Source organism: Coffea eugenioides, chromosome 2, assembly GCF_003713205.1.
Source record: "Coffea eugenioides isolate CCC68of chromosome 2, Ceug_1.0, whole genome shotgun sequence".
Classification (NCBI taxonomy): Eukaryota; Viridiplantae; Streptophyta; class Magnoliopsida; order Gentianales; family Rubiaceae; genus Coffea; species Coffea eugenioides.
Genome location: NC_040036.1, coordinates 68,807,809 through 68,879,897, shown reverse-complemented (window position 1 = coordinate 68,879,897; position 72,089 = coordinate 68,807,809). Strand labels below are relative to the sequence as shown.

At 34.9% G+C, this 72,089-nt stretch overlaps 1 protein-coding gene, 1 long non-coding RNA gene and 2 pseudogenes across 3 annotated transcripts in view; 2 read left to right on the top strand and 2 right to left on the bottom strand.

Moving 5' to 3' along the window:
• Window positions 1-11,245: 11,245 nt before the first annotated feature.
• LOC113760100 lies at window positions 11,246-12,346 on the top strand (annotated as a pseudogene).
• An 11,931-nt stretch (window positions 12,347-24,277) lies between these two features.
• On the bottom strand, window positions 24,278-26,630 carry LOC113763443. Of its 2 annotated transcripts, XR_003467346.1 has the most exons (5): window positions 26,251-26,630; window positions 25,989-26,066; window positions 25,751-25,863; window positions 24,904-25,041; window positions 24,278-24,574 (listed from the first exon to the last, which is right to left on the bottom strand). It is a non-coding gene; the product is annotated as an uncharacterized LOC113763443 (long non-coding RNA). The 2 variants fall into 2 exon arrangements; XR_003467347.1 differs by lacking the exons at window positions 24,278-24,574; window positions 24,904-25,041 and adding an exon at window positions 25,111-25,202.
• Window positions 26,631-42,383: 15,753 nt separating this feature from the next.
• On the top strand, window positions 42,384-55,142 carry LOC113760099 (annotated as a pseudogene).
• Window positions 55,143-70,512: 15,370 nt separating this feature from the next.
• LOC113760098 (NADH-ubiquinone oxidoreductase chain 1-like) overlaps window positions 70,513-72,089 on the bottom strand; it is a 13,275-nt gene continuing 11,698 nt past the window's right edge. The window contains exon 3 of the mRNA XM_027302671.1: window positions 70,513-70,794. Within this exon, the coding sequence (XP_027158472.1) occupies window positions 70,513-70,794 (282 nt within the window). The remainder of the gene's footprint in view (window positions 70,795-72,089) is intronic.

Genomic DNA, 72,089 nt, shown 5'->3' with positions numbered 1-72,089 from the left:
GAACGACAAATTCTGGCTTCGTGAGATGATGATTTTCCTCTGTGTGCTTTTGCCTTTCCGCCTGCCTTGCACTTATTCAAAATGGATACAACACTCTCATACCTAGTTTCAAAATGCATATAACACTCTCACTGCACTATTTGCTTTCTTTCTTATTCCTGCAAGACCATACCCCAAGTCTCTCCACCCAGTTCTCTATCAATTGCTCCCTTCAGCAGGATGCCTACTCTCCCCTCAGTTTTGTTTTGTGCGGCTAATTCAAATTTTCAACTTGATTTTCAAAATTGAAACTCCTTCGTTTGGTTTGTCATCATCCCGTTTAGGTTAAACATTTTTTTTTGGAACGGCGTAGTTTTTGGGGCCTGTTGAAGGCTTCCTGACGTGGACTATTTCTCGCCTCACATTTGGGTCTTGTGAGGAGACCGTATTAGACCGCTCCTGCCCCTAATCTCTCCTTGAACGGTTCCCTCACAAAACTGAAGAAGTGGCCATCATCAATCCACGTTGACAAGGTTCAAAATAGAGTCATTTTGATTAGTGAGCAGGGAAAAAATTACTAAAAAAACATGTGTGAGTTTAACACCTCCGTTACCAACTATTGAAACTCAATTCTTCAAAATCTCGCCCAAATTGACTCGTTATGACTATTCATTTCAATTCTTCAAATGAGGAACTCTTTTTGGTCTCCCTCTAAAAAGTTGTTAATATTCATCTATAACTTTAGAACTAAGGCAATAATCAGTGAGTGGGAAAGTTGTAGACAAGAGATGGAAGAAGAGCAGTCAAAATACATTTAGGAAAGGAAAGAACTACCTATTGAACGAGAAAGTCTTGGAGACCTAATATCTATAAAGGCTTGGGGAAGGTCAGGACCGAACAATGAAGCTAAAGATGATGAAGTCCAAAGTAGTGATACCCAATCGCATCTATGTAAACCCTTCAGGTAACAATATTGCAAGCCAATGACATAATTTCCATTGTTTGGTGAATGGCATCCCATGATTTTATATCATGGTTGTGGAAACCCTATGGATGTTAGCAATTAGATCTGTTCATGACCCATATGGGAGAGTAAAGTAGAGAGAAATTTTGCACACCAAGTATTTGTAAAAAAGAAAAGGAGAACTTCCAAACCAATTAGTAAAAGGAGTTGTTAGGAGGGGATAAACAGGGGTCGTAACTCTCGCATTAATAGCAATAGTATAGTCATTATATGAACCAAATGGGTAGGGGAGATTTTAGGTTGATAAAAGAACAAGGAAATTTTAAAGTCAAAAATTTTTTTGTTTTGTATGGGTGGGTAAGCAGGGAAGCCTTCTAATGTGCATAGTATTACTGGGTATTTATGATTGATTACATTGAAGTAGTATGAGACACACATTAAGAGTAAAGGAAAGAAAAGTGAAAAACTTATGATAGATTACAAGATGGTCTACTAACTATGCATAAAAGCTAGAAGAGGAAGGAAAGTGCATACACTATTAGACACCATTGGGTAGTGCCTCATGTTTGAAAATTAGTAGTCAATCATTCTATAGCAGTGTAATAGGTGAAGTAAATTTCTTCAAACTTGATTGGTATGAATATAAATGTTAATTTGCATGTGTTAGGTCGAATGTACATATTGTTGAATGTGACCCATTTAGTGTAATAAAACAGTTATAAGATGTTTTATTAGTAGTATGTTTGTACATTATATTGGACACCTGTTACTTTTTGTGAATACATAGTGATAGTGAAAAAATATGTTCATGTAATTGTAAATTAGTAATCAATTAACGTAATGATCTTAAAGAAGGATCAAAGTGAAGGAAAAAAAAAATAAAAGGAAGGCAGGGAGGAAAGTGCACATATTAAACATTAATATTGGTTGTTATCTTTTGTTTGAAAGTTAGTACCTAATCATACAATAGCAGTCTAGTAGTTGAAGTGAATTGTTTAAAAGTCAATTGGTATACGTATAGATTCTAATTTATATGTGTTATACTAAATGTGCATAGTATTTACTATGCCTTTCCTAGTTGTAGAAAATGGTTACAAGATATCTTAGTTAGCGTGTATATACATCATGTTGGATAACTATTATTATCGGTGAATAAATAGTGATACTAGACAAACACTTTCATTTAATTGTAACTTAGTAATCAATTAACATAATCATGTTAAAGCAAGGTCGGCAGGATTTATAGTGGAAGGGAAATAAATAAAAGAAAGAGAAAAGTGCACACACTATTACATTGATAGTTTGTTATCCCATGTTTATAAACTAGTATCTATTTCTATAGTACCAATCTATGGGATTAAACTTGATTGGATAAATGTAGGTTGTAATAGATATGTATTAGGTTAAATGTACTTATTATGATTTTATAGCGTATCATGAATGTTGGGTAAAAATCTTAAGCGAACCGGTTAGCTCCCACCTTTTCTCCTCTTCGCTTCTTCCCGACCGGTTCGCTTCTAAAGAATCTCTTCCTCTAAAATTTTTACAAATGACTTGAAAGAGATTGAGATTGGAGAAATGCTAGCTCAGGAGTTGTTTAACTTGGCTACCCAATGTCATAGAGGATTCTAAAGATTGAAGATACTTTGCATACGAAGACCAAAGCATCATCCAGCAAGCCCAAATCAATGAACAAAGGGAAAAAATCACTACAGGAAACAAAGGTTGCAAATCTAGAATCAAGCGACAAAAATTCTGAATATGAATATGAGAAAGAAGGAGATGACGACAAAGATGCCAAAGAAGATAATTCCGATGAAAATGATGATGAGGGTATAGATGAGGGCATAGATGAGGGAGCATCTGGAGCCAAGCAATTTAGGATTCCTAACTTAAAATGAAATAAACTGTTCCTGATCATTGTAACATTACCTAAACAAGTTGTAACTCCTTATTAATTGCTTGTACAAATTCACAATACAAGTGTGATAAATTTAGCAGCTGTTTCTATGGGTTTCATGCATAATAATCGCGTATCTATTATGTACTTATATAAATAGTTGACATTATCTTACAATCAGTTCAAACAATGTTACATTCATTCCTTGTCTACTTTCAACAATTTACAAATTCAATCAACATGAATATGAATAATATTTAATAATTTGTAACAATTTTATAATTCTCTCTGAATTCTATATGGTTGATTTACCGATGTATCAAACAACAACTTTGGCCAACATGTATATAGTGGCCGAACTCCATTCTCACCAGATTGTTATCGATGAGTCGATTTCTAATCCATGGTTATATCTTATGCATATTTTCTACTATTGTAAATATGGTTAAACTCAACATTTCTTAAATTCTATTAAGAAATGAGGACTGGCTGCTACCTTTGATGGAGATCTTGGGCACCAATAGTTGTCAGTAACAACCATTCTGAACAATGTAACATTTTTTGAACAAGGTATACCTTTACGTGAACTACTTGTAAAACTTAACAATAGAGACACAATTATTACATATGAGACCCATATGAACAGTAACAAAATATCACAATTCTGTTGTAAAGATGTACAAGTAGTTAAGGAGTTACAATTTTTGCAGAGAGAGTTACGCCGTTCAGGGACAGTTGATTTGACAACTATCCCTGCCCCAAATCCATTTGGAGGATGTTCTAGTTTTGTAACTGGTAGTAACTCAATTTCAACTACTTGTATGTCTTAGTGACATAGATGTTATATACAACTATTACTTGTACGTCTCAGTTATTATTGACTCACAGTCACGTGGCACTTTCTGATGCTTACATATCTTATGAAAATCATTACTGACAAAGGTTATATGCCATTGAGTACAATCATTCCTCAAAGGTGTAATGATTTACCAATAAGTTATAAGACATATGTAACTATTTGTAATTGCTCATAATAGTGATGCAATTACCATATCTGTGACCCATATCAACACTAGATAGAGCATCACATAGTTATTGTTTAGTTGTACATGTCATGCACTGTATCTAACAACTTATCGAAATGGCATTATACTATCCATGACACGATTCGCTAAGTTAATCAACAATTCGGAAAGCAAACAGTAGGCAGAAAAGTGAATAATAGCAATATTGCCCAACATTCATATAGTTTACTATGTAATTTGTATGGTTACAGCAAACTTGCTTAATAATAATTGACTTCTACCAATTGGCACTGTCCAATTTTTTTATATATATTATAACAATTTGTGATATTTTTGAATATAGATGTAAAAGTGCCAAAATCGACTAAATTCTAAGAATGCAGGAAATGGTCTCAATTTTGGAATCAAATAGTACATTTGTCCAAAGAATTACAAATGTCTAGAGCATTGCCTTTAAAATTTTGAACTTAACTCCTGAACTCCATACATCTTGTTTTGTTCTCTTTCTTCCAAGATGGAACCGGCAATAGATAGCCATCTCAGCAACACATAGTTATGCTCCAGCTTTAACTCCAACATGTGGTGACTCCATCCTTGTCTTTGTTTAAGTAGTCCTATCGAACACTAAATTTCGTAGCAAATCCATATTTATTGCAGAAACTATACGCTTTGTCTTCTATATCAAACTCCATTCCAATTTGTGAAGACTCATCTTCTGTCCATTTCAAACATTCCACTACATGAATTTTATTTGCTTAGAGTGTATAAATTCATCCACATTATGTAAACATTTCATAACAGAGTGTATAATTGCATGCATATCTTGTTCATGCTATCTTAGATCATGTGGAATCAAAACTGTAAAATAAGTTAAAGTACATTGCAATTAAGGACTCATGACAACTGAATCCAAGCTATCAATTAAGAAATTGGACATCCTAACAACCCAAATCCGACCAGAATCAAAAGAGATAAGTCCAAATAAACCAAAACAGGATGCAGAAGAAATGAGAACTATAATTCATTCCTCAAAAACAGCTTTACTCTAGAGCCACCAGTATATGTTACCTCTTTCGGCCATCAACAAGAATAAGCAAAAAAAACTATTGCTCTCTGTTCATATTTACTCTTCTCGTACCTAATTAATAAGCCAAATCATCCAGGAAAAAATTCTAACAATTAGAGTAAATTTATACCCATAATATTAAATATATATAATTGGAACAATCTTTCCAAAAGACAAGCAAACTTGTATAGAAGCAACTAAAGGTGATTGTTATGCATTACAAAATAAACTATCTAGCAAAGAACATCCAAACATGTGGCATATATAGGAACAAAGAGATAATAGGATCACAAAAGAACTGTTGTATAATATAATATAATTTTTTTCATAAAAAACACAGGTAAGAGAAGAGGCAACTATAATGTACAAATTATGGTGTCTCTCAATCCGATTATGCAACAGAATACCCTAGTATGTACAACATAACCATTACTACAATAATTCTAATCACGTGTTATATCTTAAGATTTTCATATATCAACATGATGACTAAATAGTGCTCTAACAAGACATACTTGTACATATACCAAAACTCAATGTAATACTCATGAAACATATTGTGAATATTTTATAACGTTGCGTATAGACACCACATGTATATATTTGCTATTTTTCACCTTACATCTACATATCCAGGATTTAATCCGATTAACAATGCTTATATATTAACTATTATGATAGCAACGATTTTTTCACTTGTACATTCAAATAATCGCACTATTCTTCCTGGGTAACAATGTGTACAATCAGACGAACACTCTGAACATATAGAGCGTAACTTCTTTTCCATTTAGATATTAGTTTCTGTTAACATTGCTACCACTACAATTTCTATCCAATTCATATGATAATTGGCATCATTACCTTCATCAATCTCCACCGCATTGTTGTAACTATTTGCTCACCCTATTATAGTGTCTACTGTCTTGACCATTATTGTGTGCTACAACTGCAATAGCCTTTTCTAGTTTAAATCACTTCTTGGAGGCAATGTTATGCAAATACTATGATTGCTTCAGTATTTATACTCGCTCGTACCCTTGCCGTCCCAGAATGGGTGGAGGTCCAAATTATCAACATTTAAAAAGCACCACAGCAAGACTTTCTAACCCTAATTTGGGACACAAATATGCATTTGCTATTTTTGCCCTCTCTTCTCTGGAGATAGATTGTTATTTCTCACAATTCTTCTCTTTCCACTATACCTTCAAAGAGCTAAAATGAAAGCCTTCTTTTTTGTCAAGTTTTTCTGGGTTTGTTTTCAAAATCAGTTTTGAATTCAAATTTCATATTTTAACAATCCTGTTCCCATATAACGCCGTTTATGTTGGTGTTTTTGAGATTAAAAATTTTATGGAACTTGCTAATTAAATGTTGTCGTTTTGATGCCTTCTTTCTACCTGTCGATGTGGATGCATAATAACCACTTCTTAAGTTTTATGAGGGGACCGGTCAGGGACGGTCTTTCTGATGACCGTCCCTGCCCCAAATCTGTCATATGTGCATCCAACTTTCAAGTTTCAAGGGCAGAGTTGGGGCCAAAGTCTCATTGCTTTTTATCTATAGGCTAAGCTCGAAGAAAGGACATTTAGATCATCCAATTAGCTGAAATGCCAAGAACTTTGCCACTTGGCAACTTGATCATGGCCATTGTGCCCTTTGTCCGAGTGGATACTGTAAGCTTTCATTCAAAAGATTTTGGCTTGGTAATTGTTGGGCCAAAAGATTATTTGAAATATTATTTAAAATAATAATTATAATATTTTTTGTGATACGATGTATGTGATATAAAAATAATTAAAAAATTAAAAAATATATTAAAAATGTGTTTGTGATGTAAGTAAATAATCTTTCGACAAATAATTCCTATATTTCATAAAATTGATTATTGAACCAACTTTTAACACCATATTAAAGTTCTTAGCAGGAATTACTATATATTTTCTTTGAATTTTGAGTCAAGTATGAAAAAAATAAGCTCTGAAGTTCGTCTTATCCACTGCAAGTGACAACAAAAATGAAAGACAAGAGATATGATTTTTGCAAATAATTATACACGTAAAAAGTAGGCATGGGAAATTTATAAGATTTCGTATGAGGTTGCTTTTCTATCTCTAACAACTCTTCCATTAGAAATTGTAGGATTTATTCATAGGCTAAAAGTTTATACGGTATAAACATAAACCGAAAGTTAAACAAGACTAATAATAGACACATCTTTATTCCAGTTATTTCACGCGTTAAGTAAATAAAAATAAGCAAAAAAGAATGTAAAATACGATACGAATATATACGTGTATGTCTATCACTTCTAGCTAATGAAATTCTTATATAGATAATATCAAACAATAACCCAATCTAAGCTTTACATTTTTGTAAAAACTAAATTACAATGATAAATTTACAGTGTATAACAAGTGAAAATTCGAGCATCATTTTCAATAGTTGGTTCAGATAATTGACCCAATCCTTTCTCTCTCCCATCTCCCTCCCTCCCTCTCCCTCTATAGTACTTTAGAAACCACTACAATTAATATGCACCACTAATAACAAAAATGAGGCTTGCATTAAGTAGGATATGATTGGATATGTACCATTTCATACATTTGTTTGCACTGAGTATGTAGAATTCCATTAGTTGGATGATACAACCTATCAAATGCATCATGTGTCTATGTGTGTGTTTTTTTTTAACCTTCCCCCCCCCCAATCCTACAGTTATAAACGAGCTGAATTTCACATGTTTGAGCTTTGTTGGTTAAATTACTTGAACAATACTCGTATTCATTCGATAATTTTCTAACTCGAAATCTCTGTTCGTTTTTTGCTTGTTAATTAAAATCCTAATTCGAGTTCAAACTTGAATTTGACTCATTTAACATAAACGAGCCAATTTCGAATGTGTTTGAGAAGTTTGAATTCAAGCTCTTTCTCTCAATTAATCAATCAATTCAATACTAAACTTGTCATCTAACCCTAAATTTTGTGATATGATAATTAGTCCCATGTATGCGAACAATCTGTTAAAGTTAATATGTCAATATGACATATAATTTTCTTGTATCGATTATATGATTTTTTTGTATCAATTACGTCTAGTTAGATCAATTATAGATCTTTCCTTATGTAAAAGTTAGTCTAGATTCAATGTATTTTAGTGTGTAGAACTATATATAGAGACATCTTATTGTATTATAATCAAGAGAAATATATAACAATTTTTTCATTCTAGTTTTCTAACATTGTATCAGAGCTCTAGGTTCAAAATCTAGAGTCTCTTGATCCTTCATATTTCTCTCTTTTCAAAACCCTGCTGCTGTCTCTTTCATTCTAATTATTTTTTGGTTAGTTTCTTTGCCCTTCATAGTAGTCATTCACCCTCCATTCGGATTTTCTTCATTCTTTTTCACAAATATATTGACTGTTATTATGGCTCAAAATGATGTGTCTCAACTTATTAACATTATCCTTGATGGCACAAATTATTTTCACTAGGCATATGTCTTTCAAAATTTTCTTCATGGTTGTAAACTGTGAAAATATATTACTGGTCATGTTACTGCTGTTGTTGCTTCTGATAGCAAGTCTACTGAACAATTCGCTGCCCGTTTTAAAGAGTGGGATAGTGATCATCACAAGATCATCACTTGGATCACTAACACATTTGTGCCAGCCATAAATCGTCATTTTAGACACTTTGACATAGCAAAAGGAGTCTGGAATTTCTTGGCAGATCGGAACACAACAACTGATCTATCCCAACAATACCAGCTTTCTTTTCGATTACATGCCATGAAACAACAGCCTGGACAATTTGTTCAGGACTTTTACTCTGACATGGTTTGTCTGTGGGATGAGATTGCTGAATCCAAACCAATGTGGACCTGCTCTGGTGATGTAGACAAATTCTACACCTATTGTGATTCTCATCGACTTATCCAGTTCCTCATGGCCTTACTTGATGACTATGACACAACACGCACATCTATTCTTAATAGGAAGCTGCCACCTTCCCTTGATGCTGCTCTCAAGGATCTAATTTCTGAGGAAACTCGCCGCAATACCACAACTCTACGTACTGTTGATATGGTCCTTGCTGCTTCCCGGTAGCCTAATCCAACATATCGACAATCTACTCCAACCTATCGACCACCTGTATCTGCTTTTTCAGGAACCAAATCCACCATTGAATGCAGGTACTATCACAAACTTGGTCATGACATTTCAGAATGTAACAAGTTTCAACGAAAAAGGGGAGGGCCAAGACAGCAAACATGGAACTCTTCTCCTGCAGCTCCTACCACTATTACCGGTCCTATGACTGAATCTACTAGTTCCACATCTTCTGTGCTTATAAATACTACTGCTCTTTCTGCTATTGATTTGGAGGCCATAATTTCCGAAGTTTTTGCTCGCACTGCTCAGCCTTCTACAAGTGCATTTTCTGCCACACCAGTTACATTTTCATGGCTTATTGATTCTGGCTGCTATAATCATATGACTTTTAACTTCGATATTTTTTGTTTTAAATCCTTACCTTCCCAACCAACCTCCATTTCTACAGCTGATGGTTCTATTATGCTAGTCACACACACTAATACTATTTCATCTAATAATATTTATCTTTCTGATATATATTTTGTCCCTCAACTATCCCTAAACCTTCTCTCTGTTGGTCAATTATATGATCTTGACCTTCACTTATTCTTCTCTCATACTGGTTGCCTTATTTAGGATCCACTGACGAAAACAACAGTTAGGACCGGCTGTAAGATTGGACGACTGTTTGAACTGACATCCTTTCATCTTCCATCTCGCGCCTTTGCTGCTCCTACGATGTTTATTTGGCATTCTAGATTAGGTCATCCTTCTCATGCAAAATTGAAGTCATTAATTTCTGATGGAAAATTAGGGATTGTTAAATCCGAGTCTTTTGATTGTATGCCATGTCAATTAGCAGAACAACCTGTTTTACCTTTTAATAAAAGTGATTCTTATACCTTAGCACCTTTTGATCTTGTTCATTCTGATGTTTAGGGTCTAGCTCCAATCCCTTTCATTATTTTTATTAATGATTTTTCCTGTTATACATGGATATATTTGTTAAAATCCTGTTCTGAACTGCTTTCCACTTTTCGTGAATTTAATGCCATGATCCAAACCCAATTTTCTAAAACAATTAAGTTGTTTCGATCCGATAATGCCCGTGACTATACCTTTAGTGATTTTGAAACTATATTTACCACTCAAGATGCCTTACCCCATTTATCCTGTCCGAGCACTTCACAGCAGAATGGTAGAGCGGAACGAAAGCATCATCACATCTTGGATACCGTCCGATCTTTACTCATTTTTGCTTCGTTACCTAAACCATTTTGGGGGGAAGCTGCGCTTACTGCCGTCTATAACATCAATCGATTGCCATCTTCTGTTCTTCAAAACAAATCACCCTATGAAACATTATTTGATATTGTCCCTGATTACTAAAGTTTTTGATTGTGCTTGTTTTGTCCTTCTTCAATTGCATAAGCGATCCAAGTTAGAGCCTCGTGCTCATCTATGTTGTTTTCTTGGCTATGGGTAGCTCATAAGGGTTATAGATGTCATGATCCCATTTCTCATAGGTTACATATTTCCCGAAATGTCATTTTTTGGGAACATAAATTCTTCACTGAGATACCTAAAACTCATTTACCTTCCTCCTCTCTACCTTCTTATCTTACCAATCCCTCAGCTGATCTCTTTCCAAAAAATTCTTTTCCAGATTCTGAACAGTCACTTAAGCCTCTTGATGAGTTGTCTTTACCAGAGGATCTGTTAACTCTTGACTGTTCTGCTCATGATCCACCTACTCTTGACTCTCCTCGTTATCCCTCTCGAATAAGAACTCAACCAATCTATCTTCATGACTATCAATGTTTTTCTGGTTTATCTGCTCTACATGAGCCAACATCTTTTCGTGAAGCTTCTTCTCATCCACTGTGACAAAAAGCTATGCAAGAAAAGCTTGATGCTTTGCTCAAAACACATACTTGGGATCTAGTTGATTTACCTCTAGGCAAAACTCCAATTTATTGCAAATGGATTTATAAAGTTAAGACACATTTTGATGGTTCCATTGAGCGTTACAAAGCTCGTCTTGTGGCTATAGGTTACACTCAGGAATATGGTATTGATTATGAAGAGACCTTTACTCCAGTTGCTCGTCTTATTACTGTTCACACTCTTATTGCTGTTGCTGCTACTCGTCACTAGTCTCTCTTCTAGATGGATGTGAACAATGCATTTCTCATTGGTGATCTTAATGATGGTGTGCTCTATATGGACTTAAGCAGGCACCTCGAGCTTGGTTTGCCAAGCTCAGTTCTACTCTTCACAGTTTTGGTTTCATCTCTAGTTCTCATGATTCTGCTCTCCTTCTTCGATACACTGCCGCTGGCACTATCTTACTTCTTCTTTTATGTAGATGATATGATCATTACAGGTGATGATTTGGATAGTATCCAACAACTTAAGCAATCCCTTCACCTTAGGTTTGAAATGAAGAATCTCGGCTCTCTTAACTATTTTTTGGGTCTTGAAGTCTTCTCGGACTCTAGTGGCTACTATCTATCTCAAGTTAAATATGCTTCAGATCTCTTGGCTTCAACTGGGGTCACAGATAGTAAGACTACTTCTACTCCGATTGAGCCAAACACACTTCTCCCTCCTCGTGATGGCACTCTATTGGATAATCCTATGCGATTTCGACAATTAGTTGGTGGTCTTGTCTATCTGACTGTTACCCAGCCTGATGTTGCTTATGCCATACATATTGTTAGTTAGTTCATGAGTGCTCCTCATTTAGTTCATTATGCAGCTGTCCTCCGAATTCTTCGCTATGTCAAGGGTACTCTTTTTCATGGTCTTCATTTCTCAGCACATTCTCCTCTTCAACTTCGTCCCTACTCTGATGCTGATTGGGTTGGTGACCCTACCGATCGACGTTCAACTACTGGCTTTTGCTTTTTCCTTGGTGATTCTTTAATCTCTTGGTATAGTAAGAAATAGGCGGTCACTGCTCACTCCAATTCTGAGGCTGAATATTGCGTCTTGGCTAATATATCTCAAGAATTAGTTTGGCTTCACTGGCTACTTGAAGACATGGGTGTACTCACTCTTCACCTGTTCGTATCTATTGTGATAATCATAGTGCTATTTAGATAGCACATAATGATGTGTTTCATGAACGCACCAAACATATTGAAATTGATTGTCATTTTGTGCGTCACCATCTCCATCATGGTGCTTTGAGTCTCTTCCATGTTTCATCATTGGACCAGATTGCGGATATTCATACAAAATCACTATCTTCTGATCGTTTTCATCATCTCAAGAACAAGCTTAAGTTGGTTTCCTTGCAACCATCTTAAGTTTGAGGGAAGGTGTTAAAGTAAACATGTCAATATGACATATAATTTTCTTGTATCAATTATATGATTCTCTTGTATCAATTACGTCTAGTTAGGATCAATTATAGATCTTTCCTTAGGTAAAAGTTAGTCTAGATTCAATGTATTTTAGTGTATATACCTATATATAGGGACATCTTATTGTATTATGATCAAGAGAAATATATCACAATTTTTCCATTCTAGTTTTCTAACACAATCATTTAAATTCATGAACAAGATTCATGTTCGTTTGATTACTTATCGAGCCAAAAAGTTTGTTTGAACTCAACTTGTATAAAATTTTGAACAAATAGTTATCGAATATGAACGAGGCTAAACGAATCAAGCAATTGTCTAAATTCGATTTGTATAAAATTTTGAATGAACCATTATCGAATATAAACAAAACTGAACGAGTAGAATAAATGAACAGTTCGACTTGTATAATAGCACTACCTAATCCCTCCCTACCGCGAAACCTAGCAACTAGATTTGAACTCTGGTCTGTTAGGCAGGACATCAAGTCCCTAACCAACACCCTCAACAATGTCAGGTGTATTAATAAATGTTATATACATAGAGTGATACTCTGGCGATTCTTTTTCCAATGTCGAAAATTTACAATACAGAAACTAACTCAATGGTGCACCACATAAGGTTTGACACGTATTTCGAACTGTTCGAGTCCTCTCTGTTGAATTTTGATCACAATTAAGTGATTGACATTAGTTCATTTGCTCACATATACATGTGATGTGATGTGTTGGGTATTTCATCCTAACACTAAAATTACAATAAAGTATAACAATTATTTGTCGTTCTCATCCTTCTTCTTTGGCTACTTTATTGAATGAAAACATTGGGAGGGGTTCACCAAATCCCCCAGTAAAATATGCTCTGTAATATTCTAAGCTGCGACATATAACATTAGGATAAGTTATTACAAGAACATTTTCTTATTGTCCAATGTTGAATATGATTTCAGATCTCTAAAACAAATATTAAATCATCGTAATCTCTGCACTATAACACTGCTAAAGCAAGTTTTACTTAAATTTCTTAATTCTAATGAGTCCAAGATTTGGCACAAGGTCACATATGAATCTGAAAAGCTCATCTGACTTCTATTAAGTTAAGGTTTGTAGGTTTAATTAAAGAGATAATTTCAGAAACCTCTCTTGGTGTTTTTAACAATTTCATTTAGCTCTCTCGAGGTTTTAAAAATTACACATACCTCCCTTATCATTTAAAATGACAATACTACCTTTAAATATTTTGATGAAATTCCCTTGTTTGGTATGTTGATACTTAGAATGGCTTTTAAAATTATTTTTTAAAATTATTTTTCCTTCTCATTCCTTTTTTTTTAAATTTTTTGTCAATCAAACTATAGAACTACCATTATTACCTCTAGTTTTTATTGTAACCAAATATCAAACTAGTGATTTTTTTGATGAATTAACTTTATATGCAATCCAATGTTTTTGCTAATCTTTGTTTTTCTATTTTTTGGTATTAAAATTAACAATAAATCAAAAGAAAATATCCCAAACCACTACTGAATTGTGATAATCGCACTGCTCAAAAAATTCATAAACTCTAAATGAATTTTTTCAACATTTTTTCTATCTTATAAATTTAAATCCATAATAAAATACCACTAAAAGTATTCTATCATAGTGATAAAATTATTATTATAGTTGTTTATCAAATAGTAGGTATGGAGATGAAAATTTTGGTACCTTTTCTTATAATTATACTAGATAATCTTATAATTGTATAGAAAAGTAAATTAAAACTCATTACACAAGGGCATTTTTGGGCATTCATTTAAAAATTTGACCAAGTCGATATTATTTTAAGGTTTTGTTACTAAAACTGTCAAATCAAGGGAGGTAGGTATAATTTTCCAAACCTTAGAAGAGTTCAGTGAAATTGTCATAAACCACAGGGGAGGTTTCTAAAATTATCCCTTAATTAAATATCCTGAGGATTAACGGTATAAACTATACAACGATTCCGGCAGAAATTGTGATTAAATTAGAAGCGCCTCTCTAACATGACAATAAAATACAAAGGCGGCTAACTTAAGTGAACTTATTTCTATGGGATTTATTAATATTTTCGATAATAGCATTTACCGTCACACATCAATAAAATTATCAAGAACTCAATTATGGGCATGGTCATAGGCTTGAAATAGCTTTAATATCTAAGAATATCCAATGTTAATTAGGTTGGTCCATAGGATGAAGAAAGCAATTGAAATCCCCATACAATATGATCAATTGACCTGGAGTTTTGGTTTTAGGTTTAAAGTTTAAAGAGTACAATATCTAATCTATGGATAACAGTGTTCACAAGGTGCTTAGGTACAATATGGCAAGGGGCAATAGTTGATTTAGATTGGAGTTTTGGTCAATATTCACAAACCATGATGGAGGAGAAAACCAATTTTGGTTGACTCTATATAATTCATCCAACAAAATTGGATCAAATTAACTGCTGAAATTATCTTACTATGCCGAGGAATAATTTAAAAAGTTTAACTATTGAACATGCGTTGCGTGTTCGTCAACTCGTATAAAAAAATATTTAGATTGTAGTGTAGAAATATTACGGATCAAATACACTAAAATCTCCTAATGTTTTATTTGATTTGCACTTTTCTCCGTAACGTTATTTTTGTCGAACTTTTTCCTCCTCTGTTAAGCTACACTAGTTTTGACTATTGAAAAGTATCCATTTTTCTCCATTTGATATTGAAAAATATTTAAAGCTCCAATTTTGCCCCTATATCCAATTTTTTGCCTCCTTCTTCTCACAGCCCAAGCTTCTTTATTACCATTTTGCTGCTACAATTTGCCTTTTTTCTTAAGAAAATGAAGAACTAAGTTCCCAAAATATATATTCCTTTTTTATTTGGTATTATAAAGTCAAAATATTTCATTTCTATAAAAAGAAAGCCATAAAATTCAATAAATTCGACAATTTGTATCTATGTAAGGTAAATTCCTCAAATTATGAACATCAATAAGAGGAGGGGAGCTGCAAATATGGTAAAATATCTCCATTATCATGTCATGGACATTTGAAAAATCTCAAGAGGGAATTTTTTATTGTTAAAATTATACGTTTTTTTTTTGTTACTATTTTATGAGTTCCTTTTTCACATAAAATGATATTATTTTATAGTTTACAACACTTTCAACGATATGTACGTAGTTTCTTTTAAGAGGTTGGATCCCAATTTTAAGGACATTATCCTAAAATTTTAGAAAAAAATTGAATCTCCATTTTGGGTATTATTTTGATTAATAACTAATTAAGGATAATAATATCTTTTTACCATATAGTTAGTGTAGTGGAGAAGTATAACAAAAATAATGACAGGAGGAAAGTGAAAATCACATTAAGTGGATTAATGCATTTAATCCAAATGTAAGTTATGAAACTTGAAAGAAAGAAGATAATTTGCAACCTCCCAATATTGATTGAACAACCCAATTTTTGTGCAGTCAACAATCAAGGAAAATCCAGTGCCTAATCAATTCTCGATTAAACTTTTTCCAGTAGTCAGTCTGGTCCAAATTCAAAGTAATTTCATCCCGTCTTTCCTCTTAGGCTAAATTTCTCCATCAAAGGCAAATTTCACATCAAATTTGGTACAAATGATTAGCTTTCTATGTAGGATACTACCAATTTGAATTGCTATTTTTTGGAGTTTTTATAAAATATGTATATATATTTAACGATTTGACGTATGTAAAATAAAAAAGTAATTAAAAAATGCGTTCACAAAAAACGTAAAAATTTTTTGGAAAAAATGGCAAACCAAAATAGGTAATAATAACCCCAATAATCTTTTATTGCCCATTGGCCAATACATTGCTAAGTTCATAGTAACTTGTAAGACACAATTTGCAATAAAGTAAATGAATTGATTGCTAATTGATCCAAATCATTCTCAACCCATAGGAGTATTATTGTGATATGGAATGGAGATCCTCCCACTCTATCACATGATTTTCTTTATACTTTGTACTCCTATTATTTATTCCATCATTGAACTTTTGACAGAACACATAAGAATTGTTTTAGTCTGTGTCATTGTCAAAGAGAACCCTTTCAAAAGGAATAGGATTTCATTTCTTCTACCCTTTAATACTTCAACTAGCACTTGGTATTAGGACTTAAAATTTTACTGTTGGAAAAGGCCTTTTGATCCTAAACCATGGGATAGCTGATCATCTACAATAGGGGTGTGCAAAATCGAAAAATTCCGATTTACCGACCGAATTCGAATTGAATTCGGAATTTTCGAAATCGGTAAATCGGAAATCGGAATCGAATTCGGATTTTCCGAATTCATATATTTCGAATTTGGTTCGAATTCGGTAATGGAGTTTTTCAAATCGGAATTTCCGATTTCGAATTCACAATTCGAAATCGGAATTCGAATTCCGATTTCGATTTCAAATTCGTTTTTAATATATAAATATATTTTTTATACATGTAATATAAAATTTATACTATATAATATTATATAAAATTTATATAATATAATATAATATAATATAATATAATATAAAATTTATAAAATTTATATATTATTATATATTATTATAAATTTTATATTATATAATAATATATAAATTTTTCCGAATTCGGTGAAATCGGTGAAATCGGAATTTACCGAATTCCGAATTGAATTCGGTACGAATTCGAATTCGGAATTGGTGAATTCGAAATCGAATTCGGTCGAATTACCAGGTACCAAAATTTCGAAAAATTCCGAATTCGAATTCGATGCACACCCCTAATCTACAATAACCAATTCAACTTGTCACTTCCCAGCTAGAGATCAGTGATGGATAAAAGTTGTGGGAGAAATTATATTGGACGAAAAGTGAAATGAGCTGAGGTAAAAGAAACAGAATCTGTAAGTTTCCCATGTTTGTTTAATAAATAGTAGTCGGACAATTAGTTATAGATAATATTGCTAGACCAATATGAAGAGCACATATGTCAACTTAATTGAGATTTTATTTTGTAGAAATCAGCCAAAAATACGAGAGAAAATAAATTGGATCTCACCAGTAAACTTTTGAAACAAAGAAGGAAAAAAAATCAAAAGAGCCAACCTCATTAACTTGTTTATATGAAAAATGTTAGATGGTTCCAAGATAATGAAAACTCAATAGATATCAATTGAAGAATAATCCAAATTTCATAAATACAAAAGGTGTTTATTTTTTAAATAACTTAAATTAAATGGGATAATATGAAAAACCTCCCCTGAGGTTTTTCATAAAATTACTCAGCTCCCTTGAGGTTTCTAAAATCTCACTTACCTCCTTTGAATTGACATTTCTTATAACATTTTAACCCCTTTAGAGGAAATACAAGAAAGATAAAACTTTTGTCCCAATACTACCCTTATGTTATCCTACTTATGGAATATATAACAACAATAAAAAAATAAGATAAGGTTAAATTTGTGGATTAATCTTTTATACGCTGACAGTGTATAAACTTTCATCACTAGATACATGACACATAATTTGAATTTGAATTTGAAATTCAAATTTTGCATATGTGTAGTATATCCAATCATGATAGTGTATATATTGTCAGTGTATATAAGATTTATTCTAAATTTTTATAAGGTGTAAATTTCTTGATGTAAACTATTTATTATAGTTCTATTGGAACAGAAACAAAATTTAAACCTTGAAAAATTCACACATATGAAGAGATTATTTTAGTTTTTAATACAACTTAAATTACACCATGAATTAAAACATATTTCTCCAAAAAAGTATCTTGACTTCCTTAATTTTAACTATGCACGAAATTTTTTAGGGTGCTAATTACTCTCCAAAATCGTCCTAAGTAGTTGATCTTGATTAGATTTAATTTATCAATGTCCTTTGCTATCCCACCAAGACCCCAATGTAAAGAAATATGAACCATTATTAGCTAGCAATTTGTTTTTTTAATTTATATTTTTTGCTTTAAAAATTTATTTTATTTTGGCTTTTTGATTAAATAGTTATTAAGAGCAAGGGTAATGTTGTCAATTTATAACCTTTGATAGGAATATTTAATCTTATCAAGTTGACAAGGGAGGTAAGTGAAATTTTAAAAACTTAAGAGGAGCTGAGTGATATTATGACAAACCTCAGGGGAGGTTTCTAGAATTATCCCAAATTAAATTAGAATAATGAATTATTGCAAGGAAGGTATACATGCGCATTTAAATTAAGAATACTTGAGAGTTTTAAAGGTGTAAGTTGAGAAGTTCCAAGGAAATCAGATACTTCATGTCAAAATAGACCACTCACCTAACTTCCTGGATTCCCCAGGTTCGCCTTATTCTTGGTTGATTGGTGTTTGGCTGGTTTGGCGGACATGTATAACCTTTTGGATTAATATTCTATATACTGACCGTGTATACACTTTTACCATTACATGCATGACACATAATTCGAATTTGAATTTGAATTTGAAACTTAAATTTTACCATTACATGCATGACACATAATTCGAATTTAAATTTGAATTTGAAACTTAAATTTTGCATATGTATCGTATATTTAATCGTGATAGTGCATATACCGTCAGTGTATATAAGATTTACTTTAAACTTTTTAGTATTAAGGGAAACACACAATAACAAAAAGAAAAAGTAACAAATTAATGAGATTAGCAACGTTTTATATTATCTACTCAAAACAACAAGGCAAAGTATTTACATTTTCACTAGCTGAATCTCTATTGCTTTGCTGCATGTCCATTTAGAGCTGCCCTTTAGTCTTCCAAATTACTTCTCAAAACAAGGATTCATTGACTATAACCATTTTTTTTTCCAGTGCATATTTGACACAAAAATCTCTTTTAAACTGTACATTCCAACCAGACCCTTGGAATTCGAGCTGCCATTTGGCCAATCATTTCTAAACCAAAAGTCTTTCAACCTTGACTGCAGCAAATGGTTTTTTTTTTTTCTTTTCTTTCAAGGTAGACAAGACATAGCTTTATAAAGAACAATCACCAATAGCCATTGATGTCGTACCCAGCTAAAATGAAATGTGTAGCGCCGTGGCAGGGACTTTAGACAAGATTTTCAAGTTTCAAATTTCACAACCACCTCATTTGTGTCTGTGGGACTAGAGTCGAGTACGGTTGACAATCTTTTGGTTGTCTAGTTACAAACTTTCTATACTGTATGATGTATGCTTACATAATTTTATTATACTTATAAATTTTATTCGCGTATATCACATCGATGTATAAAATATATCAGTTTCAGTAAGCATATCGATGCATATCGATGTATACTTATACATCACATTACACATGGCAATGCATCAGCCGCATTTAACCGGATCTAAGCCACCATACCTCCTCTGATACCATCTCTGTGACTCAAGATGAAGTTTAGAATAGGGGTTGAGAATTCAACAAATTGTATTTATGGTTGTAATTTCTCAATCTTAAAATTGAATAGCCGGATCTAAAAGTTGGGAGAATGTTAAAAATATAGAACAATTCATAGGTGATCTATTCCCATTATATAGTCTATAATTTTTTGATAAAAAAATTATTACGAAGATTACTAGAAATCGTTTAACATGAATTGCTTGAGAAAATAAGGTAAGAATTTCCATAGAGACTTTAACTTGTTGCAAGATTTGACAAAAATGCGCCAGTTCATAACCAACTATGTTAAATTCTCTATGAACCTACCAAATAACTTCACAATACAGTTACAACAAAAGTTGATCATACTTTATTTACCAAAGAACCTATTCTAGTTGGATAGTCAATGTTTGGTATAATCTATAGATTTAGTGTAATAATGTTTATTACATTTACTCTATTAGTTTCTATATCGTCTCACACAATTCAAAAGTTTGCTATTGAGATATTGGATCCCCAGAAGACCTAAAGGTAGGCCCAAGAAATATATATTAGTATGAAGGAAATGAGCTTGGCAAACTTGCAACTTTTGAGGTTAAAATTAAGTACAATTTGCCATTGGAAATATGTAAACAAATATAAAATTTTTAATTTGAGCCTCCAAAATTAATGATCGTCTCATTTGAGTTCTTCAAATATAATGATACAGTGACTTTGCTCTTCGAACTTCTTAAGTTGTTCCATTGCTTCCCCCTCAATTTTTATAAGATGGGACTACTTTGGTCCTTGCTTGCTATAAGTGGCCAGATTGTAACAAATTGATAGAGTACTGATTTTCCAACACTCATTTGACAATATCCCATGATTACCAGAGTTTGAAAATTCTTAAAATACTTGATCAATTGACATGTTTGGGTATTTCGAGACCTTAAATGTTATAATCAAATCCTTTTAATTTGGATTTATGTCTGAATATATTTCCAGAGAGCAAACTTGTAGGCAACATTGAGGATTGAAAAGCACACAACTCAAAATTCACCTTCCAAAGAGATGATGAAATGGCCCTGAAGATGCCAAATTCACCAAAAACTTAAGTAGAACAAGCAAGTACAGGATAATAGGAATGGAAAGTGACTCAACTGGTAAAGTGTTCTATTTTAATTCTTCTTTTTGGTGGGCAGGATGACAACTATGTCTTGATTTTGGATTTATTGTGTAACCTGCTTTAGTACGAAAGTAGCCCAGCTTCTTATTAAGATTTTATGATAGGTATACATGCTATTCCAACCAGTTGCTTGGCCACCTTTTTTTCTGTCAATTTTATGGCCATCCTTTTTCTGTCAAATTTATTGATTTTCTGGTTAACGTCCATACCAGATGAATCTGTCTTCTTTCAAGAAAAACAAAATGAGAAAGAGTACACACGTATTGTCATTCGCATTTAGATATTTTAGATTTTCTATTGGTTCATTAGCTAAATATGGTCAATTTGGGGAGTAGAATGATGGCAACAGAATGCTTCCAGGATCATCTCTCTCAACAACTGAGGAAACATATTAACTTGATATTTGTATATCTTGGCATGCCGTGAGAAACATAGAAACATATAAGAGCTGCATAAATGATAGACCTAATCAGGGGAGCTCAATCTTTTCAATCCCTCCTCCTGTTCTTCTAGACTACACCAAAAAACATTACCAAAGAAAGGAGGAAACATAAAAAACACAGCGCACTTCAGCTATATGGATTTCACTTCACAACCATGAAGGCAAATCAGAATAATCGCGTCCAAATATTGTTGATTTGTCCAGTATCAAATCCTACAGCAATGAGACGAAAACAGAATTATGATACCAGTGATTGAGACAATCAGTTGATAAGAGAAAACTCTCAAACAATTAGACAATCTCAAAAAAAGTTGACAAGAGAATAAGTTATTACCAAAGTATCTAGAAATGCCTATTTGTATGTCAATTTATAGGCAACAAGTACTAGTCTAACAAGTTACTTGATGGAACTTTTGAAATAAATTGTTCAACATAAAAAAGACAAATAAAACGTCCCATGAGTTCTCTTTGTGGGTTCTTTCTTGCGTCTTGCAAGTCTTAGTCTTTCCTAGGGTTTTGAGCCCCTCAAAAGTCAAAACCTAGTGAAAGTTTAGTCTCTGTCATCCGTTTTCTTTTCTCAATCCCATACCCCTAAGCTGCCGCCATACTTCTCCTTTTGTGGCTTGTCTCCCTCTTATTCGGTTTGAGTCTCTGTTTTCTATTTCTTATCAGTTTTCTTATCTCCTTACTAGTTTTCCTTTGCTCTTGCAGTGTAGTCTCATAGTTAGTGCGTGGTTTTATCTCTGTTCTTCCTTGGCTCAGTGCGTTTACGTGTTTCATAATTCCTCGATGGCTGAGGACTTGGAAAAACAGTGCGCTTCCTTGTCTATTTGAGAAGGTGAATCAAGTCGGGTTGTGCTCCCTCTCTTATCATAATCTGCCATGCAACATAAAAGCTCTCTATGCCTTCTTGGTAAGATTATCTCTATGAGACCCGTTGACATGGAAGCCTTGGCAACTACAGTAAAAGGCGTTTGGAACCCTCCGCATGGTATGTCCCATACCATAATTGGTGATAATATTGCTCTTTTTCGTTTCTTTCACCAAGCAGACAAAACCCAAGTGTTACTTGGCTCACCATGGTCGTTTGACCAGAAGTTGCTCGTCCTTTCTGAATATACTAGGAGGCATAAAACGCGCGTTGCGCGTTGGGATAAACATAAAATATGCCCCCTTAAACATATGGATTCATGGAACAAAAATGTTTGTTGGTAAATAATTTATGTACACAGCTAAGCATAAATATACATGAATAAGTAGACTACAAAATCATTTCACAAAAATAGTACGAATATTTATTTAGATTTATAGAGAGGTACTGCTAGGATTTAAGGTTAATACTTTTTTAGTTAAAAATTGGTGAATTTTTCTCCTATCTTACTCTATTGCTCGTTTAGCATATGAATAAAATTCAGCATTTTTCATGAAGTGCATAAGCATAGGATGTGATGATTTGAATATATTATACTTCATAAGAGAGAAAAAGTACTCTCGAGATATAGAACTACTTTTGCTAGAACTTGGAAAATTCTTTTTTTATCTAATGTCATTTCTTGTTTAACATGAAAATCAAGTTTACCATCTTTCATGAAGTCTAGAAATATATAGTGTGACCACAAGTATATATTATGCTTCACGGACAAAAGGGAAATACTAAGCTAAATTTGAAGGCATTTTCATTTTATATAGCAACATTGATCCAATTGTGATTATAGCAGCTTGAAAAAAAAAGTGATTGAATTCTCATATTAGTTGACAATGAATTAACTGAGTTGAATAATGAAATTAAAATGCTATGGGTACAGTTTTTGAATTCCTCTTCAGTTGAATTGGATAACAATAAAAGAATTTTAAAATTGTGAAATATAAAGGAATATCTCACTGGCACAAAGAGTTCTAAGATTATTGAAATGTTTTGAAATCTTTCCGTAATTCATGGATGGTGGCATACCCTTACAGTCATTTCTCTCCTACTAACAAACTGGAAAATATTGCGATTCATGAATTTCCTTTGTTGCTTTGTATTTGTAGGACTGGGAGATTGTAGAGCTTTAGAAAAGCTGGGAGATTGTAGGAATGGGAAGTAGTTAAAGGCATTGGCTTCACCCATAAAGGCTGCTCTTTTTGTTAAGGCCCTTTTTGATAAACTATCCTGTTGTTGCCACCATGACAACTTCTGAGAAGAATACTCGCCAGCGGTCATCTCTTCTAAATAAAATGCTAGTTGAAGACAAATACGAGAGCAGGGATCTCAAGCCTCCTAAAACCAAGGAAATTATTCTAGAGGGTAATAGCTATTCCACCTTTGGCCCAAATTGGACAATAGAACATCCAGAGAAAGTGGCAAGTTCAAATGGTGTTAATTATTCAAAGGATAAGCTGAGATTGGTTCTTTCGCTATCGTTCCCAGAACGAAAAGGGGAAGTGGAGGATTGCTAAAGAAGCTGTGAACTAATGCTAAAACTGAAGTGTGCAATCCAGTAACAGTGAAAATTGGTTTAATTTTTTTTGGCTAGAATACTACAGTGTGATTTGTGCCTTGCATATCCATGTGAGAGAGATGGTGGGTGCCTCTTTGTTTCTTCTATTGTATATAAATTCAAAAGAATACATTTCAATTGAATTAAAATTAATTTTTTTTATTATACCAAGAATACAGCAATTTTGAGAGGAGGAATAATCTAGACCATCTATGTTCAACACATAGAACTTACAAGGATAGAGCATTCACCGAAAAGAGTATTCAAATCTTAAGTTGGTCATTGGAGAGAGAGAGAGAGATAGAGAGAGAGTATGCTCTCTATAAGAGGTTTTAGGCTTTTTGCAGAACGTAGAGCTAAAGGCCTGCTTGTGCAGGTGACTTGGGAAGGCACAGAAACTTGGTCTTGAATTCAATTAGATGTTATAATCAACGTCATAACATAATCCAAAATATCATCTTCAGATGTAATTCCAGAATTGTAGGCGGCAGCAGATTACAAAATTGGAAATGTACATGAAAGCAAGATAAGCATATGCCAAAATCAACTTCAGTTCAATTTCTGTATAGCACAAATTTGGCAATTTCATGGAGCCCAGCTTCCCGATAACATTCAGCAATCCGCTCCAAATTGTCATCCCAGGTGCCTTCCACAGAAGCCAAATCCAACAAGAAAACTGCTTCATCCAAAGCAACCTGTAAACAACAGAAGGTGTAAACACACTGAAGCACACGCTGCCAAAAGGTGAAAGAGATATGTGAACTAAAACAACACAATGCAGATAACAAAGCATATGAAGGGAAGTGCAATATATGCAATCTTAAAGGTAATGAATATGACAATAACAATGTAAAGCAACATACTGTCCCCAATGACCAACAATGTAAATGCTCTTATTAGATACTATAATCACCGGGAAAAAAAAAGAAACCAGTCTCTGCTTCAGAAATGAATTAAAATGAGCATGAATGATAGCAATTATTTGTTAGCCTGTGACTCTGTGAGATGTATAGAGACAACAGACCTGCAATTGTGCACCCATAAACCTTGTCAAGTCTTGAACCTAGCCAAGTCAAGTTCTTTAGTAACAAAGTGACTTGGTGCACCAATTAATTTGACGCCAGCATCAAATGTTTGCAAATTGTGAATGCCAGGTTACAATCTACCAAAAAGAAGTAAAGGGTAATGATTAAAACAAGCATTTCAAAAAGGCTTAAAAAAAACCTATTTAGCTTGATGACCACTCTTGAAAGAAGGCAATAAGCCATGATGAATATTAATAACAGCTTTTCCAAAACTTTTTAAGAAGTTTCCAGAAAGAACCTGCAGAAATCAACTGAAGTTTTGAAATACAGCCATTGCAATGTGTAATTGAATAATGCTACTCTGGTAGGTCAAAGCACAAGTGTATGATAACAAAAAAAACATTAGAAGCAGTAAATGCAGTGATTCCAATGCTCTACTCTGTTGTATTAAAGCAAAAGACATTTGAACTGAAGATCAAAATGGTAGATGAGATGAAGAAACAGAAAAATATTCTAGAATTCTAAATGTCAATCAACCAAGTCTTTGAACGATGCTGGGAAGAAATCTCACTCTATTGACCTTATGATTGTAAACCCAAAATCATTTAGATGAACACCAACAGCAATCATTACGATATTTGCCACTGAAGAATAACCATATCTACCATTGAAGAATAAATCACAAAAGGGACCATAACTCTCAACATCTGGCCTAAATCCACTTCACAGTACCTCAAACATAAGCCAGATAATCCAGAAAAGCATAAGAAGAAAGGACAAAACCAACTTATTAACTTGCCATAGAAAAATGTACCAAGAAACAAAGTGCAAGGCAGTGCAATAGACCTTCTAGAGTAAAACACATTCTTGTCCTCGGGCACAAAAACATCAGCATTGAGAATGTTTCCACCTATTGAAGCAATACATTCTGATAGCTTTGCAACTATTCCCAACTCATCCTGCAATTTTCACACACCGAAAACAAAATCAAAGAATTAAAAATTCCATCTTTATACCTCATTTGGCCTAATCCAACTAAAAAATGAAAAACCATTTCAATGTCATTAATGATACCGTTACTCACTGGGCAATGGAAGACATGAATACCATGGCTGATGGAGGAAGAGGTAGATTCATCAAGAGACTCCATTTTGAAGGGCCTCTATAGATCATTAAGAATAAATATTTTTTATCAACATTAATGGTTTGGAAATATGCATGAATTTCCATGCAAGATCCTATATAAGTATAGATTACCAAGTTGTAAACTGATATAGATAGGAAAGATAGTCCACAGACAAGAAGAATGATAGTAGATCTAATAGATCAGTCCACATGACACATACCTAGAATAAGTACCAGCTCCTGCCCTGTAGCTCGACAAACATGAATCCCAAGAACGTGTAATCCTAAAGAATAGAACCCAGTAGCATCTAGTAGATACAAAAGCTGACAAGCAAAAGACAATCCTGCAAAGTAGGAACTCCCAAATGGATTTGGCTGTGAGTTAGGTGGCTGTCTTGGCATCCCAGGCTGTCCAACATTATCGCACATTTATGTAAAATCCCAAGATTAAGAATATGTTAAACAGGGAAGAAGCACTTGAACGATATCAAAGTCATGGAATACCTTTTTGGCTAAAAAAAAGAAACTTAAATTGACAAACCAAGAGGGGCAGCCATGTGTAAAATGCATATTTATTGGTACATACTGGTATATAAGAGTTGGAAACCACCTTCCCCCCAAAAAAAACAAAAAAAAGAGTAACTTCTATTGTACAAAAGGTAACCAAGTCATTTCACCATTGCGACAAAGATTCTCATTTTGTAATTTTCCTCCTTTTTTCCCCTCAGCACTTGAACTTGACCTTCTCATTCTTTTTCTAGAAATTCTGCTAAACAGAAGCATGTCATGGGAGGAGAGGGTGAAAATTTTCTTCTTTTTTTAGCATCATTAACTACAAAACTGCAAGGTGTTCCATTAAACGCTGTCATTCTTCATTTTACAGATCCACTAAATTTAACACCCTTTGAATTCTACTTCACTACATCAGCATCCAAGCTTAGCATGATCCCTCTATTAAGCAAATTGTAAACAGCATCAAGTAGGCAAAAGCAAACAGTAAAACATTTAGATTCAAATAGAACTGTGCAGTCAAGAAACCTAATTGTTTAATTGCTCTATCACATAACAGTTATTTTGATGTTACATAAATTTCCAAATTCTTGTCTGTTTAATCTGAACATATAGTTGCACCTACATTACTGAGCACTACCAAAAGCAAAGGATATCATGAAGAATGAGGAAAAAAAATAAAACTACACCACTTACCTGTAAAGTATTTAAACATTCACCAAGATGAAGAAAGGTTCCCTAACGACTTTCAGAATCTAGATATTCAAATCCTCAACTCTTTCCACAATTTTCACATTTTTTTGAAACATTTTTCGTAGTGTGATAAAGATTTCAATCATATATCAGAATAATTGTCACCTTAATTCACCAGATTCAGGACTGAATCAATCAACAAATAAACTGTCAGGAAATTTTTTCTTTTCTCCAAAAATCGTGTGTAGGACAAAGACAGGGTAACCACTCCCCAGAAGAATTAAGCGTGAATCACAATTAGAGGAGACCGTTTGGAAACACAATTAAAATCAAAATTCAAAATTCTCCCAAGCAAAAGCAAGCTGCTAATAAACATGATCCAAACTCGAAACCATAACAAGTCTCTAGATGTAAAAACATCGATTAATTAAAAAAAAAAGATAGCAATATTACCAGTTGGCATCAGACAGAGAAAAAGGAGCGAGTAGAGTATATAGATCTGCAATCAAAGTGCTGTAGGAAAATAGCTTGGATTTGGAGTACGGCGGAGGATTCCAAAGAAAAAGAGATCACTATGGAGGACTGGTTTTGCGGCAGGAGGAGCGGCTGCCCTGCTGGTGGTGCTGGATGGACATGGAGCGAGTCGGCCGAGATTTGAGAGTGATTAATCAGGCAAAAAAGGAATGAAGGGGGGAAAGGAATATCAAAGAATGAGAAGGAAAGAAAGATAAGAGATGACGGCGATTTAGAGAGGAAGAGGAAGAAGGAATGAGAGGTTAGAAATCAGTTGAAAGGAAGAGGAGAAGATGAAAAGCGGCGCCTCAAAACTTGAGCGTGATTTAGGGTTAGAAGAGGCCTAAAAAAAATAGGGCGAATCACATGCTTGGCACGTGAGAGGACGACGAAAACATTCCAAGTCATCAGAGCCCTTCGCTCTTTATCTACTTATGTTGAAAAGAGATGTCCCTCCTTGGAAAATTCCTTTCTCCCATTGTTGCTTTTGGTTCCGGATTTTTAATGTCCCACTAGACTTGATGTCCATTGAATCTGCAAAAGTCATTGGTGAGTGGTGACTGCCTGGGCTCCTTTGTCGATTTTGATATAGATGCCGATGGTTTGCCATGGGGTAAATATATGCGCATCCGTGTCTCTCTGGATATTAATCAACCGCTGAGGCGAATGATGCTGATCTCGCATGGAGGGGAAGAGCTTAGGCTGCTGCTGCAATATGAAAGGCTCCCAAACATCTGTTTCTATTGTGGTCGCTTTGGTCATGGCGATCGAGAGTGTAAGGATCGCCTTTCAGACCCGGCTACTGATGGGAGGGAACTTCCGTTCAAAGCTTAGGCAAAGTTCAACAGTGGTGCCCTTTCGTCCACTCGTGTGAAAACGACGGAGAAGCTTTCCAGCAAAAGAAGAGTTAGCGCAACGAAAGGAGATGTCCAACAGGAAATGGGTGAGATTCAAATTTCAAAGTCATCTGATCAAGGAGAGAATGACCAAGATGCGCATAATTCTTGTGATGAGAATGTGGAATTATTCTCGCCGTTGAATCAGGAACCAAACATTATGAGTGGGGATAAGGATCTGGCTTTAAACAAGTCTCCGCAAACAACTCCTAATGATGTTGAGAATGCAGCAACTGCTGTTATTGTAGCAGACAAGGACACAGACTTTAATTCTAACACCGTACATGAGAAGGGGCATAGCCTTATTCTGGAAACGTTGGAGGATATTTCAAACACTATGCTCATTGACGATGGACCTGACAAGGGCTCTCTTCTGCATTGTCCAGTTGCGGCCTCCATAGTGGCCCACTTGAGTAGCCAATTCCTTGTTTCAGTTCCCTTGCAAGTCAATAGCTCATAACGTCAAACCTGGAAGTGAAGGCAAGCTTTTGCTCCTCGGCTAACCCCTTCGAAGTCTAAGACTAGCACCTCTAGGAAAAGGAAATCACTCTTGCTGATAGCTTCGACTTCGCTTTCAAAGAAACATAAGTTGCTGGATGAAGCTGATTCCATGGCCACTTCCGAAGAGTTGATTCGCATTGACAACACTATAACGACGGAGACTGGCTCCTCCAGCCAATCCCGCCGAGGCTGATGAATATTATCAGGTGGAATTGCCGAGGGCTTGGGAACCCTCAGACAGTTCGTGAAGTCTGTAACATAGCCAGACAGAAATTTTCCAAAATTTTGTTTCTTTGCGAAACTAAATGTAGAAGTAGTATAGTTGAAAGGCTAAAGTCGAAAATTAATTTCTTTGGTATGTCTGTTGATGCTAATGGTCGCTCTGGTGGGCTTGCCTTTCTTTGGCCTAAAGATATTGATGTCTCAATTCTAAGTTCTTCCCATCGATATATTGATGCAGTTGTCCGAGTTAATCCCGAAACGTAATCTTGGCGAATAACTAGTGTATATGGTGAGCCAGACACATCTCTTAGGCGCGATGCATGGGCTAAGTTTAGGACCTTAAAACATCATTCACAGCTGCCTTGGCTTTGTTTAGGGGACTTCAATGAAATATTAGATCCAGACGAGTTCGAAGGAAGTGGCCCTCGGCCACAATGGCAAATTGATCAATTTCAAGACGCACTCGCTCACAATGACCTCTCATATCTCGGCTTTGATGGCTACAGATATACCTGGTTTCGAAACACTAGTTCCCCCCTTACGGTTAAAGCCCGCCTTGATCGTGCTTGTGCCAACCCTGCCTGGTGCTTAATGTTCCCATGGTCTTCTGTGCAACACTTGTTTTCTCATGTGTCTGACCATAGGCCTATCATGGTAGCAGCAAAAGATTGACCCTCTGATTTTTCTACAAGGAGAAGGCGTCCTTTTTCGCTTCGAAGCCATGTGACTAAAATCTGATGATTGTGCTCGTGTTATCCAGTGTAAATGTAATTCTAGCAAGGATGTTCCCCAAAATCTTAATGACTATAAGCTGGGCTTGATGCACTGGAGCAAAGCTTCATTTGGTAATGTCAAAATGGAGATGAAGCAGCTCAAGGAGCGAATCAATATCCTTCAACAAGGTCCTATATCCGATGCTTCATAAGCTGAAGCTAGGAATCTTATGCAAAAGCTTGATGAGCTTCTGGATATAGAAGACGTGAAATGGAAGCAGCGGGCTAAGCAACATTAGAATAAGTTTGGGGACAGGAACACTTTCTTCTTCCATGCCTATGCGTCAAATAGGCATGAAACTAACACAATTAGAGGTCTTTATAATTCTGATGGCTCATGGTATGAAAATCTGAAGGACAACGAGGCAATAATCCTTGATCATTTTCGCAAACTTTTTGCCCATTCAAATCAATTAGAGAGGGGTTTACAAATTGTCTTAGAACGTATCCGAGCCAAGGTAACACTAGAGATGAATAAGCGCCTTCTCGAGACTTTCACGATAAAAAAGGTAACAAAAGCACTCTCTCAAATGCATCCTTACAAATCTCCTGGTCTTGTTTCGTCTAAAGTGGTTGCAAATAGGATTAAGTCTTTGTTACCGAACATTATTTCCTCATCCCAGCTTGCTTTTATCTCGGGACAGTTGATCACTGATAATGTTTTAGTTTCACATGAATTGCATCACTTCATTAAACCTAAGTACAGAGGGAGAGACGGCTTGATATCTATTAAGTTAGACATGAGGAAAGCTTTTGACAGAATCGAATGGAATTTCCTTATTCGAGTAATGCATGCTCTTGGCTTTGATGCTCGATTTGTTTCTCAGATCCATAAATACATTTTTTCAGTCTCCTTTTCGTTCATCCTCAATGGGGCCTAGGTTGGATCTTTACTCCCGCAGAGGGGACTTAAGCAAGGTGATCCTCTTTCACCTTATCTATTTATTATTTGTACAGAGGCCTTTTCCTGTCTCCAGCAGGAATTCTCAAGATGTGGAAAGTTGAAAGGAATCACAATCAACGCACAAGCTCCATCAATATCGCATCTTCTGTTTGCTAACGATACCCTTCTTTTTGGTAGAGCCTCTCTAGAGGAAGCTGCCAACTTCCAACAGGTCATCCAACTATACGAAAAAGCTTCTGGACAGTGTGTCAATTTTGACAAATCTACAATTACTTTTAGTACCAATGCAGCACAGGATGTTAGAACTGTAATTTCCCAACTCCTACATATGCCAATAGTTGAATTGCACGAGAAATATTTGGGACTTCCGTTAGTAATTGGTAGGTCCAAATCTCAAATTTTTACATCTATAAAGGATCGTGCCTGGCAGCGTTTGCAGAGCTGGAAGGAGAAGAGCTTGTCTCGAGCGAGTAAAGAAGTACTGTTCAAAGCTGTCATCCAAGCCATTCCTACGTATACTATGTCGTGTTTTCTCCTCCCTAACAACATCTTAAGGGACATCCAATCCATGGTTTCCGACTTTTGGTGGGGTGATCAAACGGAGACGCACAAAACACATTGGATCAACTGAAATAGATTATGTATCCCTAAGAATCAAGGTGGATTAGGCTTTCGGAACATGAAAGCCTTCAACTATGCTATGCTGGGGAAAAAGCTTGTCTAACACCCCTAACCAATATCATCCCACAGTTAGCCACCCAGAAGGTCGTGGGTTTTGTTTTTGGAGGTGAGATTATAGCCCACAATAAGTGAAAAATCCATACCCGCAGGTCAAGGAGCCCAGCACCCTTCCAAAAGGCCTCGATTAGGTGGGGGGACACCCACAACAGGTTATAAAACAGTCAGGACTCTCCTCCCTAACCGATATGGGATCATTACAATCCACCCCATTTGGGGACCCAACGTCCTCGCTGGCACACCAGGGTCAGGAGTCAGCTCTGATACCAACTCTAACACCTCTGACCAATATTATCCCACAGTTAGCCATCCAAAAGGTCGTGGGTTTTGTTCTTGGAGGTGAAGTTATAGCCCACAACAAGTGAAAAGCTCAAGCCCGCAGGTCAAGGAGTCCAGTACCCCTCCAAAAGGTCTCGGTCAGGTGGGGGGACACCCATAATAGGTTATAAAGCAGTCAGGACTCTCCTCCCTAACCAATGTGGGATCATTACAGCTTGTATGATTCTTACTACACCAACATCCCTTCTTCATCGTGTACTCAAAGCTAAATATTTTTCCATGACAGATTTTCTTCACGCGTGGTTGGGATATCGTCCTTCATTCACATGGAGAGGAATTCTTGAAGGTCGGAAAGCCCTAAACATTGGTTGTAGACTACAAGTTGGTTCAGGTAGCTCTATTTGTATCTGGCATGATCGTTGGCTGCCCCGTCCATAATCCTTTTGTATCTGTTCTCCGCCTCGAGTGTTGGGTTATCACACTTGTGTTGCAGACCTTATCCATCAAGATCTCCGCAGCTGGAACACAGCCTTGATCGATGAAATATTCTGGGAAGAGGAAGCTTCTTTGATAAAGAGCTTGCCTCTTTCCAAATATTTGACAAAAGACAGATGGCTTTGGCACCATACAAAGAATGGCAAGTTCTTGGTTCGAAGTGCTTATCATGCAATAATGGATTCATACATCCTTGATGTTCGTCAGACGGCACAAGCGTCCTCTAGCTCTGGTAATGATGTAGTTTGGAAGAAGATTTGGTCGCTTGATATCCCTAACAAGAAGAAGTACTTCCTTTGGCGTATTTGTCACAATTCTTTACCTACACCAGACAATCTCCAAAAACGAAGGATACCTGTGGAGAACAAATGTTCGGTGTGCAATGGACCATCTGGTGACTTATCCCATCTTCTTTTTGAATGTCCAGTCTCCGTTCAAATATGGGCGCTTAGCTTCTTGGCGAGGAAAATCCGGGCATGTTGTCAATCCTTTGCAAATGCTTGGGTAAAGGAGATTCTTGGGACCTTACCACCTAAGGATTGCGAGGATTTTGCTGTTCTCAGTTATGAAATTTGTGGCAACAGAAATAACGCTTTCTTTAATGGTACGATTCGGGACCCCTTAACTTTGGTTAGCTATACTCTTAATAGTCAGGCAGCCTTTCGAGAGGCCAACCTCTAGGTTACAACTATGCCGTCACCAAGGCCTTCTTCATTTTGGTCTCTACCGCTAGCTCCCTACTTCAAAATCAACTTTGATGCCTCTATATGAACAATTCACCGTGTTGTTGGGATTGGTGTGGTTATTCATGATTGTGATGGCCAATTCATTGCCAGCTTATCCAATCCAAACTAGTGCAGAGTTGGCAGAGGCTCTTGCTACAAGGGAGGTGGTATCGCTGACTAGGACATTGATGATCCCAAGCTTCATACTTGAAGGGGACGCGTCCTCAGTTGTTAAGCAAATTAGTAGCTCAGACGGGGTCCTCTCTGACCTCAGCACTGTTATAGGGGACATTCGTCTTTCCTTGCTTGACCTACACATTGTGGATGTAGTCTGGACTTCTAGAGAAGCAAATAAGATTGCGCATGGTTTAGCACAGTTTGCTAGATCATCCAACCTATTTGACTCTCTCTAGAACTCCCCCCCAGCTTTTGTCAAACAGTTGGTGTTGGACGATATCCAGCAATCTAATTGATTAATACAACCTCTATTACTTTTCCAAAAAAAAACAAGTTACTTGATGAATAAAAAAACTCCATGAACATCTACCTAATTAGACTTGGAAATGAACTAATATTAGAACCCTAAAAAAAATTCAATGAAAAATAGAAACCAAATCGAAAATAAAAATTGGCTGCGACTAAGACCAGACAAAGTCTGGCCCAATGTCTGGTGCTAGATTTTGTCGGAACCAATCTCCTGCTTTGATCTGTGGATAGATCCCTGGGCTTTACTAAGGGATCTGTCTATGGATCCTTAGTTACAAACAGACCTTCGAAACATTTTTTCTTTCACCACATAATTACAACCCTTGATCATAAAATTAACAAGAAAACTAATAAAAAATATTACTAAAACTACTATGACCACCCACTTTATTTAATTGATTAATCTTTTATACACTGACAGTATGTACACTTTCACCAGTGAATACATAACACATAATTCGAATTTAAATTTAAAATCCAAATTTTGCATTTGTGTCATGCATCCAACTGTGATAGTATATCACTGTCAATGTATATAAAATTTACTCTTATTTAATTATAATTGATTCCCGAACAGTCCCAAGTCCCAACAATACAGAAAGATGGATTGAAAAAATTAGGGTTCCTCAATCAATATCAATGATGTTTCTTAAAAACTCAAGGCGCATTAGGCAACAAAACAATAAGGAAACCAATATTTGTGATCCATTGAATGTTGGTAGGACAAATTGCACGATCACATATCATGTCATATTGATATCTGCACAACACTGTAAAACAAAAAAAAAAAGCGCAACTGAGCATAAACACCAATCACCAAAGCTTTCATGCGTTTTGTATTTTTCCAACCCCATATGAGGAAGTGCTAATAAATCGTCCGTCCACCAAATGACATGAATATGGAAGAGTTCTATAAAATTTTATATGAAATTTCAGCTGCAAATTGTTAATAGTGATAGAAAAATGTCTGTAATCTATCATTGACAACGATGGAAGCAAAGGCTATACCATTTGAAGAATAGCACTTGAGTAAATGGACTCCCATTTATAGACCTCGCAATTGATTGAACTATTACAAGAACAATAAAATTTACAAAAGAAAATGCAAAGATTTTATCATCCACTTCCAGTTTTTGGATTGATGCGAAGCTAAACATTTTATTACTAGGCAAAAATTTCAACTTCATACAGTGAAGTTGATATGAACCCGATTCTCCAAGCAACGCTTGAGAAGAAATCCAATTGATCAGGTAATAGAATGATCTATCTTGATCAGGTTATGGGCACAAAAGAACCTCAACCCGTTATTCACGTGGACAATGAACCTTGGTATAAGAGATGCAATCCAATTGGATCAAAGACTGCTCAAAATGAATTAAGGTTGATAAGAAGGCGTCACAATCAAATGTGTTCTTTGATTGATAAGCCATAGATGAACACTCAAGAATCCATCTCAAGTATTCAAAGGGGTCGGCGACAAGTCAAGAGAAAACTCTCTAAAAAAACGTCAATTCTTCTATTTTTTTGAATAAAAAAAATACAAATATTTATAACCCTACTATACCTAAATTAATGGATTCAACTTAACTTACCTAATACTATCAACTAATTCACAACAATTATTACACAAGAAAATAACTAACAAAATGACTCAATTAACCAAGGGACTTGACAACTAATTCGGATCCAACTCAACTTGAGGTCTAGGACCGAATTTATTCTTACCAAATTAACTAGAAATCTGGAAAATAAACTACTAATCTACTAATAAAAAATCGAACTACTTGAAACTAGAAATGTGGCTCTTAAGCAGCCCATATGCTGCCCACTTTTCGCATCAGAAGTCATTAAAATACTACACCAATACTATCCCATATCCCCAACCAAATCTTCAAATCTTTCAGACTCATTTGCTAAGCTTCTCTCAAGGTGTAAAAAAGACCAGATAGCTAATCCTCTTCTTCTTCAAAGGAAGAGGGGGAAAAGAAGGGGAATCAATACCCAAAAAAAAACTTCAATTTCCATTACACAAGTTGAGCTCAGAATAATTTCCAAATCTACTGAGACCTTGAAGCTGCATGCCAGCACCAAATTCATAATTACCGACCATCCAAGTAGCAAATCACAACCAAGGATTCGCAGAATTTTGCCGTGTCTGATTGTTTCCCAAATATACAAGAAATAAATAAGTATGATTTACGACAAACACTTCCTAAAGAACACAACATCAGAAGTGGTTTAAATGCACCAAAAACCCATTGAACAGGTCACTTGACTTGCATCAACACTATAAGGAGTCAAAAATAAAAGAACTGCTCAAACAAGTGAACAACTAAATTTGATACCTCAGGGCATATAAATATAAGCAACCAAACAAGAATAGGTGCCTGTGGATCTAAAATGCATTGTGGGAGGAACTTCTGCAACACCAGAAACAAGTTTTTACAGATGAAGCAAGTGGATAAATATAAATAACACATATCACTTAAGTTATACTTACAATATCCCGTTTGAGTTATGCACTGGAATTGTTATTTCTAAAAACTTAATAACATGAAAAGAGTTGAATTAGACAAGTACCATTTGAGTTATGTAAATTATTTCAAAATGGTTTATTATGATATGTTTATGTAGTATTTTATTTTTTTTTATCATATTATTTTTTTCATTTTAAAGTAAACCACATCTTATTCAAAAAATAATAAAGATTTACATCCAATATGAAATACCAAATCTCTTGGGTTGGATCTTTAGAGAAAAATAGAAACCGTCAGGATGAGACTACCAATAGCTTAGGAATTGGAGGATCTCTTGTGTAAAATGAAAAAGTTAGTGGAAGAAGATAAGTGGTTAGTTGGGTTGCTATTCAGGCAACTTTCCTAATTCCTTTTCTTCTTCCACCCTTCTCCTCTCATCTTCCAAATCCCTTTCCATTTCTCTTCCTTTCCTCCCAAATTAAGGTGGATTTTTCGACAATCAAGTTTAATCAAACGATGAGGAGCTAGGACATCGTTGAGGAGCTAGGACATCCTTAATTGCCTATCAACTAAAATAAATCTTGATACTTTAAATATATTAGCGGTTTGAGTTGGGTTGAAAGCTTGATTTATCGAGTAAGCTTTTGGTGTGGTTAAATCATAATTTAGTTTTCTTATGTGACATGATTTTGATTCGCTTTGATTCAAGATTGAGTTTTGGATTAAGTATTTTCTTTTTGTTGGGTTTTTGGGCTCCCAACTTATGTGGAAAAGTCCAAAATTAATGGGTAATTGTCTAGGCCCATCAAGGAGATGTCCTACCTATTTATAGGTCAAATTAGGTTTATTCCAAAAGTAGAAAAGTGGGAAAAACGCAAAAAATTCTGAAGAGAAATTTCAGCAAGTTTCTGGTTTAAGTAGTTGCGGTAAATTGCCGATTAACATAGCGAACGATGTCTGATCGGCCTGAAATTTTAACTGAAGGTAGAAGACATCCAGTTCTACGTTCAGTACGGTGGAGATCGGATTTCAATGGTTCAATCATTAGTTATAAATTTTGGACTACTGCTATTTTCTAGTGAAGTTTTTCACAGTTTTTGTTCTTTATTTGGGATTTGGCAACTTTGTTGATTGTTTAAGGTCATATCTCAATTGTGTACTTGCTGAAAGTTGTACTCTACTCTTAATTGGTGATGGTGAAGTAATTCGCAGTGGGCTTAAGAGTCTCATGGTTTTTCCTCTTCATATTGGAGAGGTTTTCCAAGTAAAAATTCTCGTGTCTTCTTGTGGTTGTTTCTTTTGTGTTCGTGGGTTAATTTATCTTTTGTTAGTTGATGATTTTTTGTCTTGCTTAATGCTCCTAATCTGTTCTAGCAAATTGGAGAGGTTTTCGCTGTGTGTTGTGATTATTCAAAACCGAGTACCTCCCAACATGGTGGTATCAGAGTTTGCTCTAATTTGTTAGATTTACGGAGGTTAATGTGACGCCCCCACTTCTCCCAAGGGCGAACCTAAGGGTATTCGCGGAACGCCTGCCCAACTCTCGCTAGGATTCGATACAATTTCAATTCAAACTTAAGATAAACAACCAAGAAATAACAGTCGAAGTAAGCAAAGTCACTTCCTTAAATAAACTTTCAAGTTTCACAACACAGTTCTCAAAAGTACATCATTTTCCCAAAATACAACCTCTAAAAGTTGTCTAACAATTACATTCAAACACCCCAATCAAAATGCCGTCGAGTCGGCTTCTTCACATTTCTTTCCATTCCAACTCCTGTTAAGGAAAACAAATCTAACGGGGGTGAGCGAATGCTCGTGAGGCCAAGAAAACATGTAAAACACGTAGTTCAATAACAATAGCACTTACACAATAATGAAAACTATAACATTCAAACAATTCAAAATTTATAATAAAACACACTTGAGTAGGATACAAGAGCTCTCAGGAGCTCATTTCCACTTGCTTTGCCAAAGTTCAATCCAATACCTCCTCGTGACGACACTTCGTCACTCGGGTAGGTAATTAAATTCGTAACACTTCACTTACTCCATTTATGTTTTTGAGACGACACGAGAGGTACCCCCCACCCAAATCGGTGTGATACTTACTATCGCTCAGTGGTCGATGAGACATCTCTCCAATCGACTTAGAATAGTTTATGGTTCTGAGACGACACGAGAGGTACATCCCACCCGAATCGGTGTGGTACTTACTATCGCTTAGTGGTCGATGAGACATCGCTCCAATCGACTTAGAATAGTTTACGGTTTGAGACGACACGAGAGGTACCTCCCACCCGAATCGATGTGGTACTTACTATCTCTCAGTGGTCGATGAGACATCGCTTCAATCGACTTATTCAACCATAGCATAATTAATCACTGAAACACTTCACTTAATTCACTTAACAAGTCACTTCAAGCAATTCCCTTCAAGTAATTCAAGTGCACTTCACGTAAATGAGAATGAGTGCGATAAAGTACACACTCGACTCATCATTTCCAAAATATTCAATCACTAATAACGATTAAGCACGTAACACATTCACATACACTTGACACTCACCACGTAATTCAAGAAGTAAAGCACAAGCGGTTGTTTAGGCGTCTCCCGTGAGATCCTCTTGAAGGTCCTCTTGAGTGCCTGAACAATTAATAATTAACTATTCCATACTATCGCTTAAAACCCCTAATTATCAAGAAAGATTACACTCATATACAATCTAAGAAGATATCATGAAAATGAGCCTTAATTACTCGTAAATCGAGACTCAAAAGTGGGGTTTAATAACACAAGATAAATCTGATTTTCATATTTGAAATCAAGTGTAAAACGGTCAAGCGATATCGAAAAAAAATGGAGAGTTCTAGGAACTCAATTTCCTTTAACTTTGGAAATTTCGAATTTGAAAAGCAATCTTTGAAAAATCTTATCTCACTCTCTATAGGTCCAAAATTGGAAAACTTGGTACCGTTGGAAACTAATTCCAAAGTACTAAAAGTTTCTAGAAGGCACTTTTCCATGGTTCAAAATGGAAGACATTCAAATTTTGGCTTCAAGTCGCTGATTTGGGCTATCGAGACAGTTTCGGGGTTGGTTTTTGGCCAACTTTGAAAATTCGGCAAAATTCATAGAATGTGAACTAGCCTCTCAAATTTGAAACCCATTTAGAGTTACAATCAAATTTTAAGAAACAACAAGTGGAACAAGAATTGGAGTTTTGAGCGCCAAGATATAGCAGTTCAAAGTTGCTGAAATTTCCTCACTGAACAAAGATTTTCCAGATTTGAAGCTTGAATTTTGGGACTTTAGTTGAGCATCGAAATGGATTTGGAATGGCACCAAATTTAGTAGGATTACACTACCTTATAAGGTCTATTCCTCTGTCAAATGTCATATAAAAATTCGTATGGGAAGTCAGTTAACAAAGCCACTAAAGTTCCAAGAATTTCCAAGGCAAATCTGCCTGGTACTTCCGTTTTCCCTTTTCTAACTTTTGGGTCTATGAAATCATCTCAAACATGGTTCAATTATGAAGACAAGGTCTAATAAACATCCAAGATACTTTTGATAGGTGGTTAACACCAAGAATTTCAAAATAACAAGTCCCAATTCAAATTAAGGCATTCAACTAGCCAAAAAAGGGTTTTCCATTACTGAGACAGTTTCGCAATTCAGCCACAACTCACTCAATTCAACTTGGAATTGAGTGTGGTTGGTGGTGTTGGAAACTACATTCATAAGGCTACAATTTCTCAGAATAAATCATTTTGAAATTCTATCCATAACTAGCTCATTTTCAGGCAAAAATTACAGCTCATAACAGGTTTTCTAACACAGCCGAGAAACAGGGTAGGTGACTTTGAAAGGCTGGTACGGTTCACTCAAGTAGAATCAGGGGATGAATTTTATACCGTTGAAAAACTGGAAGCGTTTAGTTTCTAATGCCATAAACGGCACTCGATTTTGGCATCGGAGCAAAGAGTTATAGTTGTTTGAAATTTGCTGCCAGAGCAATTCGGGACACAATTTCCAGTTTTAAAACCATTTCGAAATCTAAACATTTTCCTATCCAAATCAAGTGATTTTTGGTGAAAAATTTCCACCTAACCTATACAACATATCTACATCAAAATCAAGTCAATTTAACCACAAAAAATTGCACCAAGGGGCACGGCAATGACAGGGTAGAACCGGCCCCTTCTACCCTTTTGTTTCCTTTGAGTTTTCTTTTCACCATTCAACTTATAATCACTTGTTTAAGCACTAAATCAACATAAACAACACCCAACATCATCACATCAGTTCATCAAGTCTATTGTAGGATTTCATAGAGTCCACTCACAAGATTTCCAACAATATAGAGGTACCCACATGAATTTATAAGCTTCCAAGTGCAATATAACTTACATAAACTAAGATTCAAGGATTTGATCGTTAGTTACGTCTTTAGATGATTAAACCAGAGATTTTCGGCCCCCTTGAAGCTCAAGAAAACCGTGAGAGTGTAGCTCCTTTCCTAACTTAAGTTGATCTCCTAGTTATTTGCAAGGTGTAGTGTGATTTTGAGAAGATTTGGTGCAAGATTGAGAGGTGAAATGATGAAGAAACTTGGTCTTCTTCTCCTTGGGGTTGGATGGCAGCTTGAGGGAGAGAAAGAGAGAGTTGTGGCTGATGGAAAGCTTCTCTTGGAAGCTTAAGAATTTGTGGTCCAAATTTTCCCAAAAGTCAACTAAGAATAGTGCGCGCACGCGCACGTTTCGTGCTCGTTTCCTCTCGGGTTTGTTTCACTTGTGCACTAAACCTCTAATGCACTTCCATTGATAATATTATTATTCACTCTTAATAGTTTAAAAATAAAGGTCTAAAGTCCCTCAATTAATCGCGCGTTCGAAAATGCGAACTTCCAATTTGTGCTCGATAAAGTGAATTTCTAAGAAATTCTCGTAACGATAGTATAACTAACTACTACTAAGGTCATTAGTCATAAAAATAACTATTTTAAAACTAACACATGAGTCCTCAAATCTCCGAGGTCACTCTACTCTCAAATCGATTATTGCCTCCAAACACGTATTCACTAAATCTTACTAAACGAACTTTCGAAAATTAAATTTATTAAATGGACATTTTAAAAAATATATGCAAGTCATAGTTCCATGTAAATGCTTCAAAAGGGTTGAAATAAATTATTCGGAGCAAACGGGTAATTAAATATTTAAATAAGCCAGTAATAAGAGTTTGAAATAGGTAAATTTTTGGGTTCTCACAGTTAATACAAGCAAGATAATATTGTTGAATGGGTTGAATTATCACAAATGAAAAGGTAAGATGAAAGAACTTTTATTTGTGAAAAGTATGCACCTGCCTGTGTTTGCAACAGAAAAGCTGGAATTCAAATCTAATGAAAAATGTGATTTTAAGTATCAACAAGTGTGTGGTTATATCAAACAATGGGTGGAAGATAATGTTCTCAATCATATTGCCAACAAGACAAATGCCAAAATACTGTGGAATAAACTTGAACAACTCTATGCTTCTAGGACTAGTAACAACAAATTATTTTTATTCAAGTAGCTGATGCAATTGAGATACAAGGAAGGCACTCCTATCTCTGATCATGCGAATGAGTTTCAAGGTTTGTTGGATCAGTTGTCTAATGTTGGAGTAAAATTTGATTATGAGATTCTTGGACTGTGGTTGCTGAATACTTTGCCTGATTCGTGGGAGACATTTCGGGTCTCGCATACCAATTATGCCCCTAATGGTGTGATGACCATGGACTATGCTAAAAGTGGAATTTTGAATGAAGAGTTGAGAAGAAAAACTCAAGGTTTACCTTCACAGACCAAGATTTTGGTTATAGAGCAAAGGGGGAGACAGAAGAATAGAGGTAATGACAAAAACAGGAGTAGAAACAAATCCAAATCATGGTACAAGAATGGTGAATGTCATTATTGTCACAAGAAAGGCCACATCCAAAAGAATTGTTTCAAGTGGAAGAATGAGAATAAGAACAATGGTGCAGGAAAGTCTGAAGATGGTAGTGCTAATTGTGTTGCCACCGCCACAGATAGAGATCTTGCTATTGTTTTTTATGACAGTGTCATTAATCTAGTTTCTTCTTATACTAGTTAGATGGCTGACACTGGTGCTGCAGTCCATGTCACTTCCAGGAGAGATCTCTTTGCTACCTACACTGTAGGTGAGTTTGGTTCATTAAGAATGGGTAATAATGATGTATCCAAGGTAGTTGGTATGGGTGATATTTGTTTGAAAATGAGCAGTGGTGTAGACACCAAATTTTTCTTATTTTCATGTGTGCTATTTTTCACTTAAATTGCTTGAATGATTATTTTAATTTTTGTTTTGTAGGTCTGTGCAAAAAAGAAAATTTTTTTTTGTAATTTCATGCACGCCTGTAGTGCACAAACGCGATTTGTCTTTCTTCATGTAATGAACCAGCAATAATAAATTTTTGGGCAAATTTTTTGAATGGATTTTTCCTTCTTTTCTTTCTCTCCAAGTTTTGGATGGTACAAGGACAACTCATCATCCAAATTCTATCCTTTAACACCTACAAAAAATGGATCAAAGGGAGGGGAATGAGACACATAATCCTATTTTATCCTAACCATCAATTTTAGGTTTTTATCCTAACACACTCACCAAGAAGAAAAGAAACAGACCAATTGTCACACTTTAAAACTCTAGGATAAAGAATCACACTTTAAAACTCCCTCTCCTTCTCCTTCTCGAACAAACCACACACACAAAAAAGAAAATAAACACTGTCACACACACTCACACAAAAAGAAAAGCTCTCTCCCGATTTCCCCTCCTCTGCTCCTACTCTCCCACAAATCAAACATAAAAAATAAAACAAGAAAAGGGAAAAGACAAAGTCATAGGAGGAAGAGAAGGAAATCATTGGTGGCTTAGGCCAACACCACTGCTATCTCCAGAAATCACCATTGGTCACCATAATTGATTAATCTCGCCACCACAAAGCCTCTTTGATTAAGAGTTTATGCTAGAATTTCCATTGGCCCATGTTTTCATTTTCTTTGTTTGCTAGTTTCAATTGGAGAGTTTTCACTTCAACATTGATTTTTCTTTCTCTTCCTTGCAATGAATACGTTAGCCATTGATAAAATTTTGGCCTAAATTTGTACAAATTTTCATGAGATATGCAAACCATAATCATGCCTACCACCTATTTGAAAAAATGCCAAAATGAGAAATTGAATTAAATGGGGTTGGTTCTTGTTCATTTAAGGTCATAGCTGTAGTGTAGAAATCACAAGGAGTGGTTTGATATAACTTTTATAAATTTTAGGGAAGGTTTGAATGATTTTAGAAAAGATAACAACTGACTGTAATTTGCTCTTTTGAGCACTTTTTGTACGTTTTTTTTGAAAAATCAAGCCTGGAAACGGATTATATGCAAAAAATCGAGTAGACAGATGTATTTTGGTGAGTTTTTGTGAACGAAAATATTGCCGATGACCGGCAGCGGCGGCGTCGGTGTCTGCCATGGCCACCGGCGGCTGAAGCTTTCGGTCCACTAGAGAAGAAGAAGGGAAGAAGAAAAAGAAAAAGAAAAGAAAGAAAGAAAAGGAATGAGAATGGGCCTGTTTCTTTTATTTTCGTATGGGCTGAAATTCTTTTTTATTAGTTGGGCTTGTGTTATTTTTTCTTGGGTTTACAACAATAGGTTTTGAGACTTAAACCCATTTTTTTGTTAGGTTTGAATTGTAAAAATGGTTTGGGTCGGGCTGTCTTTTAAATAAGATAATTTTACTTAATTTTCTTAGGCTGAAGTGACATGCCCCAAATAGCTAAAAACGGCCCAATATATATTTATGTAATCAGAATCCAAAATTTGCAACTTGGTCCCTGATCTTTTGAGTATTTTTATTTTGATTCTAAAATTTTTCATTTCTTTCACTTAGGTCCTCAATTTAATTGTATTATGATCCATAAACTTTACTTTTCTTTTGATTTTGACTTCTAATCTCTTTAAAAATTATGATTGGACCCCAAAACATTTCAATTTTTGCAATTAAATCCCTAATTTTTATTATTTCATAATTACAATTATTTATCTTCTTTAAATTGTAAATCATGCTTCATTTAAAATGCACATAATTTGTAATTTTTAGGAATTTTATGTTTATTCACATTTCTTCAAAATAATAAGTTGAATTTTCTATATGTTTATATTTTTCTTTTAAAGTGTTATCAATTAAATTAGTGTCTCGATCATTTTGTTGGTTTTCGAATATAAATAGAACAAACTCTACCTCATTTAACCACTACTTTAAGAGAGGTACTCTCTATTATTCTTTAAATTTTGTTTACGTGTTCCTATGTTTTTTTATTATGTGTGATTGCATGTTTTATGTGCCTTTCCTCGTATTTTATTCATTTTTTTAGCTTTCATTTATTTTATTTATTTAAATTTTGATGATTATTTGGGAGGCATTTAATGCCAAGTTGTATTAGATAGGTCTTTTTTTGCTCAAGAAAAATGTATTTAGATAGATAAGTTTATTATTTCTAAAAATTTCCCTTCTAGATTATAGTTAGGACCCCCAATATAATATTTAGTTTTTATTTGTTTGCATGTTTGTGTGCTTATATGTTTTATTCACTTCTTTTAGGATTTTTGAATCTAGATATTATGTTTACATGTTATGTGCTCTATATATTTTATGTGTTTATCCGTTTTAATTATACTTTGTATGCTTTATTTATTTATAATGAGTGCATGACGTCACCACACTAGCCCAATGCTAGTTGTGACCTTTCTTTCCGATTCCTCGTTAGTCTAATACTAGTGAAAACTTTTAGAAATTGATTAGTCCAATGCTAAACCCTTTAAGTCGATTTCACGCTAGATTCATACTTTGTATGACATTTATTATATCTCATGCATTTTTTTCCTATTTTTAAGTTATTTTCATTTTTACACGATATTTTCCGTACTATTATTTCCTTACTCCCTATATGCGCAAATCATATCATTTGGACTTGCATTTCATTTACATAATTAGAAAAAAAATTGGTTAATCGATTTGCTTATCTAGATTAGAAGAGTCACCCTTCGAATATGAAAAATAGATGGGTATAATTTTTTAGTCTTAACACACTATTACCCTTCTATAAAAAGAAAAATTGAGTCTTGAATCTTAATCTCCCGTACCCGTTATGTCGTATTTCCTCTTCTAGATTATGTATATTGATTTATATTATAATTTCCTTTTTTTGGGTCTCATCTTTTGTATTTTTTGTGACCTCTTCAAAGAATTATTCTTGAGTATCACAATTAATGTGATTGGTACCAATTAAATTTTTAAGAGACATTTCGACCCTTCCGATATTCCTTAGGTCTAAACTTGCATCCATATAAGAACATCCAAAATGTGATAAGTCTTATAGGTTAGATTAGCAAAATTTTTGATTAAATCTTGTAACTTGTCTTGGTTAAGGTTGAAAAGATGCCGTAGATCAAATTTTTGCCTTCCCTTTCTTCAAACGTAACTCCTGAATTCTTTTATCTTATTTTCAAAAATCTGGAGTCGTCTAAAAGGGCTTTATATGTTTTCATTTTAAAATATATTTTGGGTGATTTGGTACACCTAAACTCAATATCAAGTGGTAACTCCTATTTTTCTTAAAAACTCTTTTTAGACTTTTATTTTGAACCCCAAATCGTCGCATTTTCTAAATCCTATTTCTAAAATAAAAATCAAAAACACATTTTTAAACACTCTTTCCTCTTTTATTTTCAAAAATGGGGTACGACAGTTTTGACGACTTTACTGGGGATTTCTAGTGACTCTAAACACTTGATTTAGTTGATTTTTTTCTTTTTCTAACCTTTTTACATATCACATTGGGATTTTTTTTGTTGCATTTTTCTTTTTCTTTTTCTTTTACTTTTTTAGGATTTTTTGCATTTCACGCACGTAATCGTTTCTCGCTCTCTGTGTATGTGATAGATGATTTGTTTACTTCCATTTATATTATTGTGCTTGTGCATTTGGGGTGGGGGAATGTCACCTTAGAACTTTCACGTGTGCTTAATAATATTAATCTCTACTCTCAAAGGAGTACTTCATACATGCATACGTTATTTTTTTAATCTTTCATTTTATTTTTTTTTAGTGGTTGCCACACCATTCCTGCCTATTAGGATTAACTTAGATCCAATTGGACATGTGATTGAGGCACGACGTGCATGTAGCAATATCTAAAGGATCACTCGAACCACCGATTAAGGGCCTTGGGATTGATGACCATTTGCCCTTTGGTCTGAATGTTTGGAAATTTGAAACTTTGTCAAGTTTAGATGCATTGGTGATCTCAACCTCATACATCCATATTAGTAAATCACTTAGGATAGAATCTTCCTTATCCTATTAGGAATACTAGACACGAGGGGAGGGATTCTACCCCTCTCTTTTCTTTATCTTATCATTTTTGTTCCAATGTATTATGTGTTATTTATCAAGTAAACTAATCTTTCTTTGTCTTCTCTTTTCTTGCATTCATGAGCCCTAGAAATAAAAGTACTGGTATAGCACTCTTTTAATAGCCTACCTTAGTAGATAAGTTATTATACGTTTAAATTATAATTTATTGCATTAATGTCTTCATAAATTGCATATTATTTTAGACCTACTCCGACATATCAAGGGGGCTCCCTTAGGTCATATTTAATTCCTGTTATTGAATATTTATTTGTTTTAATAATTGGTATTATGCATTAACCTTAGAGGGAATGCCACATAGGGAATCCCGCATTAGGAATAACTTTCCTTTTGTCTTGGATATGCAATTCAATGAGACATTGCTCCGATCCATTTCATAATGATGGCATTGAAGATGATAGAATAGTTTTTGTGCCTTAGAATATAAGCCTCTAATACTCACTTTTTGGTCATTTTGTCAAAGTTGGTAAAATCCCTTGCATAAAGGACACTCAGTTGAAGATATTCATAAATGATTCTTCATTGTTGAGATAATAAATATATTGAGGCCAAATATTGATTTTAGAAGACTCATAGACTAATACATTGCAATGAAAATTGTGAGATTTTAAATTATAAATTAGTGAGCAATCCAATCAATTTTTGAATAAATCATCAATTCCATCCAATCTATCTGACCAGTTTATTATTTTTTAGGGTTTCAATCTTTGGTTCACTGAAGAAACTAGTCCATACATTGCAATCCTTTTAAGAGTAGACTCTTTTACACTAAATTGACTTTTAGCATCTCTTTATGTGTCAATCAAAGTAATCAAATCCATTCAGACTTTGTCCCTCATCTTATTAGGTTAGATGTCTCCTGCCATTTCAATTAGTTAAATTTTCAAATTGATTTTTACTCAAATGTCAGTAAAATAATCGGATTCATCAGGTATTCTATAATGTTTACCATAAAGGGTTGCATTTTTTATACTAGGCCAGCACTTGGCATAAAGGACTCCCCCAGCGGACATGTATACTAAATTTGTAATTTTGTTTATTAACTATGGGTATTTTTCTTTTTCTTTTTCCTCCTCACTTGCATTCATAAAAGATATTCTAGTAAAGCAAAATTGATTTTCTAAAAAATTTTTAAGTATTACTTGATTGTTGGAAAGATCCTACAATGTAAAAACATGAAAAATCCATGTGAAAGTGCTGGTTTAAAGCATTTAAGAGATTTCATGATATAGTTGTTCGTAAAAAAAAAATCTAGATTCGTTGTTTCTAAAGAAAGGAGAGAGAGTATGTGTGTGAAAGTGTGTTCTTTAGAGATTTTTCTTTTCTCATTTGTATTATAGTTGAGCAAAAATTTTGTTTCAAACATTTGCAATAATAAAAATTTTCATTCAAACAATTATTGTTTTGTATATTTCATTCTTTATTTATGCGTTGGGAGATTTGTGATGGACTTTAAGAAATAACACTAAATTGAGATTCACAATCTCTTGCATGAGATCCTACAGCTGTCACCAAAGCTGTCACGTCCCATTTTTTAAAATAAAAGAGGAATGAGTGTTTAAAACGTATTTTTGATTTTATTTTAGAAAATAAAGAAAAAGAGCATTAAAATGGACTTAGAAAATGCAACGATTTGGTCCCAAAATAATAGTTTGAAAGGATTTTTAAGAAAAATAGGAGTCACTACTTGGTATTAAGTTTAGGTGTACTAAGTCACCCAAAATATATTTTAAAATGAAAACATACAAAACCCTTTTAGACGACTTCAGATCCTTAAAAGTAAGAGAAAAGAATTTGGGAATTGCCTTTAAAGAAAGGGAAGACAAAGATTTGATTTAAAACATCCTTTCAATCTTACCAAGGTTAGTTGCGAGATTTAGTCGAAAATTTTCCTAATCTAACTTATAAAACTTGTCACGTTTTGGATGTTCCTATGTGGATGCAAGTCTAGACCTAAGAGATATCGAGAGGTTCGAAATGCCTCTTCAAAATTTAATTAGTGCCAATCACATTAATTGTAATGTTCAAGAATGATTCTTTGAAGAGATCATGAAAAATGCAAAAGATGAGACTCAAAAAAAATGAAATTATAATATAAATCAATATACATAACCTAGAAGAGGGAATGCAACATAACGGGTACGGGAGATTAAGATTCGCGACGCAATGTTTCTTTTTACAGAAGGGTAATGTCATGCTCAGGTTAAAAAGTCACACTCCCCCATTTTTCATATTCAAAAGGTGACTCTTCTAGACTAAACAAACAAATGGACTAACATATTTTTTTTTCTAATTATCTAAATGAAATACAAGCTCAAATGATATGATTTGTGCATATAGGGAGTAAGGGAATAATAGTAGAAAAAATATCATGTAAAAATGAAAATAACCTAAAAATAGAAAAAAAATGCATGAGATGTAATATATGTCACACAATGTATGAATCTAGCGCGAAAATGACCTAAAGGGTCTAACATTGGACTAACCCATTTCTAAAAGTTCTCACTAGTATTGGACTAACGAGGAATCAGGAAGAAAGGCCACAACTAGCATTGGACTAGTATGGCGTCATGCACTCATTATAAATAAATAAAGCATACAAAGTATAATTAAAACAGATAAACACATAAAACATATAGAGCATATAACACGTAAGCATAATATCTAGATTCAAAAATCCTAAAAAAAGTGAATAAAACATATAAGCACACAAACATGCAAACAAATAAAAACTAAATATTATATTGGGGGTCCTAACTATAATCTAGAGGGGAAATTTTTAGAAATAATAAACTTTTCTATTACATTTATCTATCTAAATACATTTTTCTTGAGCAAAAAAAGACCAATCTAATACAACTTGGCATTTAAATGCCTCCCAAATAATCATCAAAATTTAAATAAATAAAATAAATGAAAGCTAAAAAATGAATAAAATAAAAAGGAAGGCACATAAAACATGCAATCACATAAAATAAAAAAACATAGGAGCACGTAAAAAGAATTTAAATAATAATAGAGAGTACCTCCCTTGAAGTAGTAGTTAAATGAGGTAGAATTTGCCTTATTTATACTCCAAAACTAACAAAATGGTTAATGGACCAATTTAATTGATAACACTTTAAAAGAAAAATGTAAATGTATAGCAAATTCAACTTATTATTTTGAAGAAATGTGGATAAACATAAAATTCCTAAAAATTACAAATTAGATGCATTTTAAATGAAGCATGATTTACAATTTAAAAAAGATAAATAATTATAATTATGAAATAATAAAAATTGGGGACATAATTATAAAAATTGAGAAGTTTTGGGGTCAAATCATAATTTTTAAAGAGATTAGACATCAAAATCAAAAGAAAAATAAAGTTTAGGGATCAAAGTGTAATTAAATTAAGGATCTAGTGAAAGAAATCAAAAGTCTTAGGGCCACAATAAAAATACTCAAAAGATCAGAGATCAAGTTCTAAAATTCAGATTTTTGTTACATAAATATATATTGGCCATTTTTAGGTATTTGGGTCACGTCATTTCAGCCTAAGAAAATTAAGCAAAATCATATTATTTAAAAGACAACTCGACCCAAACCATTTTTACAATTCAAACCTAATTAAAAAATGGGTTTAAGTCTCAAAACTCAATGTTGCAAATCCAAGAAAAAATAGCACAAGCCCAACCAACAAAAAAGAATTTCAACCCATACGAAAATAAAAGAAATAGGCCCATTCTCTTTCCTTTTCTTTCTTTCTTTCTTTTCTTTTTCTTCTTGTTCTTCCCTTCTCTCTTCTTGTTCTCCTGTGGACCGAAAGCTTCAGTCGCCTGCAGTCATGGCAGACGCTGGCCCCGCCGCTGGCCGCTGGTCGTCGGCAACATTTCCAATCACAAAAACTCACCAAAATACACCTCTCCACTCGATTTTTAGCGTAAAATCTGTTTTCGGATTTGGTTTTTCACAAAAACGCACAGAAAGTGCTCAAAAGAACAAATTACAACCAGTTATTTTCTTTTCTAAAATCATTCAGACCTTCACCAAAAATTATAAAAGTTATACCAAAGTACTCATGATTTTTACACTACAATTATGACCTTAAATAAATAAGAAACAACCCCATTTAATTCGATTTCTCATTATGGCATTTTTTCAAACAGGTGGTAGGCATGATTATGGTTTGCATATCTCATGAAAATTTAAATAGATTCAGGCCAAAATTTTACCAATGGCTAACATGAAAATTTACCAATGAAAATTTGACGATTATCAAAGGCACTTCCAAGTATCGTCGGTCAAGAAAGCATGATATCGTCATGGACTTTTTACCTCCTAGTGATTCAGAGTTCAAGCAAGCACTTGAGGGTAATAAGTAAGTTAACATCATTTAATGCATGTTTGCTCTATATTTATTCTTTACCAAGGAAAAATTGGACTACCTTCTCAATTCAATGAAATATAATTCAAATTGGACATTTTGGAGCTTAAGTAGGCATCTTTACTTCACTGCAGGTGAAAATTATTTAGAGTTAAACAAGTTATGCTGCTTGGAAGCCTTAAAATTCTGAAAACTTCTTAAAACAATTGCCAAATTATTAGGATGAGAAACAATTTTTGTTTTCCCATAGTAGTCAGAGAATGTGAAGTTAAGCATGTATAATGCAACTAGCCAAGTAAGGACCTAAGGTAGTAGCTTTCGGGGGACAAGAAGATTTATGCTTGTCTATGGGCTCTCTTGCAGACTCCACTAAACTTTTCTGAAATGCGGCATAAAATTTGCTGTTGATAATCTTCCACAAGCCTTTTGTGAGCTCTTTAATTTTTGAGCTTAGGAAGTTCGTGTGTTGCTGTTGAATGTCTATAGTTTACGGGACGTTTTCATGAGCTAGGTGGTTTAGTCATTCGACATTTTGGATCATCAATAGGGTCCTTTATAGATAATGTCTTCGATCTAATGTCCAAGTAAATTTACTGCTGTTTGTCTCCTTGAACTTTAAGTGGAGACTTCTTGTACCAGTTTGCATTCATACTAGATTCTGTCAATATCTTTTTGGAGTGTTGTTGCGATCTTTAATACCTCTTGTTGAATCAATGGTTCTGCTTTCTTAGTACCTTATTGCAGGTTGTACAACTGTCATAATTAAATTTGGAATGTATTACTCCCTCCATCCCGTTTTGTTAGTCTTGTTTTCCTTTTTCGTCTGTCCCAAATTGTAGTCCACTTTTCCATTAAGAAATGTAGTAATCTTTCAAATTGTCTAAAATACCCTTATTAAATATCTTGTTATTAATACATTGTTATTAAATACTAACCCACTACATTGAATACATTGAGCTTTTCCAATACATAGATAAATGAAAAGTCTATCTTTGTTATTCTTTGAAATTTATTTATATCAGGAGGGAAACAAATAATGCCATCATTATTTACAAAATCATGAGTGAAAATTTGAAAAACCATCCATATTCTCACAATTTTTCTGATGAAACACCAACAAAAGAATATGATCTCATCTCAACGAGTCAAGAATGTGCACAAGTTGTCTTTGAAATGTAGAGGATTTTTTTCCCCAAGTTGAAATCGGTGAAGCCATCAATTGACGTAAATGTTCCATCACTATTGGCGGATGATTGAAATTTGACGTAAGCTTAATTAGTTGCCATATTTATAGAGTTCAGTGTAAAAATTGAAGATAATTTTGGTGGGAAGAACTTGAATCCACTATTGGCGGATGATTGAAAATGAAATGGAGTATTAGGCGCCTGAAATGGAGTATTAGCGGCAACTGATATTTATTGGCACTATTGGCGATAATTGAAACAATCAGGGTGCACTATTGGTGGTAACTGATATTTATTGACACCATTAGCTGTAACTGATATTAATTGGCACTCTTCGTGATTAGCATAAGGGTATTTTAGAAAATTATTAATCTAAACTTATGTTTCCAACCAAATTAATTACACCTTCTTAATCTGTGTGGAAAAAAAATCAAGACTAACAAAACGGGACGGAGGGAGTACTATTTACTAATGAATATTCTCATTTACTTTTTCCATGTGTGGCATTTTCTGTGTCTTCTTCTCTTCTGGGCCAACATTATCCTCAAATCTAATGAGTAAACTGGTAATTGAAAGTCATGATTAATCCTTTGAAGCTATTTCTTGGTTGAAAATCTAACAAATATTTCCAGCAAATTTAAGTGTTACAAAACGTTTGCCCAAAATTAAGTGTTTATTTCTACTAGTAGTGCCTGCTTTACCTTCGTTATGGAAATGGAACATTGTCTTAACATGTATCTCTAACTCCCACACGACCAATACTGATTTTGGCTGGCATGTGAAGCCTCAGTTGGTTTGGGAAGAAGTCTTAGGTTATTCTGGCAATTGAAAGTTGATAGCTCTTGACCATTCTTGCAGAATTTACCGATATCTTACTGGCTCAGTAATGTTTTCCACATTGGAGGATGGGAAGATAGTGAGAGGCTTGGCAGGGGTTCCAAGTGAAGGTCCAGTCATACTAGTTGGCTATCACATGCTGCTAGGTTTGGAACTTGTTCCTCTCGTTGAAGAATTCTTGAGGCAAAGGAAAATTCTGGTCCGTGGTATAGCACATCCAACAATATTCTCACACATAGTGGAGACTGATAGAAAAGAGTTTACATTCTTTGATATGGTGAAAATAAACGGTGCAACACCTGTCAGTGCAAGCAATCTTTTCAAATTGTTTAAAACAAAATCACATATTCTGCTCTATCCTGGTGGCGCTCGTGAGAGTTTGCATCGTAAGGTACTTCATAGAAACTGTTAATCAATGTGACTAATCCACTGTACTTCAGATGACTTCAAGCTTTTCCCTCTTAAATCTTGTGAGATTATGCTTAGTTAAATCCTCACGAATTAACTTTCTCGGATATGCATGTTAAGAGAATGTACATAGTAATAATCCTTACGGCATTGGGATGGCTTATAAAAATGTATAGCATGTTTTAACTGTTTGCCTTGTTTCAATTTTCCATTGCTTGTCAAACTGTTCAGCTTGGATTCGCTTTGACAATGAATGTTTAAGTAGCTATCTGCACCATGCCACTTGGTTATTTCTTGATATGATCACAAGCCACTTTTTGCTGCTGGTGTCATTTGTAACCTTTTCTTCCAACGCCCACAGGAAAACATGTATTTGTTTTGATGACTTTCGCTTTGTAATTCTCCTCAATATCGTTTCCAACATTGATGAATGCTCTCGCACACTTTCTCAGGGTGAAACGTACAAGTTGTTTTGGCCTGAACAGCTAGAATTTGTGAGAATGGCAGCTAAATTTGGTGCCACAATTGTACCGTTTGGTGTCATTGGAGAGGACGATATAGCAGAAGTAACTTTACTCCCTTTACAATACAAACTTTCTTGCTTTCATTATTTGTGGATCTTTCCTTAGTGAAATAACGCATACACTAGAGCTCAAAGATAAGATACATATGCTGGTCACAAAGTGCCACAGAAAGCTGTGCTAGCTTTGTAGTCCATGGATTCTGCACATGGGTGTGGAATTTCAACTTATCAAAGGGCAATATCTGTTCCAATTTCCTCATACAAGCTAAAGAGGCAATATGAGCAGGGAGAAGGCATTACAGTGTCCTTTAGTATCAATCATGTCACCTTAAAGGAAAGTGTGTTGATTTTCAATCTTCTAACACTAGCTAATCAAAAGCCTTTATTTAATTTTTGTTTTGACTAAATCCGAAGGTTAAATGTGGACCACGAGGAAGGATTGTGGCGGACCTGTGGCGAACAGCAGTAAGTTCCATCAAGGGTGTATGTGAAATTCTTTTGTAATTGCAGTTAGTCCTTGACTATGAAGACCTGATGAAGATCCCAATGCTGAATGACGACATTAGAAAAATTAACGAAATCTCGAATTTTAGAGTAAGGTAATGACCCTTTATTGCTCATACCGTTCTTCTCAAAACTCTGAGAGAACTAGATTTTCCACTGATGAACATTTGAAATAACCAATGTGGTTGTGTTGCAGAGCTCATGTGACTGGAGAGGTTGCAAACCAAGAAATATATTTGCCAGGCCTTTTGCCTAAGTTCCTGGCCGCTTGTACTATTTGTTTGGGAAGCCTATTCTGACAAAAGGAAGGCAAGAGTTGTTGAAAGACAGAGAAAAAGCAAGAGAGCTGTATCTCCAGATAAAGTCTGAAGTTGAAAACAGTATGGCCTACTTGCTTAGAAAAAGGGAGGAAGATCCTTACAGAACTATCTTGGACAGAACAGCATATCGGGAAGTTTTTGCTCCAATAGATCAATTCCCAACCTTTGATCCCTGAATCATGATTTGCAAACATACATCTCACTGCAAAGTAGAATAGGACTTATAGCAGATTGTCAAGCTATGATGTTGACAGTCATTCTTTCCCCTACATATTCTTTTTCTGCTCTACAGTTGAGGAGGGGTGGGGGTATAAAGTTGATGTAATTGAATTACATACATCGAAGCTTGTAATCCCGTGTATAAACACGGGGCACATACGTGAAGATATATTAGAAAACTAATTTGATTTGGTGAAACTCCTATTTGAAAAGATATATTGTCACATCCCATACCATGGAACACAATGCTGCTGTACTCTATGACTAATTCACAAGACACAATTATTAGCAAATGCTTATAAGGTCAAAGGAAGGCCAACACTCAAAAATAAACTTCTATTTCCTTCATTGCAGCCACTTTCAAGTTCTAGAATCCTCAATCCTTATCTTAAGCCTCTTTGAATGTAATAATATTTGCATAGTGTTAATACGTGGGAGTGAGCTGCAACTTGCTCAATAAGTAGTTTATGCACTTTCCTGTTGGCCTAAACATGTTGACATACATAATACAATTCAAACGTCCATTGATACGTATGTATAGTACATACTTCACAAAATATAGTTAAAGCAAGCAATTAAATGCCACAAGAGCATTTACAATGTAGACAATCACAAATAAACTGAAGATTTAAATTTATTAATTGACCCTGGATATCAAGTTCTTAGCTAACAGTGGTTTAAGGTACTAACTACAAAACAGTTAGCCTCTAATGATACTAATTACCATTCGACTAGCCCGTTCAATGATAACAATAACATCCATTTTCATCAATGCTAACTACCACACAAGGAGTTAGTCCCGTCAAAAGCAACCTTATAGAAGAGCTTAACAATGTTGTATCCGTCATTCTTATTTAATGATGATCTTATATTTATAGTACATCAATAATATACACATGCTTGTGCCATTTTTAATATACAAAATAGCTTTCAAAATTACAAGAGATTAACAAATATGTTTTCAAAGATGAAGAGCACGTGAACTACTTATCTCCACCAAGCATGTTAGCATCCAATTCATTTCCAAACCTTCCAAGAGAAATCATTTCCCACCTAAATATATTAAAAGTACGAAGTTCAAACTCTAAAGATTCTTAACTATGATAATTTATCATAAAATGGAATCTAAACACTATCCTCAATCAATAACCCATCGCAAAGATCATTTTCATGCTTGGGAAACATATAAGTCAGTTTTAAAGATTCATCGACTCTTATAGGTATAGAAATAGGGTGAGATTTTTATGTGGACTTAAAGCTCTTTGAGCCTAGTTTCTAACCCATAAACGCCACTCAATTCTGAATTTCCTAAACCAAGACATGATCTATTTGCTAAAGTGATGTAGGGTTGATAGGGAGCAACTAGTTCGGCCAATCGGTTGCCTAACTTTATTCTATCTAGGGCAGATTTCTCAATAGTTTAATCGAGAAAATCGGACAAAAACTGTTCATTTTTCTTCCCAAATCACTTTAACTCAAATCCAACATTTTCCCAAGTCACAATTAACCTAAATATGGAATTTTAACATCATATTCATGAAAACCCTTGATCCATTTTCAAAATGGCTTAACCTTTTAAATTTCTATCTCTATCTCTCATTTTCTTCGGTCTCTCTCTACTTGTTCTCCGCTTCTCAAAAGGCTTTCCTCTTAAAAAAGGAGACCACCAAATGTCTCCCGTCCATGAATTTCATGTATTTTATTTTTCTAATAAAGTCTCTTTTAAGATTCCTTAGTGAGAATTTTTTATTTCTCATAGGAGGTCCTAGTGAGAATTTTATTTTATTTTTCTTATTTTATTGTTACATCCAAATTTGTTTTAGATCTGAATTTTTTTTTTTTTTAGTTTTGGACCTGTCTCAACAACTCTCATCATGGAACTTAAAGCCGTTGATTAGCAGATTGTAACATGCACAGAAAAAAGGTGCAATGATTTATCTTATTAGAAAATAATTTGAAAATTTATTGTATTTTTTAGATCTATTAAAAAATTTTTGGTATATTGTGTCTATTAAATTGCAAATCTGTTATTTCTAGTGCATATTTAACCCACCATTAGAACAGTGATGTAAATCAAATACCAAACTCTGCTTTATGTAAAGTTGCTAGAGTACGATTAACCTCTGGATTTGAAATAATTGCTTATATACTCGGTATTGGCCATAATTTACAAGAACATTTTGTATTCTTAGTAAGCAGGGGAAAGGTTAAGGATTTATCCGGTGTGAGATATCATATTATTCGAGGAACCCTATATGCTGTCGGAGTAAAGGATCATTAACAAAGGCATTCTAGTGCATTGTAGATTCTTATCCACGACTTGTATTATTTGATAATGGCATGTGAAGTGTATGGCTAATCCAATAACGAAAGTTTCGTAAGGAGACTAGATAAGGCTACCATAAGACAAAAAATCTTCTTTCTAAAGAGATTTGATTTAGAACTCTTATAGGTCCAAGGTTCAATATTGAAATAATTTCAGAGGTTTTCCCTAAATTTTTCTGTGTCAACAAATAATTCGAAATACTTCAACTTTTTTAGAATAGGTCCGAGTCAAATAGCAATAATTCGAAGCAGTTCTTTTACACTATTTCAGAAACCTAGGGATTCAATCGTATTGGATATGGAAAATACAAGATTTCTAATCCTAGTAGGAATGAGATACTCAATTTAAAGTAAGTAAACAGAATTTTATACTCAATCTCATAGATACATATAGAATTTTGTGGAAAGTTGTGTTCTATGAAAGTCATATGTACGACTTGGAGGGAGATCTTTCATATCTTTCTAGAGCCACCCTACAATATGGGTTAAATAGCCAAAATAAGTGATTTTAGCCCTTAAAAAAAGAAAACTGATTCTTGAACCCCTTCGCACCCTTATATCACGTCGAGGTACTACATAACGATTTTCTACAATTCGTTAATGAATTTATTTTTTATCAAAAGTATTGGGAGGTACTGGGTTTCGAATAACCATAACACGCGGTGAAAACCTCCCCAATTTGTTAGAACAGATTAGGAGCGTTAAGCAAGACAAAAAATCAGCAACTAACAAAAGATAAATTCACCCACGAACACAAAAGAAACAACCACAAGAGAACACGAGAATTTTTATGTGGAAAACCTTTCCAAAGTGAAGAGGAAAAACCAAGAGTCTCTTGAACCCACCACAAATTACTCCACTATCACCAATTAAAAGTAGAGTACAACTTTCAACAAGTACACAATTGAGATATGGCCTTGAACAATCAACAAAATCACCAAATCCCAAATAAAGAACAAAACTGTGAAAAACTTCACTAGAAAACAGCAGCAGTCCGAAATTTGTAACTAAAGATTGAACCATTGAAATCCGATCTCCACCATTCAGAATGTAGAATTGATGTCCTTTACCTTCAGTTAAAATTTCAGGCCGATCAGACATCGTTTGCTATGTCAAATCAAAAACTTGTTGAAATTTCTCTCCAGAATTTTCTGTGTTTTTCCCACTTTTCTGCTTTTGGAATAAACCTAATTTGACCTATAAATAGGTAGGGCAACTCATTAATGGGCCTAGACAATTACCCATTAATTTTGGACTTTTCCATATAAGTTGGGTGCCCAAAAACCCAACAAATCTCTCCCCTCCCGACTATGTGGAAGAACTTGCCATCCTGGCAAGTGAGCAACATACTTCAAACTTCCATCTTAGCAGTGATTTGGTCATCATATCAACACCATTGTCATCCGTATGTACCTTTTCAAGTTCAATCAACTTCTCATCCAACACATAACGTAACCAATGATATCTCACATTAATATATTTAGATTTGGAATGAAAAGTTGGATGCTTTCCAAGATGAATTGCACTTTGACTGTCACAAAGCAACCTATACCTCTCTTGAGAGCAACCAAGTTCCCTTAGAAACTTTTTCAACCACAGCAACTCCTTGCATGCTTTAGTAGTTGCAACAAATTCGGCTTCAGTGGTTGATAATGCAACACACTTTTGCAACCTATATTGCCAAGAAACTGTTCCTCTTGTAAAAGTAATCAAGTAACCCGAAGTAGACTTCCTTGTATCAACATCTTCAGCCATATCAGCATCAGTATAACTAGTGAAGACTAACTTCTCACTTCCAAAGCAAAGTTTCAAATCTGAAGTACCACGGAGATATCTCAAAATCCACTTCAAGGTATTCCAATGTTCTCTTCCAAGTTTTGAGAGAAATCGGCTCATGGTACTGACTGCATGAACTATATCAGGCCTCATACACACCATTGCATACATGAGACTATCATCCACAGATGAATAAGGAACCTTTCTCATATATTCCTTTTCTTCTTCAGTAGAGGGACATTGTGAGATGCTCAACTTCATATGCGTTGCAAGAGGAGTGCTAACAGGTTTAGCCTTCTCCATTTGAAACCTTTGAAGTACCTTTTCAATGTACTTTTCCTGTGATTACCAATGTTTCCTTACTTCCCCGTCTCGCATAATTCTTACACCAAGAATTTGCTTTACCGGTCCTAAGTCTTTCATAGCAAAAGACTTGTTCAACTCCTGTTTCAATTTAGCAATTCTAGAAGCACTTTGACCAACAATGAGCATATCATCAACATAGAACAGCAAAATAATAAAATTATTATGTGAGAACCTTTGTACAAACACACAATGATCAAAAGTGGTTTTCTTGTAGCCTTGCTATTGCATAACAGATTCAAATTTGTTGTGCCACTGTGTTTTTTTTTTGTGTGTGGTCTATCCGAAAGGGAGAAAGAGAGGGAGTTTTAGTGTGTGATTTTTTTTTTCTAGGAGCCAGACTGAGAGTTCAGAGAGGAAGGAAAAAGTGGTCTCTTTTTTTCCTTCTTGGTAAGTGTGTTAGGACAAAAATCTAAAATTGATGATTAGGATAAAATAGGATTATGTGTCCCATTCCCCTCCTTTTGATTCATTTTTTGTAGGTGTTAAAGGATAGAATTTGGATGATGAGTTGTCTTTATACTATCCAAAACTTGGAGAGAAAGAAAAGGAGGAAAAATTCATTCAAAAAATCTGTCTAAAAATTTATTATTGCTGGTTCATTGCATGAAGAAAGAGAAATCGCATGCGTGCACTGCAGGCGCGTATGAAACCACAAAAAAATATTTTCTTTTTTTCACAAACCTACAAAAAAAATTAAAATAATCATTCAAGCAATTTAAATGAAAAATAGCACACTTGAAATTAAGAAAAATTTGGTGTCTACAAGTGACTCTACATTACTACTCAAGGATGTCAGGCATATTCCAGCTATTTGCTTGAACCTGATTTCTATTGGAAAACTTGATGATGATGGCTTTGGTAATAATTTTGATGATGGTAAATGGTTGCTTAGTAAAAGGTCCCTAGTTATAACTCGAGTTACGAAATTGAAGATAAATTAATATTTGTTGCAAGCTTCAATTTCGAGAAACGCTGTGAATTTGGTGGAGAAGCATTAGTGCAAAGGGACTTGAGACTTTGGTGAAGAAGAATGCTTTTCCGGGTGTGAAGAATGCAAGCTTGGAGAAGTGTCCTCATTCTCTTGTAGGAAAACAACATCGAGTATCTTTCAAAACTTATCCTCCTCGCCGAATGCGCAATTTGCTAGATTTGGTGCATTCATATGTTTTTGGCCCTTTAAAAGTACAAACTTTTGGGGTGCATCTTACTGTATTACTTTTATTGATGATCATTCCAGGAAACTATGGGTTATACCTTGAAAACAAAAGATCAAATGCTTGGTAAGTTTAAAGAGTTTCAAGCTTTGGTCGAAAGGTAAACTAGAAAAAAGTTGAAATGCATCTAGACAGATAATAGGGGTGAGTATCAAGGACCATTTGAAGAATATTGTAAGCAACAGGGAATTAGACAGCAGAAGATGCTTCCAAATACGCCTCAACTGAATGGTTTGGCCGAGAGAATGAATAGAACATTGATAGAGAGAGTTAGATGCCTACTTGCAAGTTGAAACTGCCAAAGTCCTTTTGGGGTGAGGCTTTGTATACTATTGCTTATGTTATGAATCTAACTCCTACTGTTGCTTTGCAAGGTGATGCTCCAAAAATTATTTGGACTGGTAAAAACACCTCATATGATCATTTGAGAGTTTTCGATTGCAAAGTTTATATTCATGTTCCAAAAGATAAGAGGTCAAAGTTAGATACAAAAAGTAGACCATGCATCTTTGTTGGTTATGGCTAAGATGAGTTTGGTTACAGACTGTATGATCTAGTTGCGAAGAAACTTGTGAGAAGCCGTGATGTTGTGTTTCTTGAAAACCAAACCCTCGATGATATTGGGAAGACAGACTCTCATATCCATGATGACCTCACAGGTTTTGAGTTAGTTTCTATATCACAGTTGCCTACAAGAGCTGAAAGAAGAGTTGATATGCAGCATGATGATGTTGCTGATGACCAGCATGATGGTGATACACATAATTCTACAAATGATGATGATCAACTCAGTCATTCTATGGTAGATCCACAAGAAACTCCACTCAGAAGGTCTATAAGAGTTAGACAACAATCTACTAGATATTCTTCAAATGAGTATGTGCTCCTAACTGATGGGGGAGAGCCTGAATACTTTGAAGAAGTTATGGAGAATGCAAATAAGCAGTAGTGGTTGCATGCTATGGAGGATGAGAATCCTTGTACGATAATCAAACATTTGAGTTGGTAAAATTACCAAAGAGTAAAAGGGTTTTGAAGAATAGGTGGATTTACAGACTGAAGCAGGAAGAGGGTTCTTCAACACCAAGATATAAAACAAGATTTATTGTTTAAGGTTTCAATCAAAAGAAGGGAGTTGATTTTGAAGAAATTTTTTCGCCCGTAGTTAAAATGTCTTCAATTCAAACTGTGTTAGGTTAGAAGCAAACCTTGACTTAGAGATTGAGCAAATGGATGTGTAGATGGCTTTTTTTCTCTCTCTTGGCTTTCCCCCCTCCACTCCTACTCTCCCAAAACCAAACAGAAAAAAAATAAAATAAGAAAAGGGAAAAGACAAAGTCAGAGGAGGAAGAGAAGGAAATCGCTGGTGGCTTAGGCCAACACCACTGCTATCTCCGGAAATCACCATTAGTCACCATAATTGATTAATCATGCCACCATAAAGCCTCGGTGAAGTTCTTTCTCCCATTTACAAGTTTGATTAAGAGTTTATGCTAGAACTTCCATTGGCCTATGTTTTCATTTTCTTTGTTTGCTCGTTTCAATTAGAGAGTTTTCACATCAACATTGATTTTCACATCAAGTTGTATGCTGGCCGAAAATTTCTGGTTATTCCTCTCTTGTTAATTTCAAAATTTTGATGTTAGTTTGGTGCAATAATGCTTGATACATGTTGGTGGTTATGTGTATGAATTACCTTCCAAAAAAGCTTTCCATTTAGTTGTGTTTAAATAGGGTTAAAGTGAGGTTGAATTTTGGAAATTTTCTGATCAGGAAATCCCAACCAGTGTTCACGTTTTAGGTCATAACTTTCTGTCTGGGAGTTGAAATCGAGTGCCGTTTGTGGTATCCGACTAGACTCTGAGAGCTCAACCGGGAAATAACAGTTACTTGCCAAGTTACTTACCAACTACTATTCTTTCTTTGAGAGAAGTTGTTGTGCTTTAGCATAAACAGCTTAGAAGTTGAGACATTATTTGCTTGGTTATACCACGTACCTGATTTCTCGTTTTGATCCTCTAAAATACCTGTTGGAAAAGTCGATACCCACGGGACGTATGGCTAAGTGGTAAATGATCCTTTTTGAATTTGACATTGTCTTCACAACACAAAAAGCAGTCAATGACCAAACCATAGCAGATCATTTGGCAGAAAATTCAAGAGAGGATGATTACCAGCCATTGCATACCTACTTTCCTGATGAAGAAATTATGTTCATTGGAGCAGTTGAGGACATGAGTGAGCAGTATCTTGGATGGAGATTATTTTTCAATGGTGCGTCAAATTCTTTTGGAGTTGGAATTGGAGCAGTTTTAGTGTCGCCAGGGAAACACTATCCTGCTACTGCCAAATTACGGTTTCCTTGTACCAACAACATGGCCGAGTATAAAGCTTGTATTTTTGGATTGAAAATGGCATTGGCATGGAGATCAAGAACCTAATAGCATTTAGTGATTCCGATTTACTTGTGCACCAGACGCTTAAGCAGTGGGTGACTCGGGATTCAAAAATTATGTTGTATCATTGTAGTTTGCTTAGTTTGGCCAGTAAATTCAGGAATTTGGAACTCAGACATATTCTTCGCACTCATAATGCCTTTGCTGATGCTTTAGCTACTCTGTCTTCGATGATCCAACATCCAGATGAGCTAGTGATTGAACCTATACAAATTCAACTTCAGGATAGGCCAGCGCACTGTCTGATGTTCGCCCCTGGTACAATGATATTAAGAAATTCATGAAAACGGGATCCTACCTTTCTGATGCTGATTATGTTGTAAAATGTTTTTTATGCAGAATGTCATCAAGATTTTTTTTAAATGGAGAAGTGTTATATAAGAAAACATCCTTTTTGAGCCTTCCGAGATGCATTAATGAAGAGGAAGCCAATTATTTGATGAAGGAAGTGCACAGTGGAGTTTGTGAGCCACACATGAATGGGCATCTACTGACTAAGAAGATCATGAGCTCAGGGTATTTTTGGCTTACTATGAGGCATGACTGTGCAAATTTTGTCAGAAAGTGTATCAAATGTCAAATGCATGATCAAACGCTTGACTCGAGCTCAGTAAAATCGAGCTCGAGCTACTCGTTAAATTTAACGAGTCGACTTCGAGCTCAAGAAATAAGTACTCGCGTGCTCGCCGAGCTTAATCGAGTTTTCATATTTTATTTATATTATATATTTATATTATATTATATATTATATATTTTTAAAAAAAAATTATAGATTTATTTCAAAACTCGAGCTCGAGCTCGAGTAGCTTGGGTTTGATATTTACTCGAGCCCAAACGAGTCGAGCTCGAATTTAGTTTTATTTCATCGAGTCAAGCTCGAGTAGCACAAATTTTGATCGAGCTCGAGCTCAAGTATGCTCGATAGCACCTCTAGCCTTGACTATATTTTGGTATAGCCATGGATATAAATAATTTAAGTGATTTTTTGATAGTTGTAATTTGGGACGCTTGATATATTTTTGGAATATTATGGTGTAGTTAATGAATGACATTTTGAAGGAAGTGACTTCTTCTATATATTAGTGACGTGTTGGTTGGATAGTTCTAAGTTATAAACTTGGCTCGTAGTGAGTTCTAACGAGGGTTAGGCAGGCGGCTCGCCAAAACCCTATGGTTTACCCTAAGGAGATGTGGGGTCATCACAATTTACAAGGAACGCTAGTTTTTGTGGGGACTTTCTGACTTCAATGAAGAGAAAGTTTTTCTTGCCATAGTATCAAAGCTATTAGTGAGGAGGGTCTGTCCTCGCTATTGATCAGTCCCATTAGTTAGAAAGACAATAGCATTATCGCCAATGACTTTTAGCAATGATCATCTAGCGAGAAAATTGGCAAGGAAGCACTTTCCTCGCTGAAACTAATTGGTGAGAAAGTTAGCCTTTTGGCAAGGACTTTGGTTCCTTGCCAAATCCCTTTTTTATTGTAGTGTCCCTTATTTTTCCTTTTTTTCTAAATTTCTTTTAATGTTAATCCGTGAATGTTAATCCGTGAAACTTAGTTGTAATTGAAGTTTTCTTTAAGCAGCTAGGTTTTTATGAATATCATGCTAACTCATGCTCTTGTGTTGTTTAACCTTTGAAATTTCAGATTGAAATTAGGTATTTGCAAAGACACGAGCACAGGAGTTGGTACGAAGGGCTTTTTTTTGTTATCAGGTAAATAAATTTTCTATCCGCTTGCTTGCAATTTCTTTTTTTACAGATTGTTGAGAAATTTTGCATGTTGTTGATTTCCATTATTTGCTCGACTGCTTGATTTAGTAGACTGTAAAGTTTTGAACTTGATTAAAGTTACATTCAACTTTGCTCGCCTGTGTGGTTAAGAAAGTACATTGTGTTAAACAAAGTGCAATTTCAAGTTTTCTCCAATTATTATAACTGGTGTATATGTTTTTAAAACTAAATGTAAGTCTTACTATGATGCCTATTGCAATTTTAATGCAATGTTATCGCATCATTATTTCTGTTTTCCTTGTTTGCTTTGTCTTTTTACCAACTTAATATTGGAATCTTGCAACATAATTTTGTAGGTTTTAATCTTGACACCTTGTACAAACTGTTGTTGTGTTTCAAATCTTCATTGCTTCTTATTCTCAACGATTTGATGGAAAAATGCTTAGAATGACATTTCTCCAGTTTGTGGACACTAAAATTTGCATTTATCCTTATTTCAAATTTTTATTTTATTATTTTTATTTTATTATTTTTATTATTTACTTATCTATTTATTCATTTCATTTCATGATATTTTTACTTTTTAAGAAAGATCATTTCAAATCATTTTTAGAAAAATTGCAAAGAAAAGAAAAGAAAAGACAAAAAAAAACCAGGAAATCAAATTAGTTTTCATAAAAAAAAAGAAGAGCGCAGTGCACTCGCGTTATTCATCACTTCCTTTGTATAGAAGCCATGAACGAGCTCTAGTACTAGATTGCAACTGCCATTCCTATTCCATTTTCACTCTGTTTTTCTTGATTTTCCTTTTTCCTAAAAACCTTTTGCCACCTTACCATCAGAATTATCAGGAAAGTTCCAGAGTTAAAGTCATGTAATGGCTCAAAAGATGGCAGCAATAGCTGGGTTTCATCCTCACCTTTGAGGTGATGGTTTGGGAGCCTTCGTTTGGTATAAATAGAACCAAAATAGAACCATTAGAGAAGAAAAAAGGGAGTGGCGGCGGAGCAATAAAAAGCAAAGAGAAAATGAAAGGAAAGAAAAATTAGAGAGAGAAAGAAAAAAAAATTTTGCAGAAAAATTCTTGGGAAAAACAGGCTGAGCAATCAGCCCCTTTCTTCATCACATTTCGAGCAAATCTCGAGCTTTTAGGAGGATTTCTTTACTTTTGCACTTTATTGGGATGTATTAGAACCATTTTTGTTCAGAAACAATTAAGGGAAAATGCCTCCAAGAAAGATAAATTGAAGCTCCAAGACTCGAGTTTGTCAGTGCTGCACCCCACTGCGACGAAAATTTTCTTGACTTCATTCTACGAATCAGCGCGCCTTCTAGGGAACATTTCACGTTTATCTAACCCCACAAACACTCCCATGTAATTATGGCTCCTATCCATGTCGATTTAACACATTTTTTTGCAAAGATTAGAGCTCATCGGACATGAACTCTCGAATTTTGTTGCTGGTTTGATGAGTTTGCCCATCTCTTTGCCATACTTGTTTTTAGATGATTTTCTTGTTGAATATTCCCTTTTCTGTTTGTGAATCTTTGGCGTTGGTCTATGGAAACAAAATACATGAGTTACACAATCTTGTTGGCTCGGTAGTTACCTCGTATGGTTCTTATATTTGAGGAAACAAAGTTGCCGAAGAAGGCTGCAGAAGAAGAAGCTTTGAATCAAGCTACATGAAAATTTTAAAAATTGCACTTAGACCCCTTAATTTTCACATAATTCTAATATGGCCCAAAATTGAGAAAATTGAACCAATTTTTGGCCCTTTTAAGTTTTAATCCTATTTTTCATATTTTAATTAGGTTTTTGGGCAAATTATTTCTGGATTGTAAGGCATTATTAAGCCTTAATAATTTTTAGCAGATTTTTGTCTTGTTGGGTTTAATAAAATAATTCAATGCTTGGGTTAATGTTGTTTTCTTTGGGTTTTGGTAAATAGATGTGGTGCGTCTTTGATTGGGTTATGGCATGAGCTTGGGAGGAAAGCTCATGTATTTAGGTTGGGTTGAGTTGGCAAAAAAAATGATGGGCTGGTCTGTGTATTTGTTTTTTGGACTTTTGCTAGGCGTAGGAAATTTTCGGCCCAACCAAAAGAAAAAGAAAACGAAAGATGGCCCAAGGCCATTTTCTAGCTACTAGTTGCTTTGGATAATACACTTTTTCAGTTATCGAATTTCAGTAAAAGCAACTTTTTCATGTGAAACAATTAGTACTTTTGCATACGGTTTAATGTCCAAATTTGTGATTTTTTTTTTGTAGGTTATTAATTTCATGGATTAATAGAAGTCATTTTAATTGATTTGTGAAGATTTGAAGTGTTTTAGAGTGTATATGAAGTGAAAAATCGTCAAAGTATGGAAAGCATTCAATTGCAATAAAATGGAACTTTGACAGCTCTGACACATTCTGATATTTCTCTCAAATCTTGAGTTACATGTATTAGATTGAGATAATTTTTAAACCATTTTGAATTAAGACAAAGATATGCAATTCTTATGCACAATCAAAATCTAGTTCAAGAGTTTACTTAGTCAAAATGCTGACAAACGATCGGAAAAATTTGCTATCAAAAGTTGAAATAGAGGATTGACCAGTCAAGGGTACTTTGGCCAATTACGATACTACAGACATCCAAATGTGATGATTTTTGATGCATTGGAAAGTTAACTTAAAGGGTTAGAATTTTTATGCTTTGTGCAAGAACTAGTTTAGCTTACATCATCGAGAAATTTGCAGTTGAAATTGATGGAAAAAAAGATCAATATTAAAGATTGAGCAAAAAGAGCCAAACCTGCAAAGAGAGGAGAACCATGAGCTGAACCGCAAGCCTACCTTGCAGATCTAGGGTTGCAGATCCCTGATTTCAGATTTTAACTTGCTTTGCAACTTGTATTTTGTTCAAACAACCTTTTTGACACGTTTTTGTGATCAAATTTCGGTGGAAACTATCCGAGAAAATGACAAAAGATGCTTTAGAACTCAAAGAAAACAAATTTATAGGTTCAAGAAAAATATTTATGATGATTACGCTTTGTCTTTTGCATCCAAATTAGTCTATAAATAGAAGAACTCTTCACAAGACTAAGTGTGGAGAGTAGAGTAGAGAATAGAAAAGAGGAAAACTCAATAGCTTAGCTTAGTATAGTTTTAATAGTAGTTGTTAGTCTAGCTTATTGAGAGAGTTTAAAAGAGAAAGTGAAGGGATACTCTTGCATTTTGCTTATTTGAGAGATTAACTTGTAAAGGAGTTCAAGGATTCAACTTTAAGAAATTGAATAAGAATTCTTCTTCCTATACTCTTTTTCTCTTGTGCTTATTTTCAGTGTTTAGTTGCAAAGTATTATTCATACTTGGATATGCTTAACATGATGTTTAGCTAAGGTTTTCATATCTTAGGGAAAAGATGAACTTGCTATTGTTTTGATATGAAATAGTTTGGAATGATTATGCAATTTCATGATTTTGTTATATCTAAGAATTTGTATTTGCTATTTGTGGTTGTTTGGCCACCAACTATGAATTATTTGATGATTGTATGAACAATGAAAGTTGTCTACATATAGATCTTAGTTCTAAGATCCTAGCCTTATTCTCACGAAAGTAGAGAATAATGGTTAGTTAGATTCATGTGATAACTTCATTAAGTTTATTTAATTAGTCAGAATAATGGTTTTTGGGTGCCTTCGTATACGTAAAGTAGAAAGAAGAGGCATTGTGCGCGTTCTGTTCGAAAAAGCGCGTAATGCAAGAACGAGTAGGATATCTGCTTTGTAGTGTAGCTGGCTATACCGGATATGCTCCGTGCTACGGTCCCCTCCCCCTGGTCCTTTCGAACCTTCTATTGAATAACCTGGGTTGATCCCTCTAATTAAAGATGACTGTATTGGTGTGTATTCGCCTAGACATTAGGGCTTCGGCCTTAAATCAGTAGGGCAATAGCATAATTATTATTGACCTGACCCCTATTACTTAACTTAAGCCTACTCAAGATAGGAAAGAAGCAGTCGTTTCCGGCTGTCCCTATTGTATTTTAGATGGAGTCATCAACAGGGCTAAGAATCTTACCTTTACTTAGAGAGGGGCAGCGGTACCACGCTCTTCCGTGCTCGTAGGTTGACTCCCCTATGCATCCCGACTAAGGTCTCATCTCACAAAGGTGCACTTCCCTTATGCATCCAGCCGCTTCACTAATGTGAATAGGTTATGCAGAAGGGTGGGTTGGTTATATACTCTTATGCGCGTTCCTTCTTCAAACCTTTTGGTATGTATTGCCCCCTAACTATAGATCAGATCCACCAGACGAGAAACAAAATTCCGCACTGCTGCTGAGTCGTCGGACTTATCCACCAAGGGATTCGTGGAATTTCTGTGGATTGCGTTGGAGGAAATCTACCAAAGCTAGGCAGATAGATAGACTCCTTTCCCGCTGCTAAGGGAAAGCAAGAAAGAAAAGAAAATGATTGTTTTTTAACCAGCGCCCCCCTTTTGGGTATGCAGGTACTAAGAGCCCTCTCACTACCAACCAGCAAACATCATCTGGTTGGGTCTTGCCGGTATCAACAATGAGAAAGAAACAACCAAATGGAAACAACAACTAACTATGGCTCTTGGCCCAGACAACGTCCTAGGCGTAGGGGAGATCGGAGCAAGAGGGAAGGCCTAGACGACGTTTTTATTCATTCTTGGCTGCAGTAAGTAGATCAAAGAGGTCGTTCCGCCCCTTGTCCCCGAATTAGGTAATATATTCTCTTTGAATCTTGCTCCAATCTGACCTAGCTGGCGAGCAATCCCAGTTCGCGACAGAGAAACAAGACAGCAAGCGAGCGTACCTTTGTTCGCTTCTTCTCCACCAAGCATGGAAGTTTAAGGATAACTGTAGGTCGGTGGTTACCAAAGGAAACTCCGATTCGATCCGCCCCCCGGCCGGGAGGCATCTATCTCATCCCGATCACAAGGAGAGGTTCACTATGATGGGGGGTACTTTTTTTCCCCTTTCGGATAAAATGAAATGCATAAGGGACCATCCTTTTGTTGCGGCATGCTCCTCAAAGTTACGGATTCGAAGGGGGCCTCAGGCCCTACTTAGTTGACTGACAATGACAAAGGCTTGCGAAACCTAAGTAGGGCCTTTTCCTTTTTGTTTGAATAACCCATTCTCATTATCTTTCATAAGTCAAGCAGGCAAACCTACAAGGTCCTTAGTAGCGTTGACAAAGAAAAAAAGCCGGTTAAAAGTGAATCTTTTTATTTATATTATATCTTTTTTTGAATTATATTATAGGCCAGTTTGACAAGCAACCCTTCCTCTTGATTTGAGGTGCGAAGAGAAAGATCTCTTTTTTATGACTTCGCCAGCCCAGAAAAGTGACCGACTAGGGCCCTATTGATGAATGAAAGAAAGGGTTTATGAGCTCTAGCCCTGTAAGCCCACACCTGTGTAGAGTATATCGTTCAACACTTGCGACACAAACCCATTTTGGACCTATAGATCCTAGTATCATAGGTGACCGAATGGCCGCCCCTTAATTACTAGACCAACCTGCTATAATAATTCCATAAACACCTAGCGAAAATATGGTAAACAAATAAAGTAGCCCTATGTTCGGATCTGACAATACCATACCATAATCAAAAGGTACAACGGCCCAAGCGACCAGACTTAACATAAATGTAGTCACTGGAGCCATTCTTAAAAGGGAGAAATTAGCACTACTTGGTGAAATAGGTTCTTTTAGAATCAATTTCAAACCATCTGCTAGAGGTTGTAACAATCCAAATAATCCCACTACACCAGGACCCACCAACTATGAAATTTGCAGTTGAAATTGATGGAAAAAAAGATCAATATTAAAGATTGAGCAAAAACAAACCTACAAAGAGAGGAGAACCATGAGCTGAACCGCAAGCCTACCTTGCAGATCTAGGGTTGCAGATCCCTGATTTCAGATTTTAACTTGCTTTGCAACTTGTATTTTGTTCAAACAACCTTTTTGACACGTTTTTGTGATCAAACTTCGGTGGAAACTATCCGAGAAAGCGACAAAAGATGCTTTAGAACTCAAAGAAAACAAATTTATAGGTTCAAGAAAAATATTTATGATGATTACGCTTTGTCTTTTGCATCCAAATTAGTCTATAAATAGAAGAACTCTTCACAAGACTAAGTGTGGAGAATAGAGTAGAGAATAGAAAAGAGGAGAACTCAATAGCTTAGCTTAGTATAGTTTTAATACTAGTTGTTAGTCTAGCTTATTGAGAGAGTTTAAAAGAGAAAGTGAAGGGATACTCTTGCACTTTGCTTATTTGAGAGATTAACTTGTAAAGGAGTTCAAGGATTCAATTTGAAGAAATTGAATAAGAATTCTTCTTCCTATACTCCTTTTCTCTTGTGCTTATTTTCAGTGTTTAGTTGCAAAGTATTATTCATACTTGGATACGCTTAACATGATGTTTAGCTAAGGTTTTCATATCTTAGGGAAAAGATGAACTTGCTATTGTTTTGATATGAAATAGTTTGGAATGATTATGTAATTTCATGATTTTGTTATATCTAAGAATTTGTACTTGCTATTTGTGGTTGTTTGGCCACCAACTATGAATTATTTGATGATTGTATGAACAATGAAAGTTGTCTACATATAGATCTTAGTTCTAAGATCCTAGCCTTATTCTCACGAAGGTAGAGAATAATGGTTAGTCAGATTCATGTGATAACTTCATTAAGTTTATTTAATTTATTTCTTTCTTTTCTCTACGAAAATAGGTGAAATGTGATTCAAAGAGTTAAAAAAATTGGTGAAAGCAATTTTTCACCAATTTTTTTACGAATTAGCCAAGGATGTCTCTCTTAAAAATGTTCATTGGTAAAAGCAATGACATATATTTCGAAGTTATTCATTGACAAATCATGGAAGTATAAACATAATCACCTTAACTTACTTCTAATTTTGATACAACAAGGGATTCTAATCCTTAGGACCCTTTCACTTAATCTTAAAGCAATCCTAATCTAACTTGTTTTTTACTTTTATTTCTTTTCTGACAACCTACTGCCTACATGGTTTGTTCTACCACCTAATGGTCGGTTTTATACCGATTG